Source organism: Jaculus jaculus, chromosome 10, assembly GCF_020740685.1.
Source record: "Jaculus jaculus isolate mJacJac1 chromosome 10, mJacJac1.mat.Y.cur, whole genome shotgun sequence".
In the NCBI taxonomy this organism is placed as follows: Eukaryota; Metazoa; Chordata; class Mammalia; order Rodentia; family Dipodidae; genus Jaculus; species Jaculus jaculus.
In genome coordinates this window covers 1,532,579-1,604,667 of record NC_059111.1, presented here as the reverse complement: position 1 = coordinate 1,604,667, position 72,089 = coordinate 1,532,579, and the positions used below count along the sequence as shown (strand labels likewise).

The following is a 72,089-nucleotide window of genomic DNA, read 5'->3' as shown; positions in this document are numbered from 1 at the left end:
CACAACAGCCACCTTGGACCCAACCACCCTCACTTATTTGAGGCTATACAGCCCCATTTCTACTCTTGAGCCTCCACTATCCAATCTCCAGAAAGCCAAAAGAATCTTTATAAAATACAAATTATGGGGCTGAGAAGATGGCTCATCAGTTAAGGCAGTTGTATACAAAGTCTACCAGTCCAGGGTTCAGTTCCCCAGAGGCCATGTAAAGCCAGATGCACAAAGTGGCCCATGCTTCTGGAGTTTGTTTGAAGTGCCAAGAGCCTACCACACCCAAACAATATGTAAATGAACAAAAATATTTTTTAAAACACAAACTACTTCATTTCACTCTCTGTTAAAAAGTCTTCTAGGTCGCCTTCAGTTTGAAACACAAGTGTCTCCATTGTGGTCCATAAGACCCCCCATGGCCCAGCCCTCCCGTCCTGCCAGTACCTCTGTGGCCTCAGCTACCCTGCTTCAACTGCCACATTCATCCATCTTAACAGACAAACTTACTGACTTTGAACACATATATTTCAATTTGCTTGAAGTCAGCAGAAGGAAGACGGCATACATCCATATCAACAACCATCTCTTTTTATTTAAAGCGCTCCTGTTCCCGTATCTGTGCCTCGCAATTAAACAATGAAACAAATGGACAAAAGCTTTGTTCTTCTCTAACTGGAGAATTGAAGCATATAAAGAAGTCATAATGTATGGACTGGCCATACCTACTTCAACTTCAACATAAATTCAACATTAATGGAATTCCAGGGTATAATTCATCATGCAGGTTATGCCCTATTTTGTAAAAGTCTTAACAAGTAGAATGCTATCTGTTGTTTTTTTTTTTTTTTACAAGATTTTTTTTTTACTTTGTTTTTGAGAGAGAGGGAGACAGGATGGGTGCACCAGGGCCTCCAGTTGTTGCAAACAAACTCAAGACACATGTGCCACCTTGTGCATCTGGTATACTTGGGTCCTGGGGAATCAAACCTGGGTCCTTTGGCTTTTCAGGCAAGTGCCTTAACCACTAAGCAATCTCTCCAGCCCACATCCTGTTTTTAAACTATGTTTTAAATGTCTGTCATCTAATATCTCTGGAAATTGTGATATTATTCCAATTCAGGATTATCTCTATGGGGAAATTGTATTTGTATTGTTATTATGGTAAAGAAGGTCTTGAGATCCATAAGCCACCCATGTCATTAATCATTAATTTTCTAACGTCAAATATCCAGTTAGGGATCTTTGACATTTCAATAAAACTAAGAACTCGGAGAAACAAATGAAATATTTTTTACCAGTATGGGTCAAATTAGGGTTTTTTGAATGCTAAAGTTCATTGTTTTAGTTTTTGTTTTGTTTTGTTTTGTTTTTTGAGAAAAGGTCTTATGTAGCCCTGCCTGGCTTTGAACACACTATATAGACAAAAATGAACTTGAACTTCTGATTCTCCTCCTGTACATCCCAAATGCTGGGATTTCAGAAATGTGTCACTATGCCTGGCTTAAAGTTAATGTTTAGAAGAGAATTTTCCAGGCTAGGTAAATAATCTCAGTGAGAAAAATACTTGCCATGTAAGCATCAGGACCTGAGTTAGGGCCCCCAGCACCCACATAAAAGTCAAAGATCCCTAACTGGAAAAACTATGTATCCATAATCCCAGCAGTGGAAAAGCAAAGACAGGAAGATCTCCAGAACTTTCTACTTAGCTAGTCTAACTGAATCAGTGAGCTCTGGGCTCAGTAGGAGACCTTGTCCAAAAAATAAGGTAAAGAGCGACTGAAAAGGATACCATCGTCAACTTCTGGCCCCTGCGCCTGCACCCGCATGCAAAATAACATGCATACAAACACTGCACACATATACACATGCATAAAAAGAGATTTTTTTCATTGTATTTGTTCATTTGTTAGTAATCATGGATTTTTCTAAGAATGAAAACTAAATTACCTGAGGTGCTGAAAATATCGATTGCTTATGCCTGCCTGAATCCAACAAAAAGAGTACTAAACAGTAGTTTCCATCTCTTCTAGAGGAAAAAATATCTGTCAAAACTAATTTATACCCAAAATGTATGAAATGGCACCACCTGAACCATCTTCAACACATAGCTTTCATTCTCAGAATTGCCTTATATTTGCAAGATGATCATTCTAGTCCCAAAGCCATCAAGTCAATGGTCCCAGCATCAGGAAAAAGAATTGTACAAGTATTAAAGGTCACACACATCAGTTGATTCAAATTTGTTTAAAGTACTTAGTAGAAAGTCTCACCACAAAATATCTGCCTACTTCTCACAGATCGACCACCAAGGCATTCTTGCAAGAGAGGCATATACCTGAAGACTTTGTTGCATCCAACAATACAAGGGTTGTGTTACCATAGCACAGAGAATGGACATTAAGGAGGTGGTTTACTGCTTAGGCATCACAGGTTCCCCTAAGGATGGAAGAACTAAGCTACCTTCCAGAACTGAAAGTGATGGTTCATTGCCGACTCTGTTTCAAGATAGGCGGGTCAGGTGATCTTCCAGGGCCTCTCAGCTCCACTCTACAATTCTGACTGGCTCAATGCTTACATTCATAGTGGAAGACACACGGCCTCGAGTTCCTGGTCGTACACCTTTACTCATTTTGTGAGCTAGTTCATGCCCTGTGACTCCTCTTTTCATTCCACTAACCCCCAAATTCCTCTATAAAACCTCTTCTAATCACTTAAGGCCGGTTGACCTGTCTCCCCCCTGGATTCCATGGCACAGAGTGTGTCCATTATCCTCTGATGTTTTGAGGCTCTATCATATTCCCAAGAATAAGAAGAGGGCTTTCCCCTGATTCCAGTAGGGGAGCCCTCCTAAAGAATTGCAATGGGAACTGCCTTGGAGCATTAGGCTTCTAAAGATGGTGGTGTGCAAGTGAGAGGAAGCAAAGAGGTGGAGGCCAGTCGAACAGCAGTGTGCGGTGGAACCCAAGGCTTCCTCGTGTGCCAGGTAAGCACTCTACCAGCTGAGCCACATCCTCAGCCCAGATTAAGGTTTTACATTTGAAAGATGTGGATTCTGGTTCTGGTTTTGGCTACTATTGTCATCGTGCTTAGGCTGGCCTCAGTGTCCTCCTGAATAGTACATTTGGTCATCTCATTTACCTGCTTAAAACTTCTATTAGCTGGGCGTGGTGGCGCACGCCTTTAATCCCAGCACTCGGGAGGCAGAGGTAGGAGGATCGCCGTGAGTTCAAGGCCACCCTGAGACTACAGAGTTAATTCCAGGACAGCCTGGACCAGAGTGAGACCCTACCTCGAAAACAAAAAACTTCTATTAATGAGGAGATGGCTCAGTGGTTCAAGGTGATTGCTTGCAAAGCCTGCTGGCCAAAATTTAATTCCCCAACCATCCATGTAAAGCCAGACCCAAAAAAAGTGGCATGAATGTCTGGTGTTGGTTTTCAGTGGCAAAAGACCTTAACACAAACACATATACATTAATTAATTAATTTTTGTTTTGGTTTGGTTTTTTTGCTAGTTAGTTAGTTAGTTTGTTTGTTTTTCAAGGTAGAGTCTCACTCTACCCCAGGCTGACCTGGAATTCACTATGTAGTCTCGGGGTGGCCTTGAACTCACAGCAATCCTCCTACTTCTGCTTCCCAAGTGCTGGGATTAAAGGTGTTCACCACCACGCTCAGACTTAATTAATTTTTTTAAACTTCTACTGATCTCCTACTGCATAAATAATGAATTCTAAAACCTATTTATCCACAGGTCCCTCCACAACCCTTCCTTCAGCTGACTTGCTTCTTAGGTCGGTCACGTTCCTGTCCACCAGGCAGAACACCTCACTGCAGAGTCTTTACACACATCTGTCATTCGTCTTCCTTGCCTCTGTTTTGTCATTCTCTCACCCTGGCATTGTCACTTTCCCTCATTTGCCCACTCACCTCATCCTCCCACACTTGAGAGGTAGCCACAAAGGAAAAGCCTTCTATAACAAATGACTTTCCTGTTCCAGGGCAGGTAACCATCTTCACTCTGAAATGGTATGTCAATGTCACTTCCCTCATATTCTAAACAATGACCATGAATCCCATGAGAATCACTGTGCCCAGTGAGATGTCCAGTTCACAGTGGGCAGCAAATGACCAGGCAAACATGAAGTCCTCCATGTTGAAAATCTCTTTCTCCCCATTCCTGAAAACTTCAGGACAATTTCCCCTGGACTAAATCTACAAGGTTTATCCCTAGCCCAAGACTTAAAAGGGACCCAAGAAATGGCCCAAGTCCACATCAAGCACCCCAATAGAACAGAAGGTGCCCTTATAAAGGAATATTCAAGGACACTCTGTGGGATTCACCAATTCTCTCCATGGTATGTCAAAATTCAATAGTGGGGTGGGGAAAGGTAGTAAAATGTTTCCTTTTCTAGTGTGTGGATCCTCAGAGTAGAAGGAGAAATGACAAAGCAGAATAAGAGGGGCTGGGATGTGCCTCACTTGGTAGAGAACTGGCCTAGTTTATACATAGTCCTGGGTTTTAATACCAGAGTTGCATAAACTGGGCATGGTGTAACATGCCTATAATCCCAGCCTTTGGGAAGTAGAGGCAGGAAGATCAGAAGTTCAAGGTCATATTCTGCTACATAGAAAATTCATGGCTAGCCTGTTGTACATGAGTCCCTGACTTTAAGAAAAAAAAAAAGCAAAAAAGAATGAGATATCCAGGGCAAGATTCTGCAATATACAGCTCATGCTTATTACTCTCTGCTCCTTAATAGGAAGTAGTCCCGGCCAATCTTTTATCGCCACTGGTCTTTAGCTCTGTGCCTTACCACTACTATCCAAAACATGAAAGATAACACTAATAATGGAATTTTTGACTTGGACCAAAACTCAAAGCTATGTAGTTTCAGGCCTGGAGAAATGGCTAAATAGTGAAAGGCACTTTCTTGCAAAGACTGACTTGCCTAGGTTCAATTTCCCGGTACCATTAAAGCAAGATGCACAACATGGTGCATCTATCTGCAGTTCACGAGCAGTAGCACTAGACCCTGGTATGCCCATACTGATATAGTCTCTCCCTCTCCCTACCCCCCTCTCTCCTCTCACCTTGAAAATAAAATAAATAAAAATTTTTAAAACTGAGCCATGTGTGGTGGCACACGCCTTTAATCCCAGCACTTGGGAGGCAGAGGTAGAAGGATCTCCGTGAGTTCAAGGCCACCTTGAGACTACATAGTGAATTCCAGGTCAGCCTGAACTAGAGTGAGACCCTACCTTCAAAATCAAAAAAATTAAAACTATGTAATTTCACTAGGATATTTATTCTATCTAGACAGACAATGCTTATATCAATATGAATGCAGGTATTACACTAAGTAGTGTGTATTTATTTTGCACTAACAAACAAAGATAATTCAGGGTTTTTATTTTCTCTATGGACAGCAACATCCAATAAATCAACTCTGTTTGACCTCAGATTCTTTGAGAAAGCCTCTGAGTAAGATGGCTTTCCAGCGATCTAAACTTTCATGATCTGCAGTTTCTTTTCCTTTCTTCGGCCATTTACTCCAGGCTCAGCATCTGCAGGCTCATTGGAGTTAGACCATCCGGGAGAGTTTCTAATTTCTTGAGCTCTCAGTTCTGACCTGATTCCTGCCCCCAGGGAAATATAATGCTGCTTCTGGAATCTTTCTAAACCACACAAGGACTGTCATGTAAGGACATTTCAGTGATCATACTTTATGACTCAGAGCTTTTGAGCATCTGCGTTCCAGTATCTTCTTATCCTGCCTGTTGGTTAGAGTTTATACCTCCCATTCTGTCCCTCCTTCATATCTTAGAAACAAAGGACTGATGAGACAGACACCATTTCTGAAAAAAAGTGCTGTTGCCATGTGATGTGGCAGTAAAGATAATGAGAGTAAAGAGTTAATGAATTTTGAGCAGTAATTTACAAATTAACCCAATGTTTGCTGAGTTGACAGTTTATTCTACCATTTAATCTTTAGCTCTTTAGTCTAAACATTAGTTATCTCTACTTCAAAGGAGAAAACTAAGGCTTTGGAGCAAGGGACTTTCCCCACTGTGAGTGAATGTCATTGAATTTAAACTTGAGACCATGGACTGCTGGTCCACACTTCTTTTCACAACACCACTCTCCAATGACCAGCATATTCCTTGGTGGGAAATTCACCATCTATTAGCTATGATCCACTTTTTCATGTAAGCCTTGCTAAAATGCATACATATTCATCCCACTACAACCTTGTAAGACTATCTTGCCATGAAAAATGGACCTGAGAGACCTGCCCCCGCCCCATTCTTAGAACAGTCTCACTGAAGCAAGATCATGCAGAAAGGTAAAATTTGTGCCCAGTTGTCCCTGTTTCCAGGATCCTTCGTAAACAAGAATAATCCCCTGGCTGAAGCAGACTGCTCAGTGTGCCCCCCCCCCCCTTTTGGACTAAATAGGGCCCTTTTACTGAGGAAGCTGCTAAAATGGCATCAGGCTATTAATGGGAAAAGCATTTACTTTAGATTAAGAAGAGTGTAAAGTAGAGTGGGGGCCAGCTATGACTGGCTATTAGGGAGGTCAATTAAATATTTATAATGTCTAAATTAGCATAGTGAAAGCTCAATTCATCAATTTGTTCTGGTCTGTTTGTAAGAGGGGAAAAAATAACTCCAAATGCCCCTGAAGTAAGATGCTTTGTGGGTCAATAGGAAGATGACTGGACAATTTATTATGATTGTGGTAAACTTTTCGTTTTGATTTTATTTAAAGGCACTTGTTGCCGCACCTTAAATATCACTTACCACTCTGAACATGCTGGCACATGATGCATTATTCATCATTATCCAAAGAAAAATTTGCTAAGGTGCTTCTATCTGAATGCCTGATGGATTAGCTGATGGCTGGATTGTCACTTCCAAAAAGCAGGGACTAAATTTCATACTGAGAGTTGAGGACTGGAAGCTAGGTGCCCTAAACCTGTTCCCCTATTACTAACCAGCTGAGGACCTAGGTATTGGTACACCTGGCAGTGATGGCACGTCTAAAAACAAGTTGTTTTTTTTTTTTTTTTTAGTTGATTCTCACTCCTTTAGTCCCCTCTCCTTTTCAATTTCCCCTTTTCTCCCCCAATATCCTCCCCTTCTGTTGTGTATCTACATACTTATAAAGATTCAAAGCTAGGATCTACGTATCAGAGAAAATATGCAGCTTTGATCTTTCTGAACTCAGGTCACTTCACTTAATGCAATTCTTCCCAGGTCCATCCATTGTCCTGCAAATTTCATTTTTCCAAGTTGCTGACTAGAATCCCTTTGTGTCTATGTGCCACAGTTTTGCAGTGGTATCTTGCTAATACCACTGTTCTCAGGCTTGAAAGTAAAACATGAAGAGAAATTGTGGAAGAGGTCTGCCACTAAAAACTGCTAAGTGGGTGGCTGCTCTCCCCTTATCTAGTGCAGGCAATATTAGTACCTAAATGCCCATGGTCTGTGGGTGCTTAATGAATATACTTTATTAATTCCATTAGTACCATTTTTTTGCCTCATTTTATTGTGGGAAAGCTTTGCAAAGGAAAGGACAGGCTGGAGAGATGCCTTAGTGGTTAAGGCATTTGCCTGCAAAGCCAAAGGACCTCAATTTGATTCTCCAGGACCATGTAAGACAGATGCACAAGGTGGAGCATGTGCCTGGAGTTCATTTGCAGTAGTTGGAGACCTTGTTGCACCCATTCGCTCCCTCTCTCCCCCCCCCTGTCTCATAAATAAATAAAATATTTTTTAAAAAAGAAAAGGACACTGACCTATTTTCAACTGAAAAAGAAAAATGACTTCAAAAGAGACCCTGTCACCATCTTCAGACCCAACTGTCTGTGGCTAGCTGGGTCTCCCCTGCATGCATCTACATTTGGGCAGCACAGTGATGGCAGGGAAGTCTGAAATGTTTACATTATTCTCACATCAGCCTAGTTCTACCATCATTCAATAAATATATCTATTCACCAAAAGGTTCACCTGAAACTGTAAAAAGTAAAGTGCTTTTTTTTTTTTTTGAGAACATGTCCCAGCTTGGTTTTGGCTATAATGATTGTTAGTCTATATTTCTTGGGTGTGTCATTGACACTTCCAGTGGATTCATGACCAGATAGATACACAGTTTGAATTTTCTGTACATGGGTGTATCTATGATTCTTTCCTCCTCACAATCTGTTCTACCCTAGGGGAAGGCCTGGTGAGAAAGGGTTAAAGGTTCTCTGGTCAAAATAGCCCAACAGAAGGGGCCCCAGCCCAGAGCTGAAATCTAAGTGCTAATGACCACTGCCCTTCACCCTGCTGCTGTCCATGGGCAGACCTGTAGCCCTTTGGGGGCCAGGCCAGGGACAGGGCACAGTGTTCCACGTTTAACATTTGAACTTCTCCTCTCCGAGGCAGCAGGCCGTTTTGTCCTGGGGTCGCTGACCCTGGCTCCCCCATCAGCTGCCCTGAAACCTTAATTGAATGACAGATGGTCATTTTCAGGGGCGCCAGAAGCTGCGGGCAGCCAGCAGCGGGTCTCAGGCCCTGGCCGTCTTGCAGGGGCTCTGCCTGCGAGGGGTGGGCAGCCAGGCAGCAGGCGGGCGGCCTGCGGGGCCTGTGGGCTGTGGACATTGGCTGACAGCTCAACAGCTCTTGAGGCCCTAAAGGAGGCCTAGGTGTGGGGGACGCTTCACCGGGTCCTAGTGCCCCTGCCTGCCAAGTGGACAGCTCCATGCGGACTAGTCCTGGCTGGGCCTGTAACCCTGGTAGGACGGGAAAAAAAGGGATAAATCTTCTCCCAGCCTAGGCAGGATCTGGCATCCAGTGGGATTCGTTCTTGCTCAAGCCCAGGTTCGGCTGACCCCTCAGGGTCCAGGCCTGGTGGCGACAGGACCCTGAGCTGCAGGACCACCGCTTGTGCCCTGCCCTACATGCCGCCTGTTGGGAAGCCCAGTAGGCCTCGCCTCACAGTTCCACTGCGCCGCCTCCCCCACCCCCATGGGCCTTGGCACGTGCTGCCGTCTACAAGCACCATGCTGATTTAGAAAAGAATAGGTGCCCCAAAAGACCCCCAGAAGCACCACCGCGGACCAACCGCGCTGTCTCAGCCGCCCTCCCCAACCCCAGTGTCCTATTTCTTTAAAATAAAAGCTGCGAGCCCTACAATTACTGGGATTACAGTGAGCTGGTATTGATCTGCAGCCGGCGATGTGGGGTCTAGCCGACTGGAGGAGGCAGTCACTGCTGCCCAACCCCCTCCCCCTCACCTCTTGTCGTGCAATGCACACACACACACAAAGAAATTTTTTTTAAAATACACGTTTCTAAATGTTTGATTTCAAACGCACCATCAACAACAACCTGCTGCAAAAGAATGACCACCCTTCCTGCCCGAGCGTCCACGCCGCCCCTCTCCGCTCCCAGGCCAGAGCCAGCTACATCGTCACCTTCAGCCCCCTCCCTTTTTATTTTCTTAATTTTTTCTCATTTTTTAATCACTGAGGGGAAATATACACATAAGAAGGAAAGGAAAAAAAAACAAGAATCTTCCCCGGCAGGCAGGCGCGAGCGGGGGCGGCCAGGAGGCCCGAGAAGGCGGTAACGCAAGCCTAATGCACAGATAGCTGACATCAACTTCCGTCAGGCAGCTCCGGGAGATCGAACCTTTCGATTGTAACTGGGACAATTTGCATAGTGATTCCTTTCAGAGGTTTCCCGGGTCCATAACAAGCCCAGCCAGCTATTCAAATGCAAGTTGCATCCCTAAATGCGAAGCTGGCCTGACCAAAAAGAGCCACCCTGCGCGCGCGGGGGTAAAAGGAGACACTCGGCGCTCACGGGTCTCATCCTTCCCTTTTTCTCCATCCTTCTCCTTTTCTCTTCGGTTCCTGAATTAGCTGGGAGCTGTTTATTTATGGCTACAAATGTGCGTGTGCGAGAGAGCGAGGGAGCGAGCGAGGGAATTGATCTTTGCCTGGACTTAAAGATGGAGCCGAGGAGCTGCGGGGAATTTGGGTTTGCGCGCCTGGTTCGGACCCTGGGCGCCGAGGGGATCCGCCGGGAACCGAGCCCCGGGCTCTGCTTCCCTGCGGCCCTCACCCTGAGACTTTGCGGGAACCCGCCGGCCTAGGAGCGGCCCGGCTGACCCACCTGCCCGAGGCCGGGCTTTGGACAGTCCCGTCCCTGTCTTTAAAACGAACGCAATAAAAGGTATCCACCTGCGACGTCGTGTGCTGGTCACTTCTTTCTGCCAAGCACGGGTGGATGGATGGGGGAGCGGGGGTGGATGACTGCTCGGCTCTGGGGAATGAAGGGGGAGTCCGGGACTAAAAATCCGACTCTTCCTGTGTGTGCGTGTTGCTCTTTTGAAATTATGCAAATTGACTCTGGTTTCCCTCCCTCCTAGAAAGCGCATCGTCCCGCGAGGTGAACCTGGACCGCTCCAGCCACCAAAGCCCCTGGCCACGACATTCGCCCACGCGCCTCGACTCGCCCACGCGGGTAAGCCAGCCGGTCTCCCGGGCTGAAGCGGCGGCGATGGGCGGAGGAGAAGGGGGCAGGGCGGCCGGGGCAGGTGCTGCCAGGCCCGGCCACGCGGGTCCACTGCTGAGCTCGTGGCCACGCGAGCGAGCAGGGTGGGAGCCGGGGGCGGAGGGTGGCGCGCGCGTCACGGATGGGGTCGGGGACGGGGACAAGGAGCGGGGCGGAGCGGAGCGCGGGGATCGCGGCCCCGGAGCCCGAGAGTGACGCGGGCGTGCCCCGCGCGGGTGGCCGGAGCGCGAGCGCGCCTCGGCGGCTCTGCAGGGCCCCGGGCGACCGGCCAAGCGCACCCACGCTGGGACCCTTGCAGACACCCACCCAAGCGCGGAAAATCCTCAAACGGGGGCTTGTCTGTGCTTCCCTGGACTGGGGGACGGTCCCAGGTTGCTGTTGGTTGCGCACTCAGCACGTCATCCCTGCTCGGGTGGACCCGGGCCTTAGAGCTCAGATGGTTAGCTCCCCGACAGTCACCGCTCCCCCTAAGAGGGCATCAGAGCGGCGGCTAAACTCGGGTCTTGTTTTGCTTTTGTTCTTGTTGTATTTTATTTTATTTTATTTTATTTTATTTTATTTTATTTTATTTTATTTTATTTTATTTTATTTTATTTTATTTTATTTTATTTTAGTACTGAGAAAACTGTAAGCTTTTGAAACCTGTAGAGACAGCCAAACACGGATGTGGCGTGGGCGCTCCGGTGCTGAAGGCCAGCACTGAGCGTGATTTATGCAGAGTGAGAAGGGACCTTTCTCGGTTTTGTTTTGTTTTTTTAAGTCTTGATATCTGTTTAAAATGTAGAGCGTTCCTTTGATCATTTGGAAGAAGAAGTTTCCCTTACAACCACAAAAATAAATGAAAAGGTATTTGTGATTGAATGGTGAAAAAAAATAAGCTAGTCAGAACAAATAAATCCAAATTAAGTTGAAAATAAATTTAACAAATGATTGTGAAAGATCGGTGAATTCATGTGTGAACGGGGAGAATCAAGTTTAGAAACTGAACTTTCCAGACTTTAATGACGATCAAATCCAAAGGAATTAAGTGTTTTCCCTTGCCCCTTATGTATAACCCAAGACCACAGACCTGCCTGTGATCATCTTGACCAAAATGTACATTTTGAGGCTTTTCAAAAGACAATTCGTTCAGCTGTGGAGCATCTGCATACTTCTCCAGTAAACTACAACCAATTAGGTGACCTTTACTTCTGGTGGAAAACAAATTTAAATTTATTTCTGCCTTTCTGGGGAGAAAGAAAATGTAGACCTTGACAGTTCAATTATTACTGGTTTCTATGGGGTTAATTTGATGCAAATAATTTGCTGGCCTGCCTGTCAACACTCAGGGAGAAAGTAGAAGGCTGTGGGACGAGAAGGGCAGTCAGGTGGTGACTTTGCCTCTGAGGAGAGTATGGAGGGCCCTCAACCTAGCTCTGGGTTGGTTACATCTCTCTCTCCTAAAACAGTAACTCAAGATGTAAGTAAAAGTGTTTTCATTTTTTATTGATCCCACTAACATCTTTCATTATCCAACATGTAGCCACAGCAAATTATTGCTCATTTGATACCAAGAACTCTATTGACCATCACTTTCGTTGGAGAGAGAATTCTAACTGCTGGCTGCTTGGTAGTCTGAGAACATTCCCTGGTAAAACAAGAAAACCCAGCCCTCTGCCCCCAGGAATGGATGGAGACCTGTTCATTACTTGGGGCCACATGGACATGCATAATAGAAATATTTTTACTCGGAGAGCTTTGCCCCCCATCCAGGCAAATGGCCAGCCCCTTTGGAACAGACTGTCTGCTTGGAAAGCTCGGTATTCCTCTGCCTTTCCTGTATGCCTTCTAGCAATTTCTATCCAACTCTGGCCAAGGTTGGACAATAAAGACAACTCCTCAATATTTTGGTCAAAGCTACTCCAACATGGACACTTAGAGGAATCATTAAAACAGCTCCTCCTCAAAAGAAAATTAAATCTAACATGTTTAGATCGACTTTATGGAATGAATATTATTTCCTGACTTGCAACACAGCCACCCTGTCAAGACCTTACTTAGGTCATGTCATAGAGCCCTAATGTGGGCAGCAGTTGGAAGGTCTATGATCTGAATGTGATCTCTCTGTGTCAGCAGTGGATTCCCGGCTCCTATGATACTCCACTTGGACTGCTCCAGCGTCCATATCAGAGAAGGTGCAGAGAAGTAGCCAGAGCCAGAAGGAGGCCTAAACTTTTCACCTTCAGACCCATGACTGGGCTGCTGGAGGCTAGAGAGGAGGCAGGCTGGTCTGGAGTAGAAGCTGGAGAGAGGACACTTGAGGGCAACAGAAGAAGTCAGGTTTGTTCCCGGAGAAGCCAGTGGTGATATTGGTCTTCAGGCTGCAATGAGCTGGAGCTGCACGCCCTCCGAAGCCTCTGGGCACCTAAATCTTCAGGCTGCTTTCCCCGACCATCCAAGCGCATGTAAGGTAGCCCAGTGAGGGACCTGTGTCTCCTCACTTCCTCCATGGCTCAAGGACAAGCATCCCAGCCACAGGACACTCTGGTGAAACAAACCTGCAAAGACAGAAAGTTAAGACAATCCAGCCTGTCAGGTTTCCAAGAGGTTCCCATCCTTCTTTAGCTTTGACCCCCAAAGGAGATCAGGACTACCTCAGAAGAACCATGTATCTGGGGATCCCATGGAAGAGAACAAAAATAAAAAGGCCCAATTAACAACTAGAAAAATGAATCCCTGTCATTTGCTGCCCCTACAGAGCACCACCTCCAAATTGGAAGGCAAATTTAGGGCCTTTAAGGAACTCAGCTTGGTAGTTCATGTTCTAAAGATTCTGTTAAGTTGCGTGAAGCCATGTGTGCTCCATACCCCTTCCTCACTCACGGTCAAGGGGCTAGTCACTTCAGAACAAGGCAGTGAACCCGCGGAAGACCAGTGGGAGCCACCAATACTCAGATAGCATGCTTCCCCCCCCCCCCCAGCACTTTCCAAAAGACAGAGGTAGATTCAGTCTTGGCTTCAGGATTATAGGGTTGTAAATTGAGATACACTCTGTGGGTGGTTTTGTTGCTGTTCTTTTTATTTTTCTCTGCTTTTAATGTGGAAAGCAACCCCAGATGTTGGTGTAATCAAGGCATGCTCTATGCAGTGTTGTTTCTCCACCATACTTAAAACCCAGTCCACTTGAAGGAGCCAGCCCCAAAGGGTCCTGATTCCAGATTGAGCTCTGAAAGCCTAGGAAGAGAAGGAGAAATCCCCGCATCTGGTCGACAGAAGCAGGCAGATCAGGACTATCCTAAAGTATATGGTGAGTTTGATGACAGCTTGATCTACCCATGACCCTTGTCTCAAAAACAAACAAACAAAAACATAACAAGGAGTGAAGAAGAGAGACAAGAGATCAGGCCATTGTTTCTAGTTGTTTCTAGCATCCAAGGACAGATCCGTTGTGGGTGGCTGGCTGGCTGAGCAAGCCAGCAATCCTCTGAAACCTCTATAAGACAAAGCAGACACACCCTGAAAGTTATCTTGGGGAACAAGTCCTGGGACCTGAGTCCAAGTTGAAGTTGAGGTTAAAGGACAGGTTGCCCAGCACTTCTTTGGGAAAAGGCTGAGAACTCCAGGCTGCACTGGTTAGTTTCGGAGTAGAGGTTGGGAAATGAATTCTCCTGGCACAATGTGTCCTGCACCTTGAGGGACGGAGTGCCTCTTCTCTGAGCCTCTCCCTGGTTGCCTTGCACTTCCAACTGGCTTACAGATTCCTCTAGGGTTTTCCAGGCACATGAAACAAAAAAGTACTCAATGGTAAATTATTTTGTTCAGCCTTCTGTCTTTTTATGAAAATAAAAGCCAACACTTTGTCATTTTTAATCACATACTAGACAATAAATATAATTTCTATAATGACCTTTTTTTCCAGAATCAAGAGATTTTTCTGAAGTGTCTGTTGTTTCCTTTCTGAAAAGGGCCCTTTGCTTGCCTGTACGTTGTGTGGTGGTGAGGATACCTCTGAACACTTGCTTGTGGACTTTGATATCAGAGTGCTGAGAGGAGACTCTTTCTGGTTGGCAGGAAGTTTAGGTTTTGTCTGATTATCCAGATAATGGCCTCAACTTGATCCTGAGATAGAGCTAAGATCCAGCTGGTGATTTTAGTAGTTACGACCTCTGAGATTCATTTTGTTTTATAAAGTTACTAAAATCAAGTAAATATAAAAACAATCCAAAAGTCTTGCTGATGTCAGGGCCTTCGGCAAAAGAGGCGCACCCCCCCCCCCCCCACAGCTGACACACCAGACTCAGGCCTGAGGAACCTGAGCAGCAGCAAAAACCCAGACCGAGAAAGGTACTGCGTACTCATTTCTCAAAACCAGGACTCAGATTCGTTTGGGTGGTTGACAGCTGCACCTAGCTGCTTTCATATGAAGGTCTAGAGGCAAAAAGACCTACCCCCACCTAGAGAAGAGAGGAAATAAAGAAAGCTAGAAGAATAAGAATGGCACCGAGGTGAAATGGAGAAAGATACTGAGAAGTAAAAGAGGGGAAGGGAAGGGAAGGGAAGGGAAGGGAAGGGAAGGGAAGGGAAGGGAAGGGAAGGGAAGGGAAGGGAAGGGAAGGGAAGGGAAGGGAAGGGAAGGGAGGGGAAGGGAAGGGAAGGGAAGGGAAGGGAAGGGAAGGGAAGGGAAGGGAAGGGAAGGGAAGGGAAGGGAAGGGAAGGGAAGGGAAGGGAAGGGAAGGGAAGGGAAGGGAAGGGAAGGGAAGGGAAGGGAAGGGAAGGGAAGGGAAGGGAAGGGAAGGGAAGGGAAGGGAAGGGAAGGGAAGGGAAGGGGAACAGGAAGATGGAGAGAGCGAGCGAGCGAGAGAGAGAGAGAGAGAATATGAGACCTAATGCAATTAATAATACAAAGTACCCTATCGTGAAGGACATTGTGAGCGCCTCTGTGGTCTACCTGAGCCTCCTCTCGCCCCAGCTCTTCCCCACCTTTGGCGCCCTGAACAAACCACCCAGCTTCCACTCCACGACCGAAGTCAGGGCCTCCCGGGGCTCCCAGGCGTCACCCCACTCTCAGTCCCCACTGGCGAGGACCCCGGCTAGGGGAGAGGACCGGGAGGCCCACTGCCCAGCAGAGGGGGATGGGGACGGGGCTTGCGCTTGACCCTCGGGCGCTGACCTTTCTGGCAGCCCTCCAGGGTCAGGATTTAACCTTTTGCTTCCACGCGCTGCGCCCTCCTCCCTCTCCATGTCCCTCGGCTAGGAAAAGGGGAGAGCGGATCGATGTGGAGGACTGGAGGGGGTCGCGGGCGGGGTTGCCTGGTTACCCGAGCCGTCCTGCACCCCTGGAGCTCGTGCTCGGCCCTGTCCATCCTGGCCTGGCAGAGACCCATGGGGCGAGGCAGCGTCTCCCCAGTCCGCCTCTCCGGCTAGAACCGTCTCTTCATTAGGAAGCGCTCCTTCTCCCAAGCACAACCCGACGTGGGTTTGCGTTTGGCGGTCCCGAGGGCCTTGGAGAGATGCGCGGGAGGCCAGCGTGCCAGCCCCACCTGGCCCCCTCCTCCAAGGGCCAGTGCCAAGAAAACCAGTGAAGAAATCAGGCCAAAGTCCTAGCTGCTGGGCCCCACGAATCCGACTGCCTGTCCCCACCTGGGCAGCAGCCCCCTTCCACCAACTTCCAGAAGCTTCTACCCTGAGCGCCCCACTGGGCAATCGCCCACGGGGACAGGGCAGGGCGCGGCAGGCCGGAGCCCCCCAGCTCCCCCAGGCTTGGGGTTTTCGCGGTCTCCCCAGCTGGAGCCGGGGCCGCCAGGAGCCAACAGCGTTAGGTTCAAATATATCAAGGCCCTGAAGTCATTTATCCGGTTTCATAAATAATTTTCTTATTACACTTAAGCCCGATTCCTGCCCCCTTCCCGTTTTTTTATTGCGGGGGGGCGTGTTTAGCGGCTAAAAAGTTTCTAAGTCGGGTGGGCCGTTGTTTTCATTTTCCCATCATTAACGTCGTTAATATAAGCTATCAATAACCCTGTCGTTGGGAGCTGAGTTCCACAGTATTGATCCACCCAGCTATTCATCTCTGCCATGCAAGACACGGAATAATTTTCGCATTACAGTAGCCTGGATTTGCTTTTAATTCATATTTAAAGCTGCAACCGACTCGGTGGAGCGCTCCGCGAAAGACTAGAGGCGCCTAATTAATAATAAGTTAGAAACGAAGGAAGGCACCGGCGAATAAATAATTAATACAGACATCTATGTCTCTTTGAATATCGCTCCTTTAAAAATTTAGGCTTACCAGGACCATACTATAAGTCTGCAATTTATATCATGGGGATGATTTAAGAACGCTATTTTTTTTCCTTGAAAATCAACGTTAAATTATTTACAGTGTTTTGCAAAACCTAAGTTCCTTCATTAGCCATCCCCTCCAGTTTGTTTCTTCCAGGTGGAAAACACCAATTTAAAAAATGATTATTACAATGAAAATAATAAACTCCCAACATGGACCACCAGCTGAGATTAGTTTGGCAGCTAGGATAGGTGTTAAAGGTTATATAAGAGTTGCGAGTGAGATCCCCTTCCCTGAGCAGAGGCTGGGGACTGCCACTGATGGAGAGAAAACAAAATCCATGATCACTGACCAGTGACTCCCTGCATTTGCTGGTCTTAAGAGACACTGCGGATCCTCATATGCCTGAGCACAGGAAGGAGGTGGCTAGGTCTGGAGGGTCCTAGGTACCCACCCCTACCTCCCCAACACACACACTTGGCAAAGGGAAGGCTTATATAGAAGGGCTATTGAAAGTCACAGCAGACTTCCAAACTCACTCCCAGTAGGTAGGGGGAGGAGAATAACAAAATTCAGTGGGATAGCAGTGACTGAAAACCGGAAGAGGTTTTTGTGTGAGATAGACTAGGATTTGTTTGCAATGTTGTTAGCAATATTGATTTTTTGTTACTTGGATTAATGTATGTTAAACGGGAAAATACAGGCATTAGTCAAGTACAATGTAATCATCCATTGTTGAGAACGTGGTGTCTCCAGTGATCATAGAGACTGGGGGCTGCCAGGCAGCTCCACCATGGTCCAAATATTCCAGGTGCTTAGGTTGGGGCATCTGGGGCTGAGAGAGCCAGGCAGTGTGTGGAGCAGGCAACTCCACAAGCAGCTCACTGCTCTTATCCCTTCAGAACTTTGCCTCACATTTAAACACCCCAGTGCATCTGTCTTGCCCCCCCCATTTATTAGAGGGACTAAGGGGTGCAAGTCATCCAGGTCTTCCAAAATTCCTAACCCACCCATACTCCCACAACCCTCTTTCAGGTGACCACCCCCACAACCCTCTGGCATGGAGACTTCAGCAGCGTGTACACACACACACACACACACACACACACACACACACACCTATGAGACATGTTTAAAAAAAAATACCCAAGGGATAGAGCAGCCCAGAAGCAGCTATTCAGGAAGGTTTGGAGACTCCGGGGCCTGACCTCTGGACCATGGGAGACAGCTAGGACCAGAGAAGCCTACCTGGAGAAGACAGTTCTCCACACAGCAGCAGTTGGTTGATCCATCCTCTCACTCTCACTGACAGACTCTGCTTCTCAACCCTCAGTTTCTGCATTGATGGAGCCAGGAGCCTGAAGCACTGGGGAGCCCAGCCTAACTGCACAAGGAAGGCCTTCTCCTGTTCCACAAGACCTCTCAGGATCCAGACAGCAGCAAGAGGGCAAAGGTCCCAAGATACAAAACTACTAGGCACTGGATGACTCCATAATGGCCCAGAGTTCCCAGGGCAGATGCATCCAGCCACAAGGGTGGAGATAGGGGATTAAGGTGGAAGGTGAACCTGAGCCGAATAATATGAGTGTGAAGAGAAAGAAAAAAAAAAAGAAAGAAAGAATCGAAAAATAAGCCTCAGCTTGGAGAAAGCAAAAGGGCAGAAGGTCCCCAGTAGGCTGGGAGAGAGAGAAATCCACAAAGGGACCGAGGAGCCCACAATGCCTGCACTTTATTTTTAGATCTTCTAGGTGTCTGTGGGTCAAATAAAGACAAGGGCAGTAACGATTATTCTGTTAAATCTATGGTACTTGACTGCGCAAACACTAATTGATTAGACACCAAAATGATTTGTTTAAAGAGTTTTCTTTCCCAAGTGCAGCTGCTTTCACGGCATCAGCTTTACCAGGCAAAAAAAAGAGGGGGGTGGGCGGCTGAATGCGCCAAGTCTTGCCCGATGCTCCCTGGCAGAAATCTGGTGTGTGGGGGGGGGGGATGAGCTACTAGGATGTGCGGCTCCCAGCTGGGCTGTAACCCGTGACTTCTGCTCTTCCAGGAGGGGGAAGCCCAGGCCATCCCTAGGTGACTACCCTCGGTGCACTCTGCTTATGGCGGGTCACTTTGGCACCTAGGGCTCATGCCCTCTCACTCTCTCACACCTGTCCTTTGTAACCTGGCTCTCTCACCACCGCCAGCTGCTGCTGACCTAGCACACAACTCCCAAGGAGGAGGCTCCAAATAACAGTGTTGTCCCTAATCCCAAATCCGCCTCACCACTGCTTCGCCCCAGCAGCTTGGGTAGGTTCCCTGGTTCAATGATATGAAAGTATGACCAAGAAAGAAGCCACTGAATAGTTGGCGATAGGAAAGCCACCTTCCCTGGGGATCAAAGTGCACCCTGATCCTGCCATCACCCACCCTGGAACCTGGAGCCTCTTTCTCAGCCTCCAGCAAGAAGCACACTCCTCCTTCCTCCAGCATTCTTGGCTTGAACACTTGAAAAGCCTCGGCCAAAATGGGCGACCGCCAGAATGAACTTCAACTTAGAAGCCGCCTGCTGTTCACCTAGGGTCCCAAGAGAGCAAGCGGTTTTCTTCCTGTGCCCGGGAAGTAACCAGAGACAAGCACACACTCTGTTGCAAGACAGCCAACTCTGTAGTTCCTGGAACTCGGAGTTAGGTGGGATCGGCGGCAGCGTGAGGTACTTTGGCAAGCTTCTATTGGAGTGTGAGGGGACGGTACAAGAGACAAAACAGAAGAAAGTTCAAAAATGCTGAGTTTAAAACATTTTCTTGGGCAAAATCAATTAAGAAAGCAAAAAGGAGAAAGGTTAGCAGAACAGATGGATACAAACTATATGCTAAAAAGAACAAAGATTGAAGAGTAAAGCTGAAATCATTGATCCCCACTTGCTTAGGCCCCAGAATGTGAAAAAACCTCACTGACTAAATTTTCCCCCTTATGATGCTAAAGCTGATTCAGGCCTGTCGCCTTGCCTGAGCTCTATTACAGAACTTACCCCCAGCCTGAAGAGTTGGTTGGTGAACTTTTTAAATTTTTTTTTTTCCTACAGTGCATTCTCATGCCGCTTCCTTCTAAATTTTCTGTCAATAGCAATTTTCTGAATAAAATTTCTGAGGAAATGGAAAGACTCCAAAGAAAGGCACTCAGATCCAAATCCTTCACCTCCTAGTTACCAAGTGCTCTAGTGGAGCCAGATATCCAGGACATTGTCCATCTGTCTGTATCTGTGGGGAATTTCATTCTAGACTGGCTGCGCAGGCATTAGGAATGCGGGTGAGTTCTGTTCTGAGGCTGCAGCCAAGGAGGCAGCTGGCTCAGAACCCTTGCAGGACTTGCCGGAGTGCTAACCAACACATGGCTCAAAGGGGCTAGAAACATCCTTTGGAATGGTTCAGAAAACCCATGACCTAGTCATAGGTTGTATCTCTTCTACTCAAAGAAAACTGATGCATTAACTTTGAGTCCTATAAAAGGTTCTTGGACAGCCTTGCGTGGCCAACACTTAGAGGAATTCTTGCATTCATATTCCCCTTCTTTGTCATTTTCTCTCCCCCTTTCCCTCTCCTCTCTCCTATTTTCTTTTCTAATTCTGATAGGGTTGCCAGGCACATTTAAGCATAGAAGAGACTGCATCTGCCCGCCCCACCCAGGGTCTTCTGACAGTCACAAAATAAGCATCTTGCAAACCTTGCTGCCAGGGCTGGCATATAGTTCAGTGACAGAGCCCTCGCCCAGCCTGCTTGCAGCCCTGAGTTCAATCCCGAACACGGAACTTTGTTTCCACACCAAAATACTGCTAGCAACAAGCACCCAGTTGATAGTCTTGTTTCCCAGTATTTGTACATATATTTGAATATAATTCTGATTTTGACTGACACTATTGTTTTCCTTTAAATTTCCTCAGACTCTAAGCAGACAGGTTTCAAAGAATGCTCCCTTGGACTCTAGTTCTCAGCCCCCCACATGGCATCTAACGGTGCCAGGCTTTGTGCTGAGCAGTCTGAGATAAATAAGAAACAAAAGCCTGTGGTGCCCCATCATCCCCACAGGCACACTCACCTTAAGGAGCCCCCTTACTGCCCACCATACATCCTCAGTCAGGTAGGAGTATGTTGGACCTCAAATGCAGGAAAATAAGTGTTTAAATCAAAACTCTGAAATGTTGAAGAAAACTGTGGCAGATTAGAAAATCAAACCACATATGGATATTTAGAATTTTTTGGGGGGAGGAGTGTCAAGTCTTGAACTGATCAAGCCCAAAATATATGTGTCCAGATGTTCCTTTCACTTCTTCTATAGGGACCAAAGCTGAAACAGGCCCCCTCTTTACCTGAGCTAACATGAGCTCCCCTGGTCTCAGCCCTCTTCAGGTGGTCTCCAGGGGCTCTGCTGGGAGTCTCACAGCAAGGGGGGGTTTCCGGGATCAAGTCCCTAATTAACTCCAGTAAGAGAAAACCATGAACAATGTGTGCCTCAGTCACATTTATTTCTTTCTTTTAACATACTGCCTTTTAGGAAGAGAGTAGTTATAAGGGCAGATTAATCATTTTGGTGGATTAAAATACATTGGGGGCAACACTTTAGCTCAATGACTAATCTGAGCTATTATTTTAACCTCATTGTTCATTTTATGAAAGCCGAACATTCCGTGGTACAGGAAAAGAGTGCAGAAACAAGAAGAAATAAGGGTTACCTTGTATGTGTCTAAAGAGATAGATATAAAGATAAATTTAAATGGAGTAATTTTGTTTTCTGGGTTGTGTAGGATCAGTATATTATTCCCAAAGGCCTTTTATTCTTTCTGGGGGTATCAAATTCCTAACTGTTCATAACCCAGTAAACATAAAAATCTTTGAGATAGACTCTCATTTCCAGAGCTGTTAAATACATTATTTGGTTAGGATGGGATGCTTGGTGTTGCAATCCCCCTGGGTTCCTCAGTCCCACAGCACCCTGAACTTTCAAGCAAGTCAAACTGCACCCACTGAACTTGGCCTACCTAGAATAACCTTGCCCAGATGGTGACAGGGCTGAGAGAGATGGGCCTGGATGGGCCTTAGCTAGTAGTAACTTCTCTCAAAGGTTGTCCTCCCTAAACATTTTTCAAGGATCCAACCACCACTACCACCACCTACTCAAACCTGGGCGCATGCGTTCTGTCTGTCTCCCTCCCTCCCTCCCTCCCTCCCTCCCTCCCTCTCTCTCTCTCTCTCTGAATGTACACTGGGAAAACACCAATGGTATCAGGCAAACAAACCTTACCTAAAATCTGTTTGTCCCAGACAGGCCACAAACACTCTGTTACTTATCTAGGCCCAGAAACCCGGGCTCCGAGTGGCTATCTCCTTTGTGAACACGCTAGCCCGGGGCTGAGGCTCGGCGCTGACCCGGCCATAACTGCCAAGGATCTGACAATGGGCACATCTGTCCTTTCTCCAAGGGATGAAAGCACCTACGCAGACAAGGCTCTGCCTTTTGTTGCGGATTTTTTTTCTTCCTTTCTTTTGTAAATGAAAGAAATCCGCGGCATGTGGCGGCCGGGTGTGTGTCCCGTACTGGGGGGCCTCCCCACGCGTCCCCACCAGGCTGAAGGACCAGGTTCAATTCCAGATTGGAGTGTGACTGTGAGAAGGGCGCAATTACGCCCAAAGCTGAATTGATTTTCAAATCTGGAGGTTTCTCTCCCAGGAAAGCCGGGCAAAGAGCGTTCCTGTGGGCCCAGCGGAGACCCACGCGGCCTCGTTCGCTCTGCCTGCGTCAGGTCTTTTCCCAGGCAGTGGCCTCTGGGTGGTTTGCTTTCCTTGGAAGCTAGAGAGCAACCAAAGACATGACCCGAGCCTCGGTGGCCCCACCAGCCCCTGAAGTTAGCGTGGGACCCACCCAAGTACTACCTCCCTTGCTCGTCGTCGCCCCCCGCCTCCCCGCCCCACACCCAGGCCAAGTCCCTGGAAGCCGGACGCAGCCTTAATCATGAGCTGAGCAGGGGAAGGACCTAGGTGGCTGGGCCGCAAGGTACGGCCCGGATCGGGACTCTTGGCTCTGGATGCTCCTCTCTCCCCAGGGCTCGGATAGGCTAGGGTGGGCAGAGGCGGCTCGGGAAGGATGAAGGAGGCCGATTCATCAGCCTCCGGGCTAACCTAGGCTCCTACACATCCGCGCCCTCCCACCGCTGGCCTAGCATTTAAAGGGCGGCAATGCACCTGCCCCCAGCATCCCTCCCCGAAATAAAGCTTAGTGGGCCATTGTGGAAGGGTGCGGGTGGCACAGCCCCCAGCATCCCCAGCGAGCTGCACGGGGAGGCTGAGGGGCAATGCCTCTCCAAGCCCAGAGAGGTCACAGTGATGGGACGGGGTAGGGGCGTCGTGGGGCGGGGCTGGGAAGAGAGAGCCCAGCACCCCGGGGGCAGGGAGGCGAGCGGGAAGCCGTAGTCTCCCAGGACAGTGGCGGCGGCCCCAGGTCGCGCTCTGCGCCAGTCCTCTGCACGTGCACCCGGCTCCTGGGCCAACCGGCGCCGCTGGGAGAGCGCAGCCCCCTCCTTCCTCCGGGCTGGGACGTCACGGCCGGGCGCGCGGGGACCGAGAGGCGGGGCCTGGCAGCGCGCATGCGTGCCGCTCCCGCGGGCGAGAGGGCGGGCCGCGGCGGCGGCAGCGGCGGCGGCGGCGGCGGCTACCGAGTCGCGGCCACAGTAACCGAGCCATGGCTCGAGCTGGCGGGCGGCGCGGGCAAGCAGCAGGCGCGCGGGCCGCGTCCGGGGAGCCGGGGGCCTCGCGACCCTGAGGAGGAGAGAGGGGCGACAGGGGACCGGGCCGGGCGGGCCAGGGGCACCGCGCTCTCCCAGGCGCGCGAATCTTTTTTTATTGGAAATTAATACATATATATATTTTAAAGCCGAGGACGCAGAGGGGAAGGTGGGGGCCGGAGAGAAGGCGAGACACACATGCACACAGAGAAGAGACACAGAGCCCCACAGTGAGAGGAAGGAAGAAAGGCGACAGTCGCCAGCAGCCGAGGTGAAGACTCCCGTGCGCCCCTCGCCGCCACTGCCCGGCCACATCGATGTTGTGTCCGCCGCCCGCTCGCCCGGATCACGATGAACGCGCAGCTGACCTTGGAGGCGATCGGCGAGCTGCACGGGGTGAGCCATGAGCCGGTGCCCGCCCCCGCTGACCTGCTGGGCGGCAGCCCCCACGCTCGCAGCTCCGTGGCGCACCGCGGTAGCCACCTGCCTCCCGCGCACCCGCGCTCCATGGGCATGGCGTCCCTGCTGGACGGCGGCGGCGGAGGCAGCGAATACCACCACCACCACCGAGCCCCTGAGCACAGCCTGGCTGGCCCCCTGCACCCCACTATGACCATGGCCTGTGAGACTCCCCCAGGTATGAGCATGCCCACCACCTACACCACCTTAACCCCTCTGCAGCCGCTGCCGCCCATCTCCACCGTGTCTGACAAGTTCCCCCACCACCACCACCACCACCATCACCACCACCACCCGCACCACCACCAGCGCCTGGCCGGCAACGTGAGCGGTAGCTTCACACTCATGCGGGATGAGCGCGGGCTGGCCTCCATGAATAATCTTTATACCCCCTACCACAAGGACGTGGCTGGCATGGGCCAGAGCCTCTCGCCCCTCTCTGGCTCGGGTCTGGGCGGCATCCACAACTCCCAGCAAGGGCTTCCCCACTATGCCCACCCCGGCGCGGCCATGCCCACCGACAAGATGCTCACCCCTAATGGCTTTGAAGCCCACCACCCAGCCATGCTTGGCCGCCACGGTGAGCAGCACCTCACGCCCACTTCGGCCGGCATGGTGCCCATCAACGGCCTTGCTCCTCACCACCCCCACGCACACCTGAACGCCCAGGGTCACGGGCAGCTCCTGACTCCGGCGCGGGAACCCAACCCTTCGGTGACCGGCGCCCAGGTCAGCAATGGAAGTAATTCGGGGCAAATGGAAGAGATCAATACCAAAGAGGTAGCGCAGCGTATCACCACCGAGCTCAAGCGTTACAGCATCCCGCAGGCCATCTTCGCGCAGAGGGTGCTTTGCCGCTCCCAGGGGACCCTCTCGGACCTGCTGCGCAACCCCAAACCCTGGAGCAAACTCAAGTCGGGCCGGGAGACCTTCCGGAGGATGTGGAAGTGGCTGCAGGAGCCGGAGTTCCAGCGCATGTCCGCGCTCCGCTTAGCAGGTGAGCGGGGCTGGCGAAGGAGCTGGGCGCGAGGGGCGAGGTAAGGGACGTGGCCGCTGGGACCGAAGGTGGGAGGGAGTGAGAGAAGGCTGGATGTGTTTCATCACTCTGCCTCCCTATTCCTCGAAAGGGGTGTCCCTGTACCCGGAAGAGCCAGGGAACGGTTCTGGGGCTCACCGCGGCTTTGGCGACTATAGGGTCACATTTGTACTTGGCGACTGATCTGGCGGTCGTCACAGCCCCAGCCCTAAAGAAATTTTCGAGCCTGGCAGGACACGGTGGGTGGATGGGTTTAGCTCTCCGTGTCTAGAAAAGGTGCGAAAGCATGCCTGGAATTGAGCAATACGCCTATCTATCCTCAGCAAAGGGCTGGCATTGCGAAGCGGGTCCCTGTGCGCTGAATTCGCTAAGGCGACCCCCTCCCGCGATCTTTCTATTGGCACCGTGCGTAACAGTGTACACAAAACGTCCCAAAGCTACCGAGCGGTGTGGGGGGGGGGTGACCGGGTCTCGTCGGTAGTGTCGGTGCGCAGTCCGTGCCTGTCACCCGCTGTGGAGAAGAGAGTGGGGGAGGCAGACAGTGCCAACGTCTGGGGGAGACCCCCATTCAGGGAGCTCCCCAGAGGGGTTCAGAGCCCACCTTCTCTGCCTACTCGCTTAGGACTTTACACTTTTATGAATTCCTCTTTGTGATTAAAATATCTAAATCCCTGTGCTGGCGGAAATGGGAGCGTTTATATCCCCTAGGTCAACAAGCCGAGATTTCCCAGTTCAAACCCTTGAGCGGGCTGGTTGAGAGTTGAGCGGGAAAGTCTGGCGGTTCCGACGCCCGGCACGGCTCCCCAGAGGGTCAGGAGGACAAGTGGCCAGCTGAGCCCAGCCTGAAACGCACCGGGAAGTTCAGGTGCATTTGGCGACCCTCGAAGACTTGAGAGGAGGCAGAGGCAAGGGCAGCAAACGGCTTGACGAGACCTGGGTGGAGGTTGCCAAGTTGATGGACTTCAGAGTCCACGTACGACCCCCGCCCCCCAATCGCAGCTGGGCACCCAGGCCTGAGCCTTGGTGAGGAGAAAGGTAAAAGCTGGAATGAGGGTTTGTTAATTAACTGATCGTTCTCCATTAATTTGTCCCTGGAGAATGAGACCCAGTCAATCCGCTCTGAGCCGAGGGCACTGAGCCGTTTCGCAGTCTAAAATCAAAGTATGAGGCTGAGCCCCCTCCCCCACCCTGTGCCTGCCAATGAGAAGCTAAAGGGAGGCTGGTGCCAGAGGGCCTTCGATTCCTGCCTGTGGTGGACCAAAGCCCTTCCAGGATCTGGGCGTCTTTGGTTGTGGGCGCCTCCCTAGGGCAGCGTCCGCCGGGCCCGGTTTTCCAGCCTTCCTCAGTCCCCGGTGCTGCCGGCAAAGTTGTCTACGCAGACTCCTGCGGGCTGCCCGGGGCTGGAGGGGAGAGCGGCTGGGAGAGCTTGTCTCCGAGCTCCTGCACTTCCTCTCCGCAGCACTGTGTGCGGGAACTCTGTTGTCCCGGCTGGGCTTGCCGAGACCCTACGGGTAGTTGAGCACCCTCCGCGGCGCCCCAAGTGCCCACGCCCGAGGCCAGCCAGCGAGGGGGTTGCGGGGAAGATGGGAAGGAGATGGAAAAGAAGCAATCTCCCAACGTGCAGACACGTTTCCAGACATAGGCGTCCCCCCAGTCTCCACCCCTACACCCTGACTCCTGTCACTCCCCGGAAGGACAAACTGATAGGGTCGGTACAGATATAACCCCCAGCCTCTTAAAACCGAGTTCCAAGACCACCCCCACCCAAGGCACACATCAGAGCCGTGGTTGGGTGCTGAGCAGGCGTTGGTGGAATCCAGAAAGACATGGAAAGGGCATCTGTGCGTGCAGATCCTAGTGACCAGCCACTGCACGCTAGGCTCTCGGCGTGTGACCTTTCCCTAGAGAGGGTAGAAACTCCAGCAGGACTCCGTGTCCGCTTTTACCTTTGTTACTTTAATTTAAAGGGGCCAAGGGTTCGTGATGTGAACTGGAGCCTAGCTCAAAGTGAGGGCCAAGCTCTCATACAAGAAACTTACCAGAGTCTGGTTTTGTTGCCCAAGCCACCAGCACTTTTGAAGTCATTAAACAAACAAAAAAAGCTGCCTAGTTATTTCTCTTTTTTCCTTCTTTCTTTCTTAAGAAAACTGGATTTTTGAACCAATCAAATGATGTCTAACAGGCCTTGAATTCAGGCCCAAAGACTGTGTGCCAGGTATTTCGACCTTGGCAGCTGCAGGACGTTAGCCCCTGTTCCCCAGGGGCAGTTCCTCCCCAGGCTTCCCTAACATTCTGCTCGTGGTTGACACTCCTCCTAACTCCCATGCAAGGTCCCCAGCTCCTTCGCTTCTCAGCAAAATGGTGGCTTTTCCATTCCCCTCTCTGTCCACCGGCCCCTCCAGCTCCAATAGTTTATTGTCCAGGGTCAAAAACCCTCTCTGCACGTGGCCGCCTGTTTGGGGAGGCGCCTTCCGGTCACGAAATCACAGCTGTGGTGGAAGACAGGCGACAGGAGGAAATTCACACCAAATTAACTACCTTTTAAAAATCAATATATGTCCCCTCCACGTAATGCGTGCCGCTGCCTATTAAAACGCAGCGTGACTGGTTGCGCGCCGCTTCGGATCCCGAGTGGGCTGGGGAGGCTGGGCTGGGCGGCTGGGTGCCCCGCCTCTGACGTGGGCGCCTGTGACGTGAGGAGATTATTTTCCAATTAAAGATTCCACAAGGCCACAGGCACTCGGCGGGAGCCGCCAGCGCGGGGAACAGACTTCCGAGAAGTGGTGCCCACTGGGCGCAACACCAGCACCCGGGACCCAAGGAGGCGGCGGCGCCCGGACCCACCGTTCCCAGGAGGCTGTATGCTGGGTCGCTCCGACTCTGTCGGACTGGAGGCAAGGAGTCCTCCAAACCCTCGGGGGTGATGGTGACTGGCGCTCCAGCACCCGGTACTTCGCCCCCTTGCGGTCGGGTATTTGCGCCGGAAAGACTGGAGGAAGATCTGAGCTTGGGGGATGGATAGGGGAGTGGTCCTGTTCCTAGGTGGCCATGAGAAAAAGTCTGACCTAACCCAACCTGGGCTGTGTTTGCTGTGAGTGGCCTTGCGGCCTGGTTGATTGATAACAGGCTCGGCACAAGTCCATTTGCTTTTTGTTAATATTTATCCCTGCTGGTGACGTTTCCAGTGCCCGGGTCCTCCCTGGGCTGCAGGAGTCAGGCCCATGCTGAGACCCCAGGAACCACATTTCCTCCATTCAGGAAGACTCTGGGGGTGGAGATAGAAGCCAAGACTGAGCTGGGAGGGTGCCTGAACTCCAGAGTGGGAGGAGAAGGCTCCAAGGACTCCAGTCTTGCAGCTGCTGTGAGCCCGCCGGTGTGAACAAAGGATTGGTGGGGTGCGACGGACCGTCCAACCAACCAACGGACCATGTCCGCCTGGGAGACTGGGGCCAAGGCCTGGAGTAGCCTTCTCCCAAACGTGGTTAGGGATGACAGTGATCTAGAGCCCCAGAATGTGCCCAGGGTGAATACTGACAGTGTATTAGGGTAAAAAACTTGGGGAGGGATACAGACACATCCCCACCAGCAGCAGCAGAGTGCAAAATCACAAGAAAGCTCTGTGTAGCACCTGTCTCCTTTAGGGTGTAGGGCGAAAGTTCCCTCTGCAGTTCTCTCTGGGGAGCACCCACCCCATTAAGGTGGTGCCCACGGGGTTAAGAAAGATGCGCGTGGGGAAATTTTGCGCGGTTAGTTTGGAGAGCTTTAAGCCTGCATTGGAGGCTTGAGGCAGCCCGGTGGCTGTTTGTGGTGTTGACTGTGCGGCCAGCGCCAAGAGCATGCTGGCCAGAAACCAACCCACTTGCCTGTTCAGAGGCACCTGTCTATCCCACCAGCAGGTGCAGTCTGAAGCTCTGTGGAATCATCCCGACAGCAGAGCGGCCCCAGGTGGCCTAACCCTAGGCCAGGCTACTGAGGTGACTCTAGACCCAATCGTGTCACCGTCGCTTACAATGGACAGGACAGGACGGCCGGTACCAGCAAAAATAGTACAGTTACGTCGTAGCAGCGACCCTGCCCCGCCCCCTCCCTCCAAGCCCATGGCAATGCTTTCAGCCGGTTGAGCCCGGACTCACCTGAGCAGAAGGTGCTGCGCGCGCCCCCTGCGGGCCGCCGGGGATAGGCGCCCAGGCTGCGTGGGTCGTTCCGCCGCTGAGGGAGGAAAAGGATGCTTGGTTATGGTGGCTTTGTTTAAGTCATCGTTGTTTTAATGATCTACTAGCCAAAGTAACTACTTTAATAGAAAAGGGGTGTGAAGAAAAAAGGTGATTCCTAATAGACTTTTCCAACAAAGCTTACGCTTGCCCCACTGTTAGATGCAAAACGTCCCCCAAAGAGGATACGAGTTTGGATTCCGTATCCTTACAAATGCTTTGGATGGCATGGTTTTTGTTTGCTTGTTTTATGGGAGAAAGGCAGAGCAGAGAACGTAACCCCGGCGATCTGAGGTCAGGACCAGTGGATACAGTCCGCGCAGATGAACGTCTCCTTTGTTTGCTTGCTTTCTAGAAAACTGACCTGAGGGAGTCAGAAGGCAGGCCTGAGGCCTCAAGCTTGGAAGTCTTTGTTTCCCGTCCCGCGGGGGAGTGAGAGGCGAGGGGAGGCCCACGGGCATGGAGCGCACGCGCGGCGTCAGGACCCTGGACAGGGCCCCAGCGCCTGGCCGCGGCTGGGATGCCCTTTGAAAAGTTGTAGCAAGAAAATGAACGCGAAATACGCTAATATTCCCAAGTTTATGAGTGGACCACCCCCCCCCCCAAGAATAAATAATGGCCCTGTCTGGTTTTAGAAAAAAAATCAATCCCATAGCCAATGATCAGGTGAGGTTGATCTGTGGCACAACAGCTTTGTGCATGCGTCTGACTGCACGTGCACACCTGCTTACAAAATCGGAATTCGTGTCCCTGTGGGTGTGACCGGGGTTGGATCATTAAGCTAAAACGTTCAATTCAGTCCCTTTGATCCGTGCTGGGGAAAACCTGTAGTCATCTCTAATCTAGGAGGTCTTTAAGGAGGCTGTTCACGAACTGTTTGATGTCGGAGCTCATGGAGAAGCAGCTGATCAGACACTGCCCCGGTGACGTTCTCCGGAGAAACGGTCCTTAAGAGCACACCAGTAAAATGCATCCCTGGTTTTCTTGTAAAAAGGAAAGTCCTCGACCTTAATGGCCGTGGTAATTTAGAAGGAGGTTCTCGGGTGTCTTCCTCCTCTCTTCCATAGTTAGCGGTCATGTCCTTGAAGTGGAAATGCCCAGAGCTCTTTGGGAACTGCATACACAGAAATATTTAGACACATACTCGATATTGTAACTCAACCAAGGAGCCTTGATGAGCTGAATGTGAAATGACTACTTTCATTCCACCTTTCATACCCTATTAAAACAGTAGGAATTCTACACTTTGGTAAAATTGAATGGCCCCCAATCTAGGATAGGGATAGAAAGCGAATCTTATGGAATCCATGCTAGTTAGAAGATTCATTCCATCTCAAAACATTCAGCAAATATTCATTGTAATTTTTAGTATGTCTCCATTTAAATAAAATGAGCAAGCACCTTTAGGAGAAGAAAGCCACATTATTTCTATGTGAGGTATAGCACTTTATTAATAAGGAAGGACCTCCTACCACTGCAAACAAGCACCACTTTGTTCATCTGGCTTTATGTGGGTAATTGAGCTCAGGCCAGCAGGCTTTACAAGCAAGTATCTTAACTGCTGAGCCATCTCTCCAGCCCAGTTTTACAGGTTATTAATGCAATAATATTCATACGATTTAAACTCTCTTCATGAAATAACAGGGAATTAGGTCAACTTGATATAAGCATACAAACTATTTGTCGAAGTCTTACTATGGTATCACACAGATGGTTTATTATCATAAAATTTGAACAAATTAGTTTCTAGAAAACCCCTCCTCAGATGGAACAACTTAAAAAGATACCCACAGGCTTGAGAGATGGCTTAATGTTTAAGCTGCCTGCCTGCAAAGCCTAAGGACCCAGGTTCGATTCTACAGGTCGCATGTAAGTCAGATGCACAAGGTGGTGCATGCATCTGGAGTTCATTTGCAGTGGCTAGAGGCCCTGGCGCACCCATTCTCTCCCTCTCTCTCTTCCTCTCTCTCTGTCTCTAATAAATAAATAAATAAATATTAATATTTTTAAAAGTATTTAAAAAGACACCCGCTAAACAGAACCTGGCCATAAAATACAGCCCATCAGATGTATCATAGCAGTGGACAAGGAGAGAAGTTGGTTGTACACATTCTGTTTGTTGAGTGCCATGGTCCATACATAAGGGTTCTCCTTTAATACCCACTGTCGATGCCAGCAGCTCCTAAGTCTTACTGTATGCTGAAATAACTGCACTGTCTGGCTGCATCACCCCAGATACTCTGATATGGTAATTGTAGGACATGAGCCAGCTGTGGGGTTTTTAAGAGCTTCCAGGTGGTTTTGGTGTACAGGAAGGCTAGGGAGCCAATAGTGAATGTGATATCTGCTGTAACTTTCCCTAATTTAATGAGGTTAAACAGTTTATCTGTAGTAACACCACTGGAAAACTCTGGGGCCCTGGACTCACCTTCTCCATTTCAAAGCCCAGAGCCATGGTATCCTGCTTCTCTTGCCAGTTCTGTGCATCACCAGGTCAGAGGACTCAGAATGTGGAAATGTCATATCCACCAGCATCCACATCCGATTTACAAAGCCCATGCATAAAAAGGTTCTTGAAATCAGAGAGAGTGCCTATTTTCTCTGGGGCTCTCAAAGAGAGTTACTCATGAAAACTCACTTGTTTTTTACTCAGACTTTTAAGAGAGGGTTTTTTATTGCTCTCCCCGGAAGAAGCAGCTAGAGGGAATGCAAGGAACTAACACACCCAAGTCTCTCTAGTCATTGGTTCACTTAAACAATTATTGATGGGCGAGACCCATCTCATTAGATGTACTCTGTGGGTAGGGCTAGCCCACTGGGACCCATGCCTGGAGGAGGGCCCAAGGGCCTAGGCCTCCCATACTTTAAAGCCTTAGTATTTGGATTTGCATGTGGGTAGCACTTACTCAGGGCCCGCATTAGTGCCAGCCTAACCCTTCTCCCTGTTATATTTTAGGACTCACAAGACAAAAATAAATAAATAAATAAACTGACTAAAACGCTGTATATATGTTGGCAACCCTCCAGAGGGCAACTTAGGATTTGCGTCAAACAAGGCTCACTTCCAGATACACACACGTTTCTTATCTTACCGTGCATATACCATGGGGCACCAAGAATCGACAGTTTCTGAAATCGCGCCTTTCGTTTGCACATCTGGTGATGATCTCATAGTCCCAAAGAGAGGTTATCAGAACAGCACAATAAACTATGCTTTTCCCTCTCTTTCCTGTTGTCTTCAACAACAGATCAATGGGGAAATTAAATAAACAAGCGAGCAATGTGCGCCACCTCGTGGTCGCCTCGCTCACTGCTGGTTCCTTGGTTTGGAGTGCGTGAGAGGAGTGGCTAACACAACCAGTATTGATGGAGTCGCAAAAATCGTTCATTAAGGCAATTTAATCTTTGCTATTAAATGTCCTTTCAATTCATTTGGGGTAATTAAGATGCAGTTAAAGTGATTAAATTCTAATTACTTATGCTGGACAAAGACATATTTGTCACACTAATGCGGTTAACTAAAGACTCAGAAAGAAAGTTAACATTTACTTCAAGTGATGCAACTGGAAAAATCAGTTCCTCTTTTCATCATTAATCCAGTGATCTGGGTGATTATATAATGGCACGACAAGCTCATTAAATAGGCGAAGTGCTGATTAAAATGATTGCTAGCAGGAAAACTTGAACAAGAATTACCTCAGTACTGTTTGGTCAGCAAGCCCTGAGCAAAATTACTAAATGTTCTGTCTCTCCAAGCTACTGCCCCAAAGTAATAAACACCTTAACATCTGTCCTGACAGTGAGAGAAGGATGCTTCATTATCAACCTGAAGACATGAATTCAATTAAATGAAGTTTGGTGGGGGGGGGTTGTTTGTTTTGTTTTGTTTTTGAGACAAGGGCACTTTTGACTCACTGTGTAGTAGTCAAGGATGACCTTGAACTTTTGGTTCCCCTGCCTCTGACCTCTGGAGTTCTAGGATTCCAGGTGTGCACCACCATACCCATTTTGATGCAAGCCAGTGCTGGGGATCAAACCCAAGGTTTCATACCTGCTAGGCAAGCTGCCAAGTGAGCTATCTCCAGCCCATGAAAAGATATCTTTAAGTGAAAAATGGACTCTTAGTGAGGAAGAGCACAGGGCAGGAGTAAGGAAGCAGAGAATTCCTGAGGTCAACATAATGAGCATTTCCACCACAGACTGAAAGTTACACAAGTCTTGTCCCCTCCTGGGTTTCATTTGATTTTTTGCCTTGGATGAGTGGGGTGGGGAGAATTCCACTGCACTGGGACATACCACATTCAGTTATTATGCCCACTCTGAAGAGCGCCAAATTGGTCTTGTCTCAGTGACATTCCATGTTCACGCGTAAAGCAGTCTTAGGTTCTAAAGTGTCAACTCACTGAAGCGATTTTGCCATAATCTCCATAGCTCCCAGCCACTCAGGTTAGCTTAATTATGAGTGTTTGTAAAGGAAAGATAGACTGAAACTGAACGAAGTTGAAATCTGCTTCACTGCTTCATTTTCCTGGAGGGGTGATTGAAGGGTAAAAATGGTCATGAGATAATTGGGGATTGTTTTCCCTAGAGACCATCATGTTTCAGGACAGTTACATTTGCATATTGAAACTATAATTGTGAAGGTTGTCACTTTCTCATTTAGCTCATCCTATATTACCCCATACACATCAGGAGCAAAGAACCAACATTATTAAATTCATTGGTTCATTAAGTTAAATAAATAATTGTTAAAAGAATTGGAGCTAGGTGTGTTGGGTCAAGCCTTTAATCCTAGCACTTGGGTGGCTGAGGTAGGAGGATCACCTTAAGTTTGAGGCCAGCCTGAGCTACAGAGTGAGTTCTAAAGTCAACTGGGATAGAGTGAGACTCTGCCTCTTAAATAAATAAATAAATAAAATAAGTTGCTTGAATATTTAAATCTCATATAATAAAAATAATTATTATAATAGCCAGGTGTAGTGGTGCACACATTTAATCCCAACATTTAAGGAGCAGAGGTAGGTAGAAGGATCTCTATGAGTTTGAAGCCAGCCTGAGACTACATAGTGAATTCCAGGCCAGCCTGGATGACAGCAAGACCCTACCTTGAAAAACCAAAAGAAAGAAAGAAAGAAATGTTCAGTTGTAAATACCCTATCAGTTTAATTTTGTGAAAAGTAAAAATTTTGAGAAAAAAGTCACATCTCCACAGCAGCAGAAAGGAAACAGTTTGAGTGCTGGGCCTGGAACTGGGGTGTATGTCAACAAAGCTTGCCCCCAGCAACACACCTCCTCCAGCAAGGCTCTACCCCCCAAAGGCCTCACAAATGAAATAGAAATCATATTAATTTTATGCATCATGCCATCTCCAATTATGGGAGCATCACTTTAGTTACTGAATTAAGAACCAAAAGCCCTGGAGAAAAGTTCACACAGCAATTAGCTCTCAGATCTTGTCAAGTCATCTGACCTTCCCAAGCCTCCATCTCCATAAATGTAAAATGAAAGGTTTGGCCTTTGGGCCCCTCCGGGTCACACATTGTGATTGATTGCCTTCTCTGAAGACTGTGTACCTATGGCAAAACCCACCTGGTACCCTGATCTCCTAGCGCCACGTAGTGTAGTGGTCTGTCCCCTGGATGAGGGTGCAGCCGCGGTGAGGCTCAGAGGCCTGTCTCGATGGCAGGGCCACTCACGTCACAGGTGCTGTCTCTAGGACAAAAGCTCTGCAGCCTGAGGTGCCACCACTTGCACCCCAGTAATCCCAGCTGATGGCGGGGGCCTCCATCGTCAGGAACGTCGCGCACTGCTGATGTGGATATAAGCAGTGTCTTTGTTACAAAGAATGAGTGTAGCGTCATCTCCTAACCATGGCCCACACATGCCTAGCAGTTCTACTCTTTTGTACACATTCTAAATTCACAAGACTCCTGGAACCATGAAAAAACTGTTCCTAGAGGCAGTATTTCTAAGAATGAAAATAAGACACTAGAAACAGGCCTCATCCCTCCCTGAGGAGTTAGTTGTTGACAGTTGATGGTTGCTGGGGACAAGGGGACATTTTCTGCAGTTGTATAGCCACTGCTGAGTTGCATGTGCTCTTGTAAATAATCCCCCACCTTGCCCATATAGATGACCCTAATACACCGCAGTGGGTTTCTCCCACACACAAAGTAGAAAAGAGACTAGGTTGGAAAAGGGGTTCTGTGAAAGGGGAACAAAAAAAAGCAATGGGAGAATAATAATCAAAGTACATATATACATCTATTAAGAAAATGTCCCATGAGTTCAAGGCTAAACTAGAGTGAGACCCTACCTCAAAAAACCTAAATAAATAAGTAAATAAATAAAAGAGCCGGGCATGATGGCACACGCCTTTAACCCCAGCATTGGGGAGGCAGAGGTAGGAGGATCACCATGAGTTGAGGCTACCTTGAGACTACATAGTGAATCCAGGTCAGCCAGGGCTAGAGTGAGACCCTACCTCAAAAAAAAAAAAAAAGAAAGAAAGAAAGAGAGAGAGAGAGAAATAAAGAAAGAAAAATGTAAATAAAAATAAATTTTAAGGGGTTGGAGAAATGGCTCAGCGATTAAGGCGCTTGCCTGCAAGACCTAATGACCTGGATTTTGATTCTCCAGTACCCATGTAAAGCCAGTTGCACCAAGTGACCCATGCATCTAGAGTTTGTTTGCAGTGACTAGAGGTCCCGGTGTGCCCATTCCCACCCTTGCAAATAAATAAATAATTTTAAATATTTTAAATTAAGTAAAATTTAAATTAAAAAAATTTTGTGGAAGCCAGGCGTGGTGGTGCACACCTTTAATCCCAGCGGGAAGCAGAGGTAGGAGTATCGCTGTGAGTTCGAGGCCACCCTGAAACTACATAGTTAATTCCAGGTCAGCCAGGCTAGAGTGAGACCCTACCTTGAGCCCCCCCCCCAAAAAAAAAACAATTTATGGAAAAAAACTCACAAGCAGCCTAAATGTCAGGAAGGCATAGCTGGAGCAGGATGTGCATATAATGTAATTGTATTCTAGGATGCAAACAGTGAGTCGGAGAACAGCCAACAATGCACACAAGTCTTAGGAATAATGTGGAATTAAAGCTAGAAGAGGGGCCAGAGAGATGGCTTAGCAGTTAAGGTGCTTGCCTGCAAAGCCAAAGGACCTTTGTTTGATTGCCCAGGACCCACATAAACCAGATGCACAAGAGGGCACATACATCAAGAGTTCGTTTGCAGTGACTAGAAGCCCTGACATGCCCATTCACTCTCTCTCCCTCTTCCTCTCTCTCTCTTCCTCCCTCCCTCTTTCCCTCTCTCAAATAAATCAGTAAAAATAAAATACTAAAAAACTAGAAGAATATTTTGTAGGACACTTCCTCAGATAATAGTTTTTATAACATGCAAAATCAGTCAAGACTAACTTCTTGTTTAGAGATGCATAAATATGTGATATAAGCTATTTTGTTGTTGTTGTTGTTGTTGTTTCAAGGTAGGGTCACACTGTAGCCCAGGCTGACCTGGAATTCACTATGCAGTCTCAGGCTGGCTCTTGAACTCACACAATCCTCCTACCTCTGCCTCCCGAGTGCTGGAATTAAAGTGTATGCCCCCACTTCCTGCCAATATAAACTGTTTTTTTAAAAAACAAATGGACAGGCCTGGAGAGATGGCTTAGTGGTTAATGTATTTGCCTGAAAAGCCAAAGGATTCAGTCTTGATTCCCCAGAACCCACATAAGCCAGATGCACAAGGTAGCGCATGCGTCTAGAGTTTGTTTGCAGAGGTTGAAGGCCCTGGTATGCCAATTCTCTCCCCCCACCACCCGCCTCTTTCTGCTTCTCTCTCTCAATCTCTCTCTCTCTTAAATAAAACAAACAAACAAAATGTATAGCAATTGGGAGCCTGAGGTGGGAGAACCACGTGTTTGAGGCCAGGTGGGACTACACAGAAAGAACTGTCAAAGAAAAATCAAAGGGCTGGCCTGATGATTTAGTGGTTAAAAGCACTTGCTTGAAAAGTCTGCCAGCCTTGAATCCAATTTCCCAGTACCCACGAAAGCCAGATGCACAGGTGGTACATGCATCTGGAATTCATTTGCAGCAGCAAGAGGCCCTGGTTCACCCATTCTCATTCTCTCTCTCCTTGAAAATAAATAAAAATATTTATTGAAAAATTAGAATTGATGGATGGCCAATAGAGAGACGATAGTAGATAGATGATAGATAGATAGATAGATAGATAGATAGATAGATAGATAGATAGATAGATAGAAAGAAAATAATGGGTCTGGGAATATATGTTGCTCAATGATAGAATGCTTCTGTAAGGATTCACAAGCCCAGGGGCTCATTCCTAGCATGAAATAAAGAAAAAGAAAACAAGAGAAATCAGGGGAGAAGGAAAGAAGGGAGAGAAAGAGGAAAGGAGGAAGGCAGAAGGAAGGAAAGCAAATTCCCTGTGATTTCACGAGGCAGCTCTGTCATTGTGCTGGTAGGTGATGGGTTTCAAGTATTCATTTTGTTTCTGCTTCAGATATTACCTGCATGATGCTACTCTTACATACATGATTCAAATTCTTACCTGCATGATACGTATTTTTATATACATGATACATAAATTTCTATAAGTTGTCATTATTGCCCAGCTTGAACATTGGCAAGGAAGAGTTTTTTCTGGTGGGGGTCTGGTTCTCCAACCCAAACAATGTTGATCAAACATCCCGCAAGACAATTTGCACTGAAGCCTCATTCTTAACTGAATGCCAGTCTTCTCAGGATTATATTCAGCCAGCTGTGCACACACTATAAGAGGGGAAAGAGGAAACTGCATCGGGTCAGGAGAGAAGAGTTGACTTCCTCATTCTTCTGCGCACCAGCCCCAGCAGGTTCTGTGCTCAGGACTGGAGATAGAGTGTACCAAGGACCTTCGTCTCCTGGGAGGAGAGACAACTGGTTGGTTCTGTGCCTCTTTGGGAATGCAGAGGGGTGTTCTCTCATGTGTTTCAGGAAGGAGAAGTCCAGATGTGGTGAAGAGACACTCTGAAGATGTGGATAATGACTTGGACTTGGAAGAAGAGGTCTCTAGGCAAAGAGAACAACAGTCTATAGGCAGCCCAGACAATCTCTTTAGATGTTTCTTTCCTTTTGGTTTTGGGCTTTTTGTTTGTTTGTTTTTTGTTTTCGGTTTTGAAACTGGATCTCGTAGCCCAGACTGGCCTCAAACTTGATATGTAGCTGAGGATACCCTTGAACTCTTGATCTCCTCCTGCCTCTATCTCCAGAGTGCTCTGTGCTCACACCACACCTGGAGTTTCCGGATGACAGTTACCATAGAGCCTGAAGTTTACTTCTTTGTTCAGCACGGCTGAGTGATGCAATGCATTCCTGTCATCAGTAAGAGCCCTTTTCAAGGCTTTGCTGTTCAGCAGTGAGGAGCAGTATACCAAAGCTTTCATATTCCTCTGGGGAACAAGTCTGATTGATTGGAAAGGTGAGGACAAAAATATGTATAGCCTATGGTGATGGTGTACACCTGTAATCCCAGCCTCTGAGGTGGAAGCTAGAAGATCAGGAGTTCAAACGCAACATGAGATACATGATATACCCTGCCTTTAAAAAAAAAAAAAAAAAAGGAAAGAAAGAAAAGAACAAGAGATTGGTACTAAGAATTTAATAGCAATCATTTTCACTTATTTTACTCATTTTTTCTGCCTCCAGCTGTGTAGCTCACTGCAGGTGGCATGTGTATAAAATCTTTGGCTTCTGATCTTTTTAAAATATAAAGTTCACTCAAACTTTCAAGATCCATATAGGAAGAATTGGTTCCATGTGCCTCCATATCAAAGGTTACCACCATTCTGTGGGTCCTTACCTCTCAAGTGAGGCGTGGACCCAGAACATCAGCCTCCAGGCCTTCACAGTCAAGCTCTGACCTTCTGAACCCGAATCTGTATTTTAGCAAGATCCCTAGGACATTCCTGTGTGTGTAATGTCTGTGAGGCACCATCGAGGACCTTAGTATGTTATTTTAAAGATGCCTAGCCCTTCATTCACCCAAACACTAGCTAGATGCTCTTGTGTGCTAAGAACAGGCACACAAAAGAGGAATCACAGGGAAGAAGCATTCAGGCAGATGCTTGTGACAAGGTCTCTGACAAGTGCTGCAGGTCAGAGGGAATGCAGCTTTTGGGAGCATGGAAGGAAACGGGAGGACAACTAAAAGGGATGACCAAGGACCTTGTGTGTCTGTGCAGCCAGGGGCCATGACAGCATGGGCCAAAGGAAAATCTGCTGTGCAGTGAAGGGAGTCGATCTGAGTTTTGCAGGCATGCTGGAGTGAGAGGGAGCAGGAGAAGCAGCTTCGGGCGATAAGCAGCAGCTAGGAGGGACAGCACAGAGGGTGAGGGTTCCGTCATGCACCAGTGTCAGCAAAGGTGGGAAAAATCCGGGAGCAAAAATGTTGTATGTGGTATATGCATGTCTGTATACAGATCATGCATACCCTGTGTACATGTGTGCTGAGACCAAAGTAGAACTTTTTTTTTCTTTTGAGGTAGGGTCTCACTCTAGCCCAGGCTGACCTAAAATTCACTACGTAGTTTCAGGGTGGCCTTGAACTCACAGTGACCCTCCTACCTCTGCCTCTCGAGTGCTGGGATTAAACACATGCACCACCACGCCTGGCTCAGAGTAGAACTTTTGATATCCTCCTCTTATTACTCTAGAGTGACACTCTAGCCCAGGCTGACTTGCCATTCATTCTATAGTCTCAGGCTAGAAGCCTGACATTTTAAAATTTTATTTATTTTTTGGCTTTTTTTGTTTATTTTTATTTATTTATTTGAGAATGACAGACAGACAAAGAGAGAAAAAAGTAGAGAGGGAGAGAAAGAGAATGGGCGCGCCAGGGCCTCCAGCCACTGCAAACGAACTCCAGACGTATGCGCCACCTTGTGCATCTGTCTAACATGGGTCCTGGGGAATCAAGCCTCGAACCAAGGTCCTTAGGCTTCACAGGCAATTGCTTAACCGCTAAGCCATCTCTCCAGCCCAAGAAGCCTGACATTTTAAAACGATTGTTTCCGCCGGGCATGGTGGTGCATGCCTTTAATCCCAGCACTCAGGAGGCAGAGGTAGGAGGATCACTATGAGTTCGAGGCCACCCTGAGACTACAGAGTGAATTCCAGGCCAGCCTGGACCAGAGTGACAACCTACCTTGGGAAAAAATTGTTTCCAATTAATAACTTTCTGTTGAGACAGAGTCTCGTATAGTCCAGGCTGGCCTCAAACTTGCTATATAGCCAGGATGGCCTTGAACTTATGATCCCCGTGCAAAAATTTAAAATATGTTATATCTATGTACTTTTAAAAAGCTAGAAGGAGGATTGGAGAGAATAATAGGTTGGAGATTAAGGTGCTTGCCTGCAAAGCCAAAGGACCCAGGTTCAAGTCCTCAGGACGTATATAAGCCAGATGCACAAGGTGGTGCACACATTTGGAGTGCCCTCCTCCCCGCCATGCCTCTTTCTCTCTCTCTCTCAAATAAATAAATAAAAGTAAAATTTTTTAATTAATTAATTTTTTATTAACAACTTCCATGATTGTGGTAATGCTCTCCTGCCCCCACTTTCCCCCTTTTTTCTCAATTTTTATTAACATTTTCCATGATTATAAAAAATATCCCCTGGCAAGACCCTCCTTCCCCCCCCCCCACTTTCCCCATTGAAATTCCATTCTCCATCATATCCCCTCCCCATCTCAATCAGTCTCTCTTTTATTTTGATGTCATGATCTTTTCCTCCTATTATGATGGTCTTGTGTAGGTAGTGTCAGGCACTGTGAGGTCATGGATGTCCAGGCCATTTTGTGTCTGGAGGAGCATGTTGTAAGGAGTCCTACCCTTCCTTTGGCTCTTACATTCTTTCTGCCACCTCTTCTGCATTAGACCCTGAGCCTTGTAAGGTGTGATCGAGATGTTACTCAGTACTCCAGTCACTTCTTTCCAGCACAATGATACCTTCTGAGTGATCCCAAGGTCACTGCCATCTGAAAAGAGAAGATTCTCTACCCAAAGTGAGATTAGCGTTAATATAAGGGTATGAATATTAAGAGAAGTGCTTACTGGGCAGTTTGATAAGCATAGTATATACATTTTCCAGACATCAGCCGATATTATACCCCTAGGGCTCATGACTACCCCTGTTTTAAGTTTTCAGTATCAGGGTTGTATTCGCCCACCATGGAGCAGGCCTCCAGTTCACTTGGAAGGCAGTTGGTTTCTACCATGACAGACATGCCACTATTGCACCCGTTGGCTCATTTGGCCTGGCTGGCCAATTATAAGGCTTGCAGTGTCCACTGTTGAGTATCTTCACTGGTGGTATCTCTTTCTCCCATTGAACTATATGTAGAATGGCTTCTTCCAGCTTTCTGTCAGCTGGTCTACATGGAGGAGGTTATCAGCTCAGTTCCAGCAGGATTTCTCAGTGGCCTTGCAGCCCAAGTATGTGGAGTCTTCAGCAATAAAAAGTAAAAATATTTTTAAAAAGTTATAAGGAAACAAACCAATATATAGGTAGGTATTATCTCTTGGTTATGGGATTATGAGCAAATACATACATATATTCATATATATATATAGTTTTCTAAACTTTCTACATGGACTTCTAATACTTAGAGGAAAAAAACTATATCTTTGACTAGTATGGTGGTTTTGAACATTAAATATTCTCCATAGGCTCGTGATTTTGAATACCTGGTCCCTGGCTATGGCAATTTGGAAAAGTTGTAGAGCCTTTGGAAAGTGGAGCCTTGTTGGAGGAGGTGTGTTACTGGGAGCAGCTTTAGGGAGATACAGCCCAGCTCCAGGCCCAGTGCTCAGACTGTTCCTTCCTACTGCTATGGAGGTGTGACTTTTTTCTCTAAATTTTTGCTTTTCAAAAAATTAAACTGGTAGAGTATTTACAATTGAACATTTTTTTCTTTCTTCCTTTCTTTAATTTTTCTTTTTTTCTTTTTTTTTTTCTTTTTAAGGCAGGGCCTTGCTTTATCCCAGGCTGGCTTAGAAATTCACTATGTAGTCTCAGGCTGGCCTCAAACTTACAGCAATCCCCCTACCTCAGCCTCCCAAATGCTGGGATTAAAGGTATGTGCCACCATACCCTCCCAATTGAACATTTCTTGATGTCATTAAATACTATTCAAAAACATGATGCTTAAATTCTGAGTTGGATATTGTTTCAAAGTGTGAAAAGTTGCAAAGATAAACTGCAGCTGAGAGCGCCAGTGAGCCCTGACCCGGTGACACGGGCCGGGGCCGAGCATTTTGCCCACTGGTGTCATCACGTGCTCTTCCTCTCAAGCACAGAATTGGTTTTTCCTGAACTGCTTGGGGGTAAGTTCCCATACTCCATGGCCCCTTACTCCTAAATATTCACTGGTGATTTTCCTAAGACCATGATACCTTCTCACATGGTCACAGCTCAACTTGTTAGGTGATCCAGCACTGTTCTTGGAGCATATTTTTCCTCCAGGGCAGAATCTGGTCTGGAGTTCCATTATCATCTCTCACTATGAAACATCTCCACTGTCTTCCTCTGTCTTTTACAGTACCAACATACTTGAATGCAGTTCCTTTAAAAAATATATACATGTATAAGACCGTTCTTTTGTGTTCTGTTGTCTCCTCATGATTCCATTGCACTTATGCCTCCTTACCCAGAAAACTGCATGGGTGACAGTGTGCCTTCTCCGAGGATCACATCAGGAGGTCCCCAACTGTCTGTTTCCCACTTTACTGGTGAGTTTATTTTGATTGCCCAAAATATTGTCTCATTTCTCCACTGTATAACCACTGAGTACTTTTCCTCATGGGGAGACACCTTAAGACCACACCACTATTCATCCGAAGTCGCCATAGATCTAGCATCTGTGGAGTCCTGCCTGATCTGCTCTTTCTATTGAAGGTTTTAAAGTAGCCTTTCTACTACACCTGACAGGTATTCCCCAGCCTTCTGCTGCGAGCAGCAGCCCCACCTTTTCCCTCGTACGCACTTATCATTGGTATGGACTCACGCACTGCTTGTGTCCAGTGACTTATAATTCATCAGCGTGCTTCAGGACTTGGTGCTCGGGTGCCCGGGCCTGCCCTGGGGCTCTGGCCTCTCGGACCTTGTGACGTGCTCCTACTCCGTAGTGTAACTTCCTGGCATAAAAAGATATTTATTCTAAGCTCCTGTGGCACTTTCTCAGCCCCAAGCTAAAATCTACTTCTCTCGTGAGCCCTGGCTTATTTTGGTGGGCAAGATAATAGAGACCAAGAAGGCTTGGGGCTAGGTGCTCATGATTATGAACATGGCATGGTCTTGACAGTCTCTCAGACCAAGCTGGGGAAATGTATGCATACATGTTTATGTGTACATACAGACATATATGTATATATCTTTGTTTTTCTACTCTCAGAAGAGCTGGAAAATACATGCATATAAATTTATGTACATATACAGATATATTTTCATATATAAAACATACATGAATGTACAAAAGTGCTTATATACATGCTTTTAAAATCATGAGTTCATACCAATACCTACACCCACAATTGTAAGGATTTTTTTTGTTTTTCAAGGTAGGGTTTCACTCTAGCCCAAGCTGACCTGGAATTCACTATGGAGTCTCAGGGTGGCCTCGAACTCACAGCGATCCTCCTACCTCTGCCTCCCGAGTGCTGAGACTAAAGGCACGCACCACCACGCCCGGCTTGTAAGGATTTTTTTTTTCTTCCTTCCTGCAGTATTTGAATACCCTTTTCTGTAAAGTGAAAATTCCTTTCTAAAAATTTTTATCTGAGAGAGAGAGAATATGGGCACACCAGAGCCTCTTGCCACTACCAACAAACTCCAGATGCAGGTACCACTTTATGTATCTGGCATTATGTGGGTAGTTGGGAATTGAACCTAAGCTGGCAAGCTTTGCATGCAAGCACACTACTGTGTATTCTTCCTAGCCCTAAAGTAAAAATTCCTGACATCCAAGACTCACACTCTCTCTCTCTCTCTCTCGTATGCATGCTGTTACTTGTTTTCTCAGTCTTACAATAAATCTGAAATAGTTGCAGAATTTCTTGTCATATACTTATAGAATGAACCAACCTGCTTGAACGTGTTAAAACAAGATTCATTTACCTAGTCATCCCTCCTTCACCCATATACTTTTCCATTATTTCTTGGGAGCTTGTTAAGAATCCTACTGAATCAGAAACTCTGGGGTAGTTCCCCACAATCTGTATCTTAACAAGCCCTCAAAGAAATGCTAACATATGGTAAAGTTTGAGAAGCTGAGATCAAAATATGCAGCATAGAGCCAGGTGTGGTGGCACATGCCTTTAATCCCAGCCTTTGGGAGGCAAAGATAGGAGGATCGCTGTGAGTTCAAGGCTACCCTGAGACTATGTAGTGAATTCCAGGTCAGCCTGAGCTAGAGTGAGACCCTATGTTGAAAAACCAAAACAAACAAACAAAATATGCAGCATATGTTTGTTCTATGCATCTGAGTGCCAGCCTGGAGGAGAATCAGGGACTGGGGGAAACAAGAACACTGATCCTCCTTTCTCTGGGCCTGAAATGTCCCCTCTTGCCCAGAAAGATGCTCTGCAGCTCTGCAGTTCTCTCTTCCACCTCAGGCACTTGACAAGACAGTCAATGCTCTGCATAAAATGCAGGGGCTAAAGCCGGGCATGATGACACATGCCTTTAATCCCAGTACTCTGGAGGCAGAGATTGGACAATCATGTGAGTTCAAGGCCACCCCAAGACTCCATAGTGAATTCCAGGTCAGCCTGGGCTAGAGTGAAACCCTTCCTCGGGGAAAAAAAAAAAAGGTGCACGCCTTTAATCCCAGCACTCGGGAGGCAGAGGTAGGAGGATTGCCGTGAGTTCGAGGTCACCCTGAGACTCCATAGTGAATTTCAGGTCAGCCTGGGCTGGAGTAAAACCCTACCTCGAAAAAAACAAAAAAAGGGGGAGCTGGAGAGATGGCTTAGTGGTTAAGCACTTGCCTGTGAAGCCTAAGGACCCCTGTTCGAGGCTCAATTCTCTAGGACCCACATTAGTCAGATGGATAAGGGGCGCACATGTCTGGTGTTCGTTTGCAGTGGCTGGAAGCCCTGGCGCACTCATTCTGTCTCTCTCTCATCTCTCTCTCTCTCTCTCCATATATATATACATACATACACACACATACATATATATATATATGTATATATATATACATATATATATACATATATATATACATATATATATATACATATATATATATATATATATATGACTGTTTCTGTCTCTGTCATTCTCAAATAAATAAATAAAAATGAACAAAATAATTAAAAAAGAAAGAAAGGAAGGAAGGAAGGAAGGAAGGGAAGGAGAGAGACACAGGGACTAAGGAGATGGCTCAGTGGATGAAGTGCTTGCGACACAAATATGATTGCCTGAGTTTGGATCCCCAGGACCCACATATAGCCAGATGCTGTAGTGAGGCATTCATAATCCCAGCTCACCTACAACAAGCACAGAGGCAGAGACAGGAGAATCCCCAGAAACTCATGGACTAGCTAGCCTGATAAACATAACAGTGAACAATGAGAGATCAACAAGGACTGACACCAGGAAGTTGTCCTCTGACCTCCACATGTGCACTGTGACGCACGTGCCTGCACTCATACCCACGAACTTATACACACACACATACAAAAATAGGGCTTGGGGATGTAAGTCAGTGGTAGTCAATACACATCCTCAGCATGTGTGGACCCTAAATTTTGTCCCCAGCACCAAGGAACAACAAAGCTCACAGCCTTTGATCTGAACTACCCTCATTCTTTTCCACCTGCCCCTTCAATCAGAATCCCAGAACAAATGTCCAGAGCTGATCTCCATGAACACTCCCAGCAGCTAGGCCTGCCTCTAACACACACGTTTCTCCCCTGCCAGACCATCTATGACCATCTATAGGAAAGTTTCACTGTGGAGGCAGTTGAAATTGTCACCTCTGAAAGCTCCTACCATGTAAGCTTTCCTAGACCTGAACTCATAGTAAACAGCTGTTATTCTTCCTACAGTGTAGATTCCCACACCACTCTCCTAAAATTGTGATTTCATCAGACTTTAATTTTGTGCATGTGTGTGGGCACACATGCCTTAGCATGCCTGTGGAGGCCAGAGGACCACTCCGAGGTGTCGGTGCTTTCCCCTTCTTTAAGGGAAGGTCCGTTGCTGCTGCAAATGAACTGCCAAACTGCAAAGGAACATCAGACTAGAACTGTCCTACCTCCGCCTTGGGATCACATATGCACATGCAACTTTGCGTCTGACTTTACATAGAAGCTGGGAAGCTGAACCCAGACTAGTAGGTTTTGCAAACAAGTGCCTTTAACTGCTGAGCCATCTCCCTGGCCCCGCCTCTCTTTTTCTTTTCTTTTCTTTTTTTTTTTTCAAGGTAGGGTCTCACTCTGGTCCAGGCTTACCTGGAATTAACTCTGTCATCTCAGGGTGGCCTTGAACTCATGGCAATCCTCCTACCTCTGCCTCCCCAGTGCTGGGATTAAAGGTGTGCACCACCACGCCTGGCTCCGCCTCTCTTTTTCTTTGTGCGTGCATGTTTGTATATGTGTGCATGTGTGTGTGCGCGCGCGCGCGCGTGTGTGTGTGTGTGTGTGTGTGTGTGTGTGTATGTGTACAGGCACACATGGCACAGCACATATGTAGAGGGCAGAGGACAACCACAGATGTCAGTTCGTCACCTTCCACTTTATTTGGAGCAGGGTGTTTAGTTCACCACTGCAGTACACCAGGCTAGCTGGTCCGTGAGCTTTCATGGTGTGGTGGTTTGAATTAAAATGTCTCCCTTATCCTCATGCATTTGAATGCACTGTTGGCGGCACTGTCTGGGAAGGTGGTGCAGCCTTGCTCTGGGAAGTGTGTCACTAGGGGTGGTCCCTGGGGTGCTGTAGCCCCACATACTGCACCCAGCTCACTCCTGCTGCTTCTTCCCGCTGATGGACGGTGTGAAACCCAGCTGTCTGCTCCTGCCACAATTTGCCTGCCATGATGAAACTTTCCCTCAAAATCGTAAGCCAGAAATAAACCCTTTGCTTCCATAAGCTGCTCTCACTGGGTATTTTGTCCCAGCGAGGAGAAAGTAAGTGCTACATGGGGATTCGCCTGTCTACACTTGCCATCTCACCATAGGTAGGCTGGTCCTACATCCAGCTTTGTGTGGGTTCTACAGATCTAAACTTGTTTCCTCACACTTGCACAGCAAGCACTTTGCCCACTGAGCAATCTCTCCAGACCATCATCCATCATCTTTTTTGTTTCTTTTTTTTAACTTTTTTACTGACAACTTGCATAATTATAGACAATAACCAATGGTAATTCCCTTCCTCCCCCCACTTTCCCCTTTGCAACTCCACTCTCCATCATATCCCTTCCCCTTCTCAATCAGTCTCTATTTTATATTGATATCATCATCTTTTACTACTATTATGATGGTCTTGTGTAGATAGTGTCAGGCACTACGAAGTCATGGATATCCAGGCCCTTTTGTGTCTGGAGGAGTGCATTGTTAGGAGTTCTACCCTTCTTTTGGCTCTTACATTCTTTCTGCCACCTCTTCTGCAATGGCCCCTGAGCCTTGGAAGGTGGGATAGAGATATTGCAGTGCTGAACACTCCTCTGGCACTTCTCAGCACTATTGTGTTTTCTGAGTCATCCCAAGGTCACCTCCCTCTGAAAAGAGAAGCTTCTTTAACCAAAAGTGAGAGTAGCATTAATATATGGGTATGAACATTAAGAGCAGTGCTTACCAGGCAGTTTGATGAACATAGTATATACATTTAGCCAGACACAGCAGATGTTATACCCCTAGGGCTCATGACTACCCCTATCATAGGTTTTCAGTATAAGGCATGTATTCCCTCCCACATAGCCTCCACTAATTTGGCCTCCACACCAATTTGAGAGTGGTTGGTTTCCCCCAAGACTAACATGCCACTATTGCAGCCGTTGGCTCATTTGGCCTGGCTGGCCAAATTTAAGCCTTGCACTGTCTACTGTTCAGTATCTCCACTGGTGATTTCTCTCTCTCCCATTGGACTGCATGCAGTGAAGATTTTTCCAGCTTTCTGTCATCTGGTCTACACGGAAGAGGTTTTCAGCTCCACTCCAGCAGGGTTTCTCAGTGCTGTCATCCATCATATTCTATTTTTGACAAGTGGACAGGGTGACTTTTTTGCTCTTTAATTTTTTTAAATAATGATGTAGAGTCAAATGGCTCCAGCTTTTCAGGGCGCAATGGTTTGAGTTATGTGTGCACCATAAACTCATGTGATTTGAATGTCTGACCATGGCAGGTGGTGCCTCGCTGGAAGAGGTGTGCTGCTGGCAGCCAACCCTCATGATTTATTAGCCCTAGCTCACCACTGTTAGTTTGGCTCACTCTCCTGCTACAGTTTTCCACCTACTGTGGCAGAGGTGATGTCTCCCCTCTGCTCATGTCACGCCTTTCTCCTGCCATCATAGAGCTCCTCCTTGAGACTGTAAGCCAAAATAAACAGCTTTCATCCCATCAGCTGCTTTGGGTCAGGTACTTTGTGTCAGCAATGAGAAGGGGACTGCAACACAGGGTACCTCGGGTGCCTAGAAAGCTTGTTTTAAATGTCTGTGGGGAACTCCACTCTCAGAGACTCTAACTCAACTTAGGTACAGGATGAGATTCCTCAGTGTGCGTTTTGAACAGGCACCCCTTCATGATCCCAAGAGAAACTGGTGTGTTTGGACCACACCTTGAGTAGAGTTCAAACTGTGGGCTCCAAGCCCATTTTTTTAAAAAATATTTTATTTATTTATTTATTTATTTATTTATTTATTTATTTATTTATTTATTTATTATTTGAGAGCAACAGAGAGAAAGAGAGGCAGAGAGAGAGAGAATGGGTGAGCCAGGGCCTCCAGCCACTCCAAATAAACTCCAGACGCATGCACCCCCTGTGCATCTGGCTAATGTGGGTCGTGGGGAATCGAGCCTCGAACTGGGGTTCTTAGGCTTCACAGCCAAGTGCTTAACTGCTAAGCCATCTCTCCAGCCCTCCAAGCCCTCTTTACTCAGGGTATGGTCCTGGCCCAGCAGCCAGGCATCACCTGGTCCAGGCTAGAGTTTAGAATCTCAACCTCACCTTGCCCTGCTGAATCAGACTCTTCACAGCTGAAACTTTAGGAAGCTGAAAACACCTATCTGACCAGAAGCAGCTTATGGGAGGAAAGGGTTTATTTCTGGAGTACAGTTTCAAGGGAATGTTTTGTCACAGCAGAGAAAGCATAGCAGGAGAAGATACCCAGACATCATATCTCCACAGCAGCAGGAAGTAGAGCTGAGTGCAGCAAACGGGCCTGGGCTATAACGTCCCAAGACCCACCCCCAGTGATACACCTTTTTCAGCGAGGTTCCACCTTCCAAAGGCTCTTGCAGCTGGGCTTAATTTTTTTTTGAGGCTTAATTGCAAACACATGAAGCTACAAGAGGCTGCTGGCATTCAAACCACCATGCAGGTTCCATTCTCCACGCTGCTGCAGCTCTTGCCCCTGTCACACCTGAGGAGGGTTGTGAGCTATATCTATGCTCTCAGCTCCTTCCAGGGCTCCTGGAGTTAGAGGTCCCATTCCCCCAGCTTGTGCCCCCAGGCAAGTCATCCATAGAAAAGGGATGCTCCTCACCTAAGTGTGATCCTCACACAGGCAGGCTTCCTTGAGGTGTATTATTGCCATAAAGCAAGACACAGGGGGAGCTGTAGTGATTACCTTTTGTGGAGACAGCCAAGCTTTGGGGTTTCTTTGTAAATGCATGCATGTGTATCCAAGTACATGTGCGTGGATATGTGTGTACATATGCACGTGTGTGGAGGAAGAGTACAACTTCTGTGTGTCATTCCACAGGTGCTTGTCCACCTCTTTTAGAGACAAGGACTGTCATTGGCCTGGAACTTACAAATTAAGTTAGACTGGCTGGCCAATGAGCCTCAGGGATCCTGCTGTCTCCATGTCCCCGGGAGTGGGATTACAGGCATGCACCATCACCTGCCTCTTTTTTCTGTGGCCTCTGGGGATAGAACACAGATCCCCCTGCTTGCACAGCAAACACTTTACTGACTGGGCTATCTCCCCAGCCCTGGAAAGTCTATTCTTTGTGTGTTTTTATTAGGCCTTTCATGTGCACGCCAAGACATTTCCATAGTCGATATGACTACTCCTAGATAGACACAAAGCAAAAGTAGTCTGCCTAGCAGATTGAAATAGGATCTCCCTTCTTCTTCTGGCTCTCCCAGGCTTCCATTTACTCTCTAGTCTGTGTTTTATCAGTCAGAACTCAGTGTGGCTTTTTGTAGCAGTTACCTTCTCGTTGGTGGAGTGGGGGGCACCCAACCAGAAGCAGCTTATAGGAAGAAAATGGTTTTGTTTTGGGCTTACAGTTTCAAGGGGATGGTTCATCATGGTGCAAAAGGCATAGCAGAGCAAAAAACCAGCTTACATCTTCATACATCAGCAGCAGGAAGAAGCATTGTGAGTGAGCCAGCTCTGACTGTCCAGCGGCCTAGACTAATCAACCCTAAAGCCCATTCCCCAGGAAGGCTCCAACCTCCCAAAGGCACCACCAGTTCAGAACTAAGCAGGAAACTTAATCACTTGAGGCTATGGTGGTCGTTTTACATTCAAACCAACACACTTTTCAGACTGTAAATTTGCTACAAATACCCTCTGAGCTTGCCACTCAAAGGCTGTAGCATTCCAGAAATAACTGGGACCCCAGCTTACAAAAATATATACAGCATAGCAAAGTAATTCAGACAAGGCTGATAACACTGTGACCCAGAATGCCCAGAGTCTAAGCTGAAATCTTGAAGTTGCCACAGTTCATGCTGCAGCTCTTTAATCTCCATCATGAGGAATAGCTCAGGACAGACCCACCACCTTCATGTCCCAACATCTCTTTCTGCCGCCTTGCTTGAGAGAGTCTTGTATTTGTATGCCTGCTCATCCCATGGCGCTGTCTCCTGGAGTGTACTTCAAAGGTGACTTAGGCAGGTAGGGATGGTCTCTGGGGGCTCAATGAGCACAAGCAGACCACCACATCTTGTCCATGTCACAGCCTAGAAAGGGTCTCTCTTGGTGACAGTAGGGGTGGAGGTGAGAGCAGAGAACTCATTCCCTCCCCACTTGACATACCCAGCTGTGGCTTTTTGAATCAGATCGGTGGAGATCTGATTTTCATGCCATACAGTTCACCCCTTGAAGAGTATAATTCAATTGTTTCTGGTGTAATCTCAGAGCTGTGTGACCATGGCCATACTGAATGTCACCATGCCCATCTCTGTACTCATTAGCAGTCAAGGCCATTCCCCCATCTCCTCCTCAGCCATAGGCAGCACTAGCTGCCATCTGTTGCTAGAGATTTGCCTATTATGACCTAGATAGGATGCGGGGGGCACACATATTTGTGGGTCCATGTGCACATGTGTGTGGAGGCCAGAGGTTAATGTCAAGTACCTTTCTCAGTTGGTTGTTTTTTTTTTTTTTTTTTTTTTTTTTTTGGTTTTTCGAGGTAGGGTCCCACTCTAGAACAGGCTAACCTGAAATTCACTATGGAGTCTCAGGGTGACCTCGAACTCATGGCAACCCTCCTACCTCTGCCTCCCGAGTACTGGGATTAAAGGCATGTGCCACCACGCCTGGCCTCAGTTGTTTTTTACATTATTTATACTGAGACAAGGTCTCTCTCACTTGAACCCAAAAAGCACCAATTTGGCTAGTCTAGCTTGCTCTTTATTTTACCATTAAAAAACCAGTTTGATTGAAGAACTGGAGCAGTCCTGAAGCAAAACCCAATTTTTCCAAGTTTTATCGACAACCTCCATATGTATAAACAGTATTCCATGATAATAATCCCTCCCACCAACCTCTCTTTATCCCTCCTGAGCCCCCCTTCCATCAGATCATCTGACAACTAGAGCAAGGCCTCCTCCCTCACAGACAGGAGTGTGCAGGAGCACGCCGTCTTCCCTGACTGCAGACCTGCACCACAGCATACTGCCAGCAAATACACACCAAAGCAGATCCAGCTTCATTCTGCTGCAGTTCCATCTGTCCAAAGCAGCCAACCTTGGAACAGATATGTCAGGAACATAAAGAAACATGTGAAACAAACCATTTACATTTCTTTAATCTTTGTGTACATGTGTGTGCATGTGAATACAAGCATCTGAGGCACAGTGTGCATGTGGAAGTCAGAGGCTAACGCTGAGTGTCAGTCTCTGCCTTCCACCTTCTTTGAGACAGGATCTGTTGTTTGGTGCTACCTATGCTAAGCTAACTAGCCATGAACTTCTGAAGAGTCTCCTAGGCCTACCTCCCATCTCACAATGGGAGCTACCACACCTGGCTTTACTTGGGTTTTGGTGACATAAGCTCTGGTCCTCACACTTGTGTGGCAAGCATCTTTACCACTGATCCATCTTCTCAGCTCCTGGCCTACATTTTAATACAAAAGCAGAAATTTGATTTAAAAAAGCATGTACAGGGCTCAAGAGATAGCTTAGTGGTTAAGGTACTTGCCTGCAAGCCAAAGAGGTTTGATTCCCCAAGACCCACATGAGCTAGATGCACAAGGGGGCTCACATGTGTCTGGGGTTCATTTGCAGTGGCTGGAGGCCCTGGTGCGCTCTCTCTCTCTCTCTCTCTCTCTCTCTCTAACACACACACACACACACACACACACACACTTTCCACCTGATTATTTCACTCTCTCTCTCAAATAAATAAGTAAAAATAATTTAAAAACCAGCATGTTAAGTCAGGCATGGTGGTGCACACCTTTAATCCCAGAACTCAGGAGGCAAAAGTAGGAGGATCGCTGAGAGTTTAAGCCACTTTGAGACTACATAGTGAAATCCAGGGCAGCCTGGGCTAGAGCAAAACCCTACCTCAAAAAAACAAAAACAAAAAAAATAAAATGAAATACAAAAACATGTGCAGGGCTGGATGGCTTAGCAATTAAGGTGCTTGTCTGAAAAGCCAAAGGATTTGCTTCCCCAGGACCTACCTAAGTCAGATGCACAAGGTGGCACATGCATCTGGAGTTCATTTGAAGTGGCTGGAAGCCCTGGAATGCCCATTCTTTCTTTCTCTCTCCCTTCCTCCCTCCCTCCCTCCCTTTCTCTCCCCACCCCCTCCATACCTCTTTCTCTCTCAAATAAATAAATAAATAAAAGTTTTTTTAAAAAGCATGTATAGGCCAGGCACGGTGGCACACACCTTTAATCCCAGCCCTCGGGAGGCAGAGGTAGGTGGATCGCCATGAGTTTGAGGCCATCCTGAGACATACATAGTGAATTCCAGGTTAGCCTGAGCTAGAGTGAGACCCTACCCCGAAAAACAAAACAAAAAGCATGTACACACATAATTGTGTACTTATTTCTTAATGGCTCAGAGGCCGAGGATGACACATGCTCAATTGGCTTTGGAGTCTGTGGGATTGTTGATATGCAATATCTCTAATATTCATGAGATTGAAGCAAATATGAATGTGTGTGTGTGTGTGTGTGTGTGTGTGTGTGTGTGTGTGTGTTTATAATCACCATCATTTAGCTGAAAATGGACCCCGATTATTTTCAGGTCTAGTTGTTGCAGAACTGTTTGTTTCTTTGTGACGGGATCTCACTATGTAGCCCAGGCTGACCCGGGCTCTGTGAACTTACAATTCCCTCTACCTCCACTTCCTAAGTGCTGAGATAGCAGGTGCATGCCACAACTTGTGGCTTATTTGCTCTTTTATAGAAACCATAAAATGGGATCTGGGGACATAACTCACTTAACATAACTCAACTACTATGCACAAGGCCCTGCAAAAATTGGGGTGGCAGGAGAGGTTGAAGCAGGAGGATCAGAAGTCCAAAGCCATTCTTGGTTACAAAGAGCATTCGAAGCCAGCTGGGTTACATGAGACTCTGTGTCAATAACACACAGATGGATGATAGGTAGGTAGGTAGGTAGGTAGATAGATAGATAGATAGATAGATAATAGATGATGAAAGATAGATAGATGGATGATGATAAATAGATAGGTGATAGATGATGAAAGATAGATGGATGATAGATGATTATGATAGATAGATGGATGGATGGATGGATGGATGGATGGATGGATGGATGGATGGAGGGACGGACGGACGGACGGACGGACGGACAGACAGACAGACAGACAGACAGACAGACAGATAGATAGATAGATAGATAGATAGATGGATAATAAAAAGCCATAAAGGGTGGAGATAAAAAGATGGAAGTCTATGTAGTAGCTATATATTCCAAGACAGAAAGATGACCTTGGAAATTATTTTGTTAAGGTAATACCAGATTTCAGAGATCAGAGAAGGTGCTGCCCTGTGAATGACAGCTTTAGAGCCCACAGGGGACCTGCACTACTGTCTGTTCCTTTAAAGAGATCTGCAGAAAAGAGATTGAATGTTCTGTCCAACTTCATAACAAGGTTGGAATCAGAGCAAAGACCTAAGCCTGGTGCATAAATCCAATGTTTGCACTTGTATCTTGACTGAAGAAGGAAGAAAGAATGAATTAATTTGCACATGTCTTTTGTGGTGTTAGTGATCCAACCCAGGGCTCTGAGCATACTACATAAGTGCTCTGGCACTGACCTGTGTCCCCAGTCTCTAATTTGTAAACTTGTACAAAGTACTCTTTAAGGACTTATGATTTTAATCATTGCAATACATATTGTAGTATTTAATACTTGTGACCATCCTGGGAGGTAAGAAACCTGCTATTCTCCATTTTTAAAAAATAGTTTATTTATTTATTTTCAAGAAGGAGGGAGAGAGAAAGAGACAGATAGAGAAAGAGAGAGAATGGGCATGCCAGGGCCTCCAGCCACTGCAAGTGAACTCCAGATGCATGTACCACCTTGTGCATCTGGCTTTATGTAGATCCTAGGGAATAGAACCTGGGTCCTTAGTTTTTGCAGGCAAGCGCCTTAACTGCTGAACCCTTTCTCCAGCCCCCATCCTCCATTTTGTAGCTGGGGACATTTAGCTCAAAAACAGTGAGAAATTTTCCCAGGATTACATATCTGTCAGTGGCCCCAGAGCTGGCCACCATGTCCTGAGTCCAGGTTCATCTAAGAAATTATATTATAAATCCATATGGCTGTGTAAGTGCCCCCCAAGCCAATATATCTGTGTCCACGTATTCCCAGACAAGTTCTTGGCAGACTTTTACATAACTCATCCAGCACTTTATATGTTGAGAAGGAATTTGTGTCAATAAAGAGGGAAAATGCATATAAGTTGATATGTAAATACTTAGCTGATTCTAGGATATGACTATATACCATATTTCTAAAGTATGCTCCAAGGTGAGGGCTTCTTAAAACCTAAAGAGAAAGGGCTAACATTTGGTTTCCTTATAATTTCCATCTTTCCTGAACCAGTAGTTCTGTTCATACAGAAAAAAAAAAAAAAACACCTCACTTGTAGGAATACAATCAGGCTTAAAGATTACAACAGTGCTAAGTGTCTGTAAACATTTCTTGCTCCTTGTTCTCAGTTTTCTTCAGTGATGTGCGCACGTGTGCGCGTGTGTGTGTACACATGTGTGCATGTGGAGGCTAGAGAACAACCTCAGGTATCATCCATCTTTTTTCAGACAGGGTCACTCATTGGCCTGGAGTACACCAATTACACTAGACTAGTGAGCTCCAGAGACCCTTGAACCCCCCCCCCCACCAGTACTGAGATTACAAACATACACTATTTAGGTTCTGGGGAACACTTTACCAATTGATCCATCTCCCCAGCCCTTCTGCAGTGATCTTGTTGCAGGTTACTTACATTCACAGACCAGCTCAGGATCAGCCACCAAGCATTGAGAAGATCTGTCTTAAGGAATGCTATTCCTGAATGAAATTCCCAGCAGAAAGTTTCTTTGGTCAAATAAGTTGGGGACAGGGATCTCCATAAACTGGAAAATGCTGGCACACATTCCCCTAGTACAGGCTCTGAGAAGTTCTACATTAAATAAGTTTGTTTAATCATGACTTAAATTAGCATTTCTCCAACTGACCTCATAACTCATTGATCACAAAATAGCTTTCAACATCCTGCAGGTTCATGTTTCTTGAAACAAATTTAGCTCTGCTTTAGCAAGCTCCAGGTCTCTCTCTCCAATCTCAATCTCAATCTCAATCTCAATCTCTCTCTCTCTCTCTCTCTCTCTCTCTCTCTCTCTCTCTCTCTCTCCGTATGTCTCCTTTCTTTCTCCCATTTATTAGTTAGTTGGTTTGTTTGTTTGCTTGCTTTTTTTTTTTTAGACAGGTTTTCATGTAACCCGGGCCGCCCTCAAACTCACCATGTAGCCAAGGATGACCTTGAACTCCTGATCCTCCTGCCCCCCTCCTGAGTTCTGGGATAACAGGCATGAACCACCACACCCTCTTTCTCTTCATGATCTGTTATTCCTGATGTGCTCATGCTCATTAACATCTCACATGCCTGTGCCTGCCTCCTACATGGAACTCACCATGGGTGACCACACCTTAGAGATCAAACCCATGTGTCAGGCTGTCTGAGACAGTTCCCAGTACAGCTCACCCAGGAATCCTGACAACATGGTCAGCTTGCCTGCATGCACAGAAGTGAGCCAGTCTCAACCTCCATAAATAGAAAGCTCCCTTCCTTAATCCAATTCTGTGATGAATGTTCCCCTATATGTATGGGAACTGTGTGTCCACACACATTATTTCCATAGAAAACCTTGTAATATATCCCACAGACTCTCCAAAGCATTGCTCTCATTCATGTTTTTCCAAAGCTCTAGAAGCTTCAAGAAGTATGTTTTATTTCTGTGGGTTGATCCTCTTCACCTCCTTTGGTCACCCAGTGACCCTCAACAAGCTTGTCTATTGTCCAGTCAGCTGATAGTTCAGTCTTCATATTTGGCAACTCCAGCAGAGTTCTCTGCAGATGTAACCACACCCCAACAGCCCCATGGGTTCTGAGCCTGCTTATAGCCTATAAGATTCAGGATGTCCCAGAGAAACTGAATAGGCCAGCCAGCCCCCTGTTCCAATGGGATCTCACTTCCCAGTTTCTGACATTACAGTGTAGTGTTTGAAATCTTGGAACAGGATATAGCAAACTCTATTTCTATTGTATGAGGGTAACAGCTATCTTCTTGTTGCTGGGACGAAACACTTGGCTAGAAGCAGCTTATGGAAGGAAAAGGTTTATTTCCAACTTTCAATTTCAAGGAGAAGTTTCATCATGGCTGGCAAAACATGGCAGGAGCAGCCAGCCAGTTGTCACATCTCTCCAATAGCAGGGAGGAAGAGAGAGCAAACTCAACTTAACGCGGCAAGCAGGACCAAGGCCTGCCCTTAGCAGCATACCTCCTGAGGGGACCTACCTCCCACAGGATTTACCAGCTGGAGATTAAGTACAAGGCTTAATCACAAACACATGAGGCTATAGGGAACAAATTAGATTCAAAGCACCACAATGAGACAGACACCAAAAAAGGGTGGGCTAACCTATATCATAAATTTTTATGTTATTTCTCTAATGTCCCTGACCTGCAAGCCATTCTTTAAACAATCCCCATTTCCTCTAATGACCATTTGCCAAACACCCTCTCCAGGGTAGCTTCTTCAGCCACTGAATCTTGCCCAGTGCCAGGACCTGATTGAAGTCATTCTAACATATATCCTGGCTAGATGGAAAATAGATACCTCTGCAGTTTCCCTTAGCTGTGCCTTCTGAATGATAGATAAGCTGAGACTTTGCCCAATATTCTGTTATTTACTTTTCCATAAGTAGTGCTGTATAATTTATCATCTAGAGCCCTAATGACTTCTAGGGCTATATTTCTAGCCCAGGCCTCTGAACTCCGGGCCCCATACATCCTGCTGTCTGCTGGACAGATCTCTACTGGAGATCTTTAGCAGAATGTCCAACAAGCACTTCTGATACATTTTGTCCCACATAGAAGTCATTACCACACTCATAAAATTCCTTACTCGATGTGCATTCCCTAAAGGCTCCAATGTCACCATATAACCAGAACCCTAAGAGATATTCCCAACTGTATGTACCCTCCCAGCCACGTTGTCAGCAAGTCCTCTCCATTCCACCTCAGAAAAAGTGTTTACACATCAATTTCTATTGTCTGAGTTTTCTGACTGGATTCTGTCCTCGGTTATGTTTTCTGGGAGGTGGACCTGGCAAGTATGAGATGTGCATGCTGGAAGGAGATGGAGTGTGACAGAAGCCATCTCCTGTCATGAGCTGAAAAGATAGCCACAACCACTTTATTTTCTTTGATAAGGAAAGGTACCTTTTTAAAAAAAATTTTGTTTATTTTAGTTTATTTATTTGAGAGTGACAGAGAGAGAGAGAGAATGGGTGCACCAGGGCTTCCAGCCACTGCAAACGAACTCCAGACATGTGCGCCCCCTGTGCATCTGGCTAACATGGGTCCTGGGGAATCGAGCCTCAAACCAGGGTCCTTAGGCTTCACAGGCAAGCACTTCACCACAAAGCCATCTCTCCAGCCCCACAACCACTTTAAACAGTACCTTAGAACTAGAGAGCCCTTTAGACTTGTCCTGCGATGCAAGGGGTGGGGTGATTAAACCTTAAGCCAACTATGCCATCCTCCTCTGCCACCAACTATCCCTGCCCCCAAGGTGGCATAACCTCTGGCTAGGAAAAGTTCCCAGAATGGGTATCAGCTGAGAGTCACCAGCCACCAATTCTCCCAGCAGCTAAAGGTATGAGTGCCGTGGTCCTGAAAGATTAGGGTGACAAACCATAGCACCCACTGCACTGTCTTTGTCCCAAATCTTGCTGCTTTTCAGTTCAACCCCACGTTCTCATACTTTCAGATCTGATCAACCTACTGTGGAGGTACATCTCCCATAGCTATCTCCTCCTCATGAGCACTCCAGTTCTCCTGTTTGCTAATACTTCCCATAAGTGCTGCACCTTCTCAGAGAATGGACCCACTTCTCTCACCAACAAATGTGGTGCCCTTGAGGGCTCATCTTATGTGCCTCCTCCGAGACACCTCTTCCTTTATAACCTCAAGCAGCCAGGTGTGATGCTGCACATCTGGAATCCCAGCACTCAAACGCTAAGGCAGGAAGATTGTGAATTTGAAGCCAGCCTAGGGTCCATAGTGAAATTCAGATCTAGTAACTTTAAAATTTACCATATTTAGCTGACTGTGGTGAAGCATACGTTTAATCCCAGTACTCAAGAAGCAGAGGGAGGAGGATCGCTGTGAGTTCAAGGCTAGCCTGAGACTCCATAGTGAATTCCAAGTCAGCCTGGTCTACAGTGAGACCCTACCTCAAAAAAAATTAACATATTTACTGGGTATTATTTTTTAATGTAAAACATTAATACTATAGCTTAATTCTTCTTTTTTTTAATTTTATTTATTTATTTATTTGAGAGCGACAGACACAGAGAGAAAGACAGGTAGAGGGAGAGAGAGAGAATGGGCGCGCCAGGGCTTCCAGCCTCTGCAAACGAACTCCAGACGCGTGCGCCCCCTTGTGCATCTGGCTAACGTGGGACCTGGGGAACCAAGCCTCGAACTGGGGTCCATAGGCTTCACAGGCAAGCACTTAACCGCTACGCCATCTCTCCAGCCACAGCTTAATTCTTCTTAAAAGAACATATCCCCCTTTTCAAATTGCTAAATGCAATCACTTTAATAACTTAGGGCACCTGATTCCATTACACTAAAAAACACATTGAATATAAACTCCCCTATCTATTTATGTTATATACATGTGTTACTATACTACTATGTTATGCACATAAGGCATACATAAAATGTAAGAAGTTTTAAGGAAGTAGTATTAAAAAAATAGACATCAGGGCTGGAGAAATGGTTCATTGGTTAAGGTGCTTGCCTGCAAAGCCTAATGACCTGAGTTCAATTCTTCAGTACCCACAAAAAGCCAGATGCATAAAGTGGGGTATGCATCTGGAGTTCATTTGCAGTAGCAAGAGGCCCCAGCAAAAAAAAAAAGAAAAGAAAAGAAAAGAAAAAAATCGACATGGGAATTCTCTTTTGTACATGCCCTTGGAGTATACTCACCCTACTTTATAGCACTCCTGTTTTGCCAGGTGTGGTGGTACATATCTATATTTTAAATGTTACCTTTGTGTTTGTTTTTTTCAAGGTAGAGTTTTGCTCTAGCCTGCTGACTATGACTATTCACTATGGAGTCTCAGGATGGCCTCAAACTCACAGCAATTCTCTAACCTCTCTGCCTCCTGAGTACTGCGATTAAAGGCGTATACCACCATGCCTGGCTTTATCTTTGTGTTTTTAGTGTTCTATTTATTTATAGCTCTATTTATTTATTTATAGAGTTCTCTTTATTTATTTTGAGACAGTCTTCATGTAGTCCAAGCTGACATCAAACCCACTACATAACCAAGGATAACTTTGAACTCCTGATCATCTTGTCTTTATCTCCCACATGCTGGAATTATAGGCATGTGTCACCATGCCCAGATTATGCAGTGCTGGGAATAGAACCCAAGGCTTCCTCCATGTTGTGATCATTCTACCAACTGAGCTACAGCCTCAGCATGGTTTTTACTTCTTTTAAAACATATTTTATTTGTTCATTTTCAAGCAGAGAGAATGGGCATGCCAGAGGGCCTCTTTGTACATCTGGCTTTATGTGAGTACTGGGAAACTGAACCAGGGATATCAGGAATTATAAGAAACTGCCTTTAAGCACTGAGCTAGCTCCCCTTCCCTGGTTTTTTGTGGGGGGCGGTTTAGGGGTTAGTTTTTTGTTTGTTTGTTTGCCAGGTAGGGTCTCACTGTAGTCCAGGCTGACCTGGAATTCACTATGTGGTCTCAGGGTAGCCTCAAACTCATGGCGATTCCCCTACCTCTGCCTCCTGAGTACAGGGATTAAAGGTGTGTGCCACCACACCTGGCTGGTTTTTCTTTTTTTTTTCTTTTTGATCTTTTAGATTTATTTTTATTTACTTATTAGAGACAGAGAGAAAAGGAAAGAGAGGCAGAGAGAGAGAGAGAGAATGGGCACACCAGGGCCTCCAGCCACTGCAAATGAACCCCAGACACATGCGCTACCATGTAGTACATCTAGCTTACATGGGGCCTAGAGACTCGAATCTGGGTCCTTAGGCTTCATAGGCATGTGGCTTAACTGCTAAGCCGTCTATCCAGCCCTGGTTTTTCTTTTTTTTAATATTTTTTATTTGTATTTATTTTATTTTTATTTTATTCATTTTATTATTTATTATTTTATTTTTATTTATTTATTAGAGGCAGAGAGAAAGGGTGAGAAAGTGACAATGGGTGCACCAGGGCCTCTAGCCACTGCAAACGAACTCCAGACACGTGCGCCACCATGTGCATCTGGCTTATGTGGGACCTGGAGAATTGAACCTGCATCCTTAGGCTTCATACTCATGTGCCTTATCCACTAAGCCATCTCTCTAGCCCTAGCCCTGGTTTTTATTTCTTTAAAAAAGAAAAGAAAAGAAAAGAAAAGAAAAGAAAAGAAAAGAAAAGAAAAGAAAAGAAAAGAAGGAATAAGCAACAACAACAAAACCTTCATTGTCATACGCTAAGTATGGAACCCAGAGATTTACATGTTAAGCCCCACTCTACTTCTGAGCTATTTCCACAACCTCTAAAACTTATTTTCAGTAAGGAGCACATTGTGGTGGCTCACATCTGGAATCTCAGCATTTGGGAGGCAGAGGCAAGAGGATAGAGGCCAGCCTGGACTATATAATATGTTGAAGGTCAGCCTGGGACACATAGAGTCTGTCTCAGAACCAAGCCAAACAAAAACTGTTGGTACTTTGGGACTCCAGAGACTGGTGGCTTCTTCAGCTCTGGCCTGCTGGCTGCCCCAGGTGACCTGGGCAGAGCTCATTTGTACTAATGGACACCTGAGGCCATGGGAACTCTGAAATCCAGGATCTGGAGCAGCTGAGAATGGAAGGCAGGGGTAGGAACTGCCACTCTGATCTAGCCAGAGCTCATGCATTGTTTTGGAGAAACTGAGAACCTGGGGAAAGAGAAAAAGAGGATGGCGTGCAAGTAGGAGCAGCAACAGGAAGGCATCCACTGGTTGCCTGAGGCAGGAGGGAGGGGCTATCCTCACTCCCACCAGAGAGCACTCCATTTGCCTCTCGCTGTGGTTGGGCCGAGAGGTTTAATCAATCAGGTGTAAAGAGAGCTGTTCTAGATCTCCTACACAGAGGTCAGAAAGGCACCCATGTGATGCTAGCCTGGTCTTAAATCTATATTACATAGACCTAAAACTGTTTCAACTTGCGTTGCCTAGCTAGGGATTGATTGGTGTTAGTGATGGGGAAGGGGTAAGGACAGTGTTAGCAAGGCAGCCCCAGTGCCATTTAGGATGTTGAGTACCAAGAGCCACACTGGGCTGGAGAGAGGCGTCTAGCACGCATGGTGATATGTTCATAAAGTACCAACAGTGAGGCCCCAGAGCCATGAGCGCCAGCAACAAGGAAGCAGCCCAGAAGGGAATGAACAGGGAAGCAGGCTGCAAATGGGAGGCAGGGTCAGAAGTTGGAGAGGGGATCTTCTGGAGCAAGATTCCCATAGACACAAACCCTCAAAGATGAGCGTGGCTTACCTGACACAAGGGAAAGGGGTCTTCCCTCCCCAGCTTGTAGTAGATTCTGCTAAGAATTGATGAAAGACTATTGGATGGATGCTATCTTATACAGTTCTTTCAAGTTTTTATTTATTTGAATGTGTGTGTGTGTGTTTGTGTGTGTGTGTTTTCACTCCAAGGTCTCTTGCCAGTGCAAGCAAACTCCAGACATATGCGACACTTTGCACCTGGTTATGAGGATGCTGAGGGATTGAACCTGGGTCAGCAGGGTTTGCAAGCAAAAACCTTTAACAGCTGAGTCATCTTCCCAGACATACAGTTGGTTTTTGTTTGTGTTTTACATACTGAGTTTCCTGAAATTCCCCAAGTCGGTAAGGAAGCCTGCATTCACTTGTATTGTTTTTCTGGATCCTCAGCTGGGCTCTTTCCATCCTCCCAGCAGCCTGGAAACCTTCCAGGGTGGCAAGCACTTCTTACTGGTGATACCACACATTTACAAAACACTTGCATTAGTGTAAACTTTTCACATATACTGCCTTATCACAGCCATCAAGGTAAACATTCCTATCCATTCTGCAGAGAGAAATAAAAGCTCAAACTCAGGGCTAGGGATGAGACTCAGTTGATCGAGTGTTTGCCCAGAATGCAGGACGTCCTGGGTCAATCCCCAGCACTATATTAATGGGGCATAATGGTACATGTCTGAAATCACAGTACTGGGGAGGTGGAGGCAGGCAGGAGAATCACAAGTTTAAGGTCATTGGCTACATTGCAAGGTTGAGGTCACCTTGGGCTACATTAGACTCTGTCTCCAAAAAAAAAAAAAAAGAAAAGAAAAGAAAGAAAAGAAAAGAAAAAGAAAAAAGTCCAAATTTGACTTAGCCAGAAGCTTACATTCTTACAGATGAGGAGCTAGCTGAGCCACCTAAGACAGTGCAGAAGTCAGGTGCTGTTGCGTCCAATGCCCATGTTCCACAAAGCCCTGCCTGTTTGAGTTCTCTGTACTTTGATTACACTTTGCTCACGACTGCCTGCATACTTCAGTCCAGGGTCAGCAGACAGCAAGAAGTCTAGGAGGAATGGCTGATGAATGCTATTGGCCCTGCTGCAAGGAATTTGTTCTAAATGTCTTCTGTATCTCTTTGCAGCATGCAAACGGAAAGAACAAGAACATGGGAAGGATAGAGGCAACACCCCCAAAAAGCCCAGGCTGGTCTTCACAGATGTCCAGCGTCGAACTCTACATGCAATATTCAAGGAAAATAAGCGTCCGTCCAAAGAATTGCAGATCACCATCTCCCAGCAGCTGGGTCTGGAGCTGAGCACGGTGAGCAACTTCTTCATGAACGCCCGGCGGCGCAGCCTGGACAAGTGGCAGGACGAGGGCAGCTCCGGCTCAGGCCACTCGTCTTCATCAAGCACTTGCACCAAAGCATGAAGGAGGAGCCACGGACTGAAACCTCGGTGGAAAAGCTTTAAATTAAAAACTAAAACCTTTTTTTTAAAAGACCAGGACCTCAAGATAGCAGGTTTATACTTAGAAATATTTGAAGAAGAAGGAAAAAAAAGTGATATTTATAGTCCAAAGAAACCAAAGACAAGCTCACCTGCATTCTGACTTTGTTCGGAGACACACGCTTCAGTGGGGCAGCAACTTGGCAAGGAAAACGATGAGCGGGTAGCGCTGCATCTCACGCCTTCGATCCTGTCATCCTCACCTGCTGGAGTCATTGGGTGGACATCTTTTAAGATCAGACTCTCTTCTGTTCCACCACACCCCGGAGGTGTACAGTGTCTCAATGCTGTGTGTGGGTGTGTACAGGCACGAACACACCCACACATGCTCTCTCTCTCTCACACACACACACCACCAGTGGTTAGGGACGTAGGGCTGGTCTTCAGGAAGGGTTGTGCCGTGAGAGGACAACTGACATGGCATGGGGCTGTCTGAGTTCATTGGATTAAGAGCGAGAGTTTGCTCGTCTAGCCTACCATTTGAACCTGCCAGGCTGCAACCTAAACGCAGATTCAAACCCAGCAAAGAAAATTTGAATTGGCACCTAAACCAGTGCATTCTCTTTGTTTGTTAAGGAATGTTCAGATATTTTTTAAAGAAATAAAACAAGAGTCCGTCCATTTAAAAAAAAAATCACCTACGTACCAAAGAACACAATATTATAGTGCAGGTATTTTATTGTGATGATTTTAATAACCAAAGCTATTTTTACACAAGATGCTATGTAAAATTATACATATGAACTGATCTAGCTGTAATACACACACCATGTAGATTCACAACTATTATTTATGACTCTTGAAGCATTTGGAATAAGTTTTCAGAACTGGCAAGAAAGAATGTGGCTTCAGGGAAGCAACTGACACCATGGTGGACAGCTCAGTGCAGGACGCACACACTTCTGGTGGCCACTCTTTTCCAGGATTCATAATTGTCACTTAACACAGAGAAACAGACATAACACAACCCACTCACAACTAAGAAAATGTGGGGAACATTCTAGAAGAGGGCCCCATGTATACACTAAGAAAACTGAATTTAACAGGGCAGATAACCAAATTAGAAAAAATGCTCAAAGTGGTCTGTCTTAGCAAACACCCAGAAGAATTTAAATGAATTTGGCTTAAATTTGGTATATACATTTGGCACCAAATATTCTTTAATCAAACCCTTCAAAGTGAGTAAACTTACATTGATTAAAATCATGTATCTTACATTTTATAACAATCCTAATAAGAACAATCAAGCTGATTTTATTGCCAACCCCAGATGTTATGACTTGGATATCCATAGATAAGAAAATGTGACTGAGAAATGGTGAACTGCATAGAAAAAGCCAGAGTTCTAGTCTAACACAAGACTTGGTTCTATTGGTATTAAGCAATTTATTTTACTAAGCATAGCCACCAAAACAAACTGCATTCTTTCTTGCTGGGAATTTTATAACACAGATTCCACTCTCTGATGGGGCAGATTAAAAAGTAGACCTGGCTTCCAAATCAAAATGCTACATTTCCATTTCTCCAAATCACTTAACTGGGACTGAAAAAAAAAAATGAAGTAAATAATTGAATAGCCGGGTGTGGTGGCGCACACCTTTAATCCCAGCACTCGGGAGGCAGAGGTAGGTGGATCACCATGAGTTTGAGGCCATCCTGAGACATACATAGTGAATTCCAGGTCAGCCTGAGCTAGAGTGAGACCCTATCTTGGAAAACCAAAAGCAAAAGGCAGCAACAACAACAAAGAATTGGATACCTAGGCTGGAGCTGGAGCTCAATTTTAGAGTATTTGGCTCTCACAAGGCCCTGAGTTCAATCCCCCAGCACAGACATAAAGCAACACACACACACACACACACACACACACACACACACACACACACACAGATTAGCTACCTTCATTTAATTATCGCACCCTACTAAAATATAATATATAAAATTGAAAATTAAGATTCACTAAATGCCAAAAGACAAAAAAAAATTTACATTATCTTGGACACAAAACTTACCCCCTTTGGATCAAATCTCAGCATCTTGCCAGGTCTAATACAGGCAGGCACCTAGAGAGTTGAACCTAAGCTAACCCACGCCTGTGTCTATCTCCTTTCTCTGCTGGAGACTAAGGAAAACCAGCATACACGTCTCCTTGAATGAAATCCTGCATTTGCCTGACATCTTCTGTTCTAGTATTTAAAAGAAAATCACCCAAACTTAAAAAGTTTCCCTTCTAAGTATGGCACAATTCTAATTCAACTATTAAGAGACAATTTAAATGGCTAACCTTCAAGATTTGCTAAAAATATAATCTTATAGTTACATAAAGAAAAATGAAAAAACTGACCATAGTCTCTCTCTCTACACAAGTGGTGGGAGCTGAAGTACAGGTATACAATGTTATAATTTGGGAGGGAGGAAAGCCTTATTTATTTAAAATAAAATTTAAACTGCAGGGAAATTCAAGCTCTGTCTACACCCAGTCTTACCAAATTTCAATACTCCAAGAAAAACAAAACATGTTTCCTTTATTTTTACTGTATCACTCCTGCAATTAACCTGAGTTTTGCATCTTAAACGAATTATTTTTGCATTGTGTAGGCAGAGAAACAATATAACATTTTAAATATACCACCATAGCAGTGGGTTGTTTTTTTTTTTTTTTGAGAAATAACCAATTATCCTACTTGCTAACACCAAAGATGATTTTCATGCCAGCACTGAATTTGCACTCATCATGCAATTTCAGGTCCTAGAGATATATTTTCTCATAAGCAGATGCACAATTCAGAGCCTGAAAAGCAATTTTTTTACTTGACTATTTATGCATACTCTCAACCTTTGCTTGTTAGATCATACCAAACAACAGACAACTTCTCATGAGCAATACCCTTGCACACCACTTATGGCCAAATCTTTATTTGCTTCTGAAATTGTGTATAGAAGACAATGCTTTCATTCCTGATTCGGGTAGCATTCACCCATGGCTCCTTCCATCCACAGTGCAGACCATGTGCCATTTATTCATTTATCATTTCACAATGTTAGTAAAATTCACCCTAAAAGATTATCTTTCATCTGTATGCTTGTTAATTACAAAACTGTACTTCAGTTTTTTTAAGTAGAATATAAATTAGTCTAATTCTGTCCATAAGTCATTCAGCTCTTCAAATTACTGGAAGCTTTCTAAACTAGAGCCAGGAGGTTTGAAATGTGGAGATGAAAAAACTCAGGCCTCAGTAAATATTCAGATGAATGAGTTCTAGTGGCCAGGAACTGAGTATTCCTGTCCCTGGATACCGCTGGAATAAATTTCAAAGACCAAAGAAAATGTGTGGGGAGATCCAGAAGATCTGACAGAATGTTCACTCATTGTGTGCCCCCCCTCCAAAAACATGATTATTTTTTTCCAGGACAATACAAAAGCACTATGCTGCATTTGGATTCATTCCACTCCCATCACTACCCCAGATGAACACCCTGATTTTGCAGGTTAAATGCAAACTTTGCTATACCAAAGAGTCCTAGGACATTTTCACATGAACTATAAAGGCATTTTCCCTAAGGAAGGCCCTCCCTTCTTTGTACATAGAGGATGAAAACTATGCATTTAGCAAACAAAGAGAAAGCACTTCTCCTTTTCTATCTACTTGTTTAGGGTGCATTCAAATGCCAGGGGCTGCTTTGAGATGTACTTGGTCCTCTGGATTATGACTGTGGTGTGGTTAGCTTTACCCGACATTGGGTAACTATTTCCTAAATAGTTAAGGACAAAGAAGCAGAAGGTAAGAAATAGCTATTTCCATGTGCTTAAAAAAATGAAAAAACTGAAAAAAAAAGTGTAAAGATCTACTATTTATAGTGTGAACCAAAGACGCTACCTCACTCTATTCCCATTGGTGATTTTAATCACATTGATATACCAAAGAATACCAAAGATATTTTCATGCACAGCCTTGGTCTGCAGAGGGAACTCTGGCCTTTCCCTTCCCAACCTCCCTTTTTCTCCTTACTCCTCACTCAGTGTGTAAACTTTTCTTCATCCTTAATAATGATATGATAATGACAACAACAACATTATCACTGCTAGTTCTTGTAAGTCTCTAGGCAAACTTACTGCAACCCTTGTAAACTCCTAGGACGAGTGCCTTGCTTGAACCAAAGTGTTAAACCGCTGTTAACCTCTCTCACCTTATACTCTGAATACCTCAGCCTCTTAGAAAGGCCACTAATGAAAAAAAAAAAAAAGGAATAATTATTCACCGTGGTGCTTTTTCCGTGCAACCATGCAATGAAACTTTCTTTGATACCAAAGGATCACTTCTCCCCCCCCAATTTCTTGCTGATAAACCAAAGCTCCTCCTCTTATTCCTTCTGAGATCCCCTACCCCACTTCACCGGGTCCCTTCTCCAGGCAGGCCGTGCATCACTTTTACCACTTCCTCCAAATACCTCATAGTAATAAAGTTTTAGGGTTATGTTGTATAGAGAGTCTATGTGATAAGGCAGAACTTACTAGTTTGATAATTGTTAAGGTTACTTAAAAAACTTTATAATTCTTATTTATTTTGTAGCTTGTATGTTTGGGGTGTCCCCTCCCCTCCCCTTTGGTTTGGGGTTTATTTTCTTGGCAGAACTGCTCTGTTGCTCAAGGAAGACTTAATTTCTGGAAATGACCCCCAAGTGGGTGAAGGGTTGTATAAAAAATGCAAGAATGGAATAAGAAATGATTTTCATTTTGATGGTTACTTAAGAACATTTGTGTTTCGTAGAAAATTTGTTTCCACAGGGTAAAAAAAATTATATAGATATATATATATAAAAAATCTCTTTTTGTGAAAGTGGTTCCTATTTTTCTCTATAATGTGCTGTGATTCATTTTAATTTAATGACATTTTATATGAGCTAATTTTATCATTGCTTTAATTTATGACTATGTTGTTTTTAAAGTGTATATAGTAGACTCAAAATGGCCAAGGCTTTCTGTCACAATCTTTTTGTTCTTGATACTAAGATCAGCTGAAGGCAAGAGCTTCTCTTGACTGCAGGGTCAATCTTTAGCAGGCTCTTCTGGAATGCTATGAATACTGCCCAGGTCTCCCCTCAAAAACTTGTACATACCAAAATAAGTGTTTCTGTCATTTACAAAGAAGACAGGCATAATTTGTTGGTTTTCTTTAATTTATTATTTTTTTAGAAAAAAAAATTTACAGGTAAGACCTGAAATTCCAAAGAATTTAAGACTTAATGTGTCCAAGCACTGGTGTTTGTGAGATTCTTTGCTATATTATTGGATTTGTTCGTTTGTTTGTTTGTTTGTTTCTAAACCATCCACACGGGTATGAGAATAAAAGAGTGAAAACTCAGAGACAAGCTAACTTGAATCTGGGAATCCTCTAGGTTTCCCCAGGCTTCTGCACTTTCAGGCAGAACTGGGTCTTCTTGCCACACTGACCACCTAAGGTCTTCCTGCCCTTCAAGAGAAACATGAGGCTGGGGACTGCTGATCCTATGGGCCCAGGAAGAAAGCAAAACACAGTGGCTTGGCCCAATTAACATTCTAGTAAGAAAAATTATTCAGAGTTACATACTCTTCTCCACATAGATGTCCCATCTCTTTCCTTCTTATGTACCCCTAACCCAATTGGAAAGAATTCTCTGTCAGGGTCCCCAGGCAAGTCACCCCAGAATTATCTGCGTGTGTCTTCTCTCTTCAAGGATCATCTTCCCGCGCAGAGATGATCCTTGGCACAGGCCCTTCACCAAGGCCACTCTGTTGCTGCTCTGATCAGCACACATAGAACCCTAAGTGTCTGGGGCATCCTCAAGTAGAGCCAGCCTCCCCGTTCCTTCACTTTACCAAAATAAAGCTTCAACCGCATGGCATAAACTTATGGGTATAAATACTTGCTTTCTCAATGCAAGTCTTTGACCTTGTCTTCTTTTGGGATTGGGGAAGGAAAGGGTGGGCTTAGATTTCGGATCAAAAGTTAAGTTTTCTTAGGGACATTTTCTATGCTTGTGATGTCTTTTCATAGGGCAATAAATCTGCTGAGATGCAGATTCACCTAGTGCTATGGGTAAGCAATGATTAGTCACTTGTTTTCAGTACAAATGCTGTGTAAATGGGTCACAGAAACCCCAGGGAAGGCCTTGAGGGAGTAGGCCACCAGCAACCACAACAAAGCGAGCAGTTGCATTTACAAGGTCCCATTTTCTATTTCTATGTTAGTCTTGATTTTACTTTATTATCATTTTTTGGTGTGGTATGTTCTGCATTTATTACATAAGATTGTGGGCTCATTTTAGATTGGCCATCTGAACCAAGTGACAAGTGTTTTTTAAAAATCAATAAACTTTAAACCATTGTCTTCCCTTGTGATTGTCGTCATACCCGTGTTTGCTGCTGTCCCAGGACCAGCCACCTGCCACTCACTTAGACTGTCCCTTACCCCTTTTATATTTTCAGTACACCTTTGACCTTAGCTATTGTGTGTGACTCAGTTTCCCTGTTCAAGTTAGCTTGATGGTTTATTATGTAAGGAGGGTGCCGAAGACAATCATCGGGTAAAAAAAAATAAAATAAAAGATCAATAGAGTAGAAAATCTTCCAAGAGCAGAAGGGGTTCTTCCTTAACAATGAAAAAAAAAAAGTAAATACATGATTAATTAACTAAAAACCTAACCATGAGGGGCTTAGAAGATTTTTGATAAAAGACAAACGTTGCTGTCGTTTTCTTTGTCAGTTAGAAAACAGTGATTGTTTCTATGTGACATCAACATTTCAGATGAAATGATTATTGTACCCAGTTATGGTTGTTTGCTAATATTTTGTCTGTCTTTTTACCTCCGTCCAATGCTCCTTATGTATTTTGTGTGTAGCGACAAAAAGTGTAATGCATTAGGCACTGGTTTGTTATGATCTCCTGTACTGCATTAAGGTTTCTTTCATTTCTTTCAAAGCTTCGCTACTGTTCTCACTTTATGCCGTGCAATATCATCTGCTGTGTTTGCTAAACAAAAAAGAAAAAAAAGAAAAAAAAAAGCAAGTGGTGATGCCATCACGCTTTTTCAGTGTTAAGATGTTTCTGCATTTATGTAGTCACCGAAATGTAGTGAATAAAATGTTGGATTTTCCAGCACTTTAAATTTAGACAACTCTTGCCTTTTTTTTTTTTTCATTCCCGCTGCAATCCTAAGCATGTCGTTCTTGCATTTTATTTGGAGGAAGAACGAAACTGAGAGGATGGCATGCAAGGGTTAAAGAAAGATGAAGAGGGCTGGAAAGATGGCTTAGCAAGCAGTTAAGGCACTTGCCTGCAAAGCCAAAGGACCCATGTTTGATTCCCCAGGACCCACATAAGCCAGATGCATAAGGGGCCACATGCATCTGAAGTTCGTTTGCAGTGGTTGCAGGCCTTGGTGCACCCATTATCTCTCTCTCTTCCACTTTTTCTCTTCCTTTTCTCAATCAAATAAATAAGAAAATAAAATATTTTTTTAAAGAAAATAAAATTAGG

At 46.0% G+C, this 72,089-nt stretch overlaps 1 protein-coding gene across 1 annotated transcript; it reads left to right on the top strand.

The window, feature by feature from the left end:
- The first annotated feature begins 23,926 nt into the window (after positions 1-23,926).
- Positions 23,927-64,495, top strand: Onecut1 (one cut homeobox 1). The gene is made up of 2 exons (XM_004662482.3): positions 23,927-25,031; positions 64,206-64,495. Exons 1-2 carry the CDS (start codon positions 23,927-23,929, stop codon positions 64,493-64,495), a joined length of 1,395 nt encoding a protein of 464 aa, XP_004662539.1.
- The last annotated feature ends 7,594 nt before the right edge of the window (positions 64,496-72,089 follow it).

Bases quoted from the DNA above. Each gene is read 5' to 3' on its own strand.
- Onecut1 (XM_004662482.3), top strand. From the start codon at position 23,927: ATGAACGCGCAGCTGACCTTGGAGGCGATCGGCGAGCTGCACGGGGTG. The intron at 25,032-64,205 runs GTGAGCGGGGCT...ATCTCTTTGCAG, and splicing joins GTCCGCGCTCCGCTTAGCAG to CATGCAAACGGAAAGAACAA.